Here is a 72,089-nt window from a genome sequence, read left to right as displayed (position 1 = left end):
TAAGCTCACCTATCAAAAGATTCAGACTGAGACATTGGATAAGGAAATATGACCCATCTATATGCTGTCTACAAGAAATACATCTTAGACCCAGGGATTCATGGAGGCTGAAAGTGAATAGTTGGAAAACAATCTTACAAGCAAACAATAACCAAAAAAAAAAAAAAAAAAGGCAGCAGTAGCTATATTTTTATCAGACAAAATGGACTTTAATTGCAAAACAATTGTGAGAGACAAAGAAGGATACTACATATTAGTGAAAGGGACAATGTCTCAAGAAGAACGAACAATCATAAATATTTATGCTCCTAACAAGGGCGCCTCCAAATACGTGAGGCAAACACTGGAAAAACTAAGAGAAAGAATAGATGCCTCTACGACTATAATGAGAGATTTTAATACACCACTATCAACTTTGGACAGAACATTTCAAAACAGAATCACTAAAGAAACAAAATATTTGAACAGTATATTAGAGGAGCTGGATCTAATAGACATATACAGATCATTACACCAGAATACAGCAGGATATACATTTTTCTCAAGGGCACATGGATCATTCTCCAAGACAGCCCATACCCTAGGCCACAAAGAAAGGCTTAATGAGTTCAGAAAAATTGAAATCATACAAAATAATATCTCTGACCACAGTGGAGTGAAGCTGGAAATCTTCAAGGGCCAGAGGCCCAGATTTCACACCAAGATATGGAAATTAAACAGCACACTTAGAAAAACAGTGGGTAAAAGAGGAAATCTCAAAAGAAATTAATATCTACCTTGAAACTAATGATAATGATAACAAAACTTACCAAAATTTATGGGATGCAGCAAAAGTGGTACTGAGAGGGCAATTTATAGCCATAAATTCATACATCATAAAAGAAGAAAGAACAATAATTAAAGAACTAACTGCACATTTGGAGGAATTAGGAAAAAAACAACAAAGTAAACCCATAGGAGAAGAAAGAAAGAAAGAACAAAGATAAGAGCAGAAATAAATGAAATAGAAAATAAGAAAACACTCGAATAGATAAACAAGACCAAGAGCTGGTTATTTGAGAAGATGAATAAAAATGACAAACCCTTAGCTACACTAACAAAGAAAAAAATAGAAAATATGCAAATACACAAAATAAGAAATGAGAAAGGAGATATCACCCCTGACCCCACAGAAATAAAGACTATCATAAGAGGATACTTTGAAAAAGTATGTTCCAACAAAAATGACAATTCAGAGGAAATGGAGAAATTCATAGAAACACATAAGCAGCCTATACTGATGAAAGAAGAAATTACTGATCTCACCAAACCAATCACAAGTAAAGAAATAGAATCAGTCATTAAAAACCCCCCAACTAAGAAGAGCCCAGGGCCAGACAGCTTCACAGGTGAATTCTACAAAACATTCTGGAAAGAACTAACACCAATCTTGCTAAAACTCTTCCAAAAAACTGAAAGAGAAGGAACATTTTCAAACTCATTCTATGATGCCAACAATACCCTAGTACCAAAGCCAAACAAAGACACCACAAGAAAGGAAAATTACAGACCAATTTCTCTAATGAACTTAGACGCAAAAATACTTAACAAATACTTGCTAACCATATTCAACAAAACATTAAACTAATTATACACCATGACCAATTGGGATTCATTCCAGGTATGCAAGGATGGTTCAACATAAGAAAATCCATCAATGTAATACACCATATAAACAGATTGAATGAAAAAAATGACGTGATTATATTTATAGATGCAGAAAAAGCATTTGACAAAATACAGCACACTATCATGGTAAAAACACTGCAAAAGATTGGAATACAAGGAAATTTTTTGAACATGATAAAGAGCATATATGAAAAACCCACAGCCAACATCGTTTACAATGGTGAAATCCTAAAATTCTTCCTCTAAGATCAGGAACAAGACAAGGATGTCCACTATCATATCTTCTATTAAACATTGTCTTAGAAGTACTTGCTCAAGGACTGAGGCAAGAACCAGATATAAAAGGCATTCAAATTGGAAATGAAGAAGTCAAAATTTCATTATTTGCAGATGACATGATCCTATACATAGAGAACCCCGAGAGGTCTACAACAAAGCTTCTAGAACCCATAAATGAGTTTAGTAAAGTCGCAGGTTATAATATCAATGTGCAAAAATCAGTAGCATTTCTGTACACCAATAATGAGCAAGCTCAGGAGGAAATCAAGAAACAAATACCATTTACAATAGTCAATAAAAAAATCAAATACCTAGGAATAAACTTAACTAAAGAGGTAAAGAACTTATACACAGAGAACTACACAAGATTGTTCAAGGAAATCAAAGAAGACCTAAATAAATGGAAGAATATTCCCTGTTCATGGATAGGAAGACTAAATATTATTAAGATGTCTATCCCACCAAAACTGATCTACACATTCAATGCAATCCTAATAAAAATCAACACAGCATTCTTTAAGGAACCAGAAAAACTAACTGTGAAATTTATTTGGAAAGGAAAGTGGCCCCGAATAGCCAAAGACATATTGAAAAAGAAAAATGAAATTGGAGGAATCACACTACCTGACTTCAAAACATACTACAAAGCTACAGTAGCGAAAACAGCATGGTATTGGCATAAGGAGAGACACAAAGACCAATGGAACTGAACTGAAAGTTCTGACATAGATTCTCATATATATAGCCATATAATATTTGATAAAGCCACCATACACTCTTAACTGGGAGAGAACGGCCTATTCAACAAATGGTGCCTGGAGAACTGGATATCCATATGTAAAAGAATGAAAGAGGATTACCATCTCACACCTTATACAAAGATCAACTCAAGATGGATCAAAGACCTAAATATAAATGTCAAGTAATAGGAAATGGATTCATGAACTTCTCACCAAAAGCACGCACAGCAAAAGAACAAATAGATAAATGGGACTTCCTGAAAATTAAAGCCTTCTGGACCTCAAAGGAGTTTGTCAAGAAAGTAAAAAGGGAGCCTACACAATGGGAGAAAATATTTGGTAACCATATATCGGATAGGAGACTTATAACTTGCATATAAAAAGAAATCCTATATCTTGAAAATAAAAAGATAACCCATTTAAAAAATGGGGGAAAGGTTTAAACAGACACTTCTCCAAAGAAGAAATACAAATGGCTAAAAAGGACATGAAAAAATGCTCCAAATCTTTAGCTATGAGGGAAATGCAAATCAAAACTACAATGAGATCCCATCTTACTCCCATAAGATTGGCAGCTATGAAAAAAAACAGAAGAATACAAATGCTGGAGAGGATATGGAGGAATGGGAACACTCATCCACTGCTGGTAGGAATGCAGAAGGATCCAACCATTCTGGAGGACATTTTGGCTGTTGCTCAAAACTAACCGTAGATTTGCCATATGACCCAGCAGTTCCACTGCTGAGTATATACACAGCAGAACTGAAAACAAGGACACAAACCGATAGATGCACACCAATGTTCATAGCAGCATTGTTCACTATTGCCCAAAGTTGGAATCAACCCAAATGCCCATCAACAGATGAATGGACCAATAAAATGTAGTATATACATACAATGGAATACTACTTGGCTTTAAGAACATATACACTACAAACACATGTGATAACATGGATGAATCTTGAGAACCTTATGTTGAGTGAAGCAACCCAGGCATTGAAGGACAAATACTACATGATATTAATGATATGAAATAAGTAAACACAAGGTGCCTTAGAGAGCTAGAAACTGGATGATAGGCTTACAGGAAATCGTGGTGTAGAAGAAGGATGTAAGCTGACATCTACATGGGTGAAATCTGTGATAAGCTGGAGGTAAATATGTGTACCCAGAAGGGATAAAATTGGGGCATAGGGTTACCTTTGGGTGGGGCTTTGTGGGCTTTAGGGAGGCTAGGGATAGGCAAATGGGTAATATTGCCAAGAAATTGGGGGGAGGTTGGGGCAACATATGAACATAGGAGATTGTCAGGTATTTGGTTGAGAGTATAATGCTGAGAAAACCTTTCAAAAGTATAATAAGGAAAGTTACCTGTTTAACATCCTTAAAGGGGATAATCTGATGCAGGAGAGACTCCTAGGGAATATGTGAATTCTCATTTTGCCAGAGAGGGTTATATCACTGGGTAGAGACCCATATAATGTGAGTGAAGGTATACCCACATCCTGGGGAGGACTGATGCCATCAAATAGAGGGAACTGTATCTCTCAAGAGAAATGGTGGCTCCCAGGGCATTAGGGCAGTTGAGCATGTCAAGCCCTCAACACTGTTGCAAGTATCTCTGAACATGGCTCTTCAAGAAATGAAGATGTACTGTCATTGTAGGCCCTAAGGGGAGGGGGAAATAGGTATTGAATAGATGGAACCAACATAACTGTGAGGGCAATAGAAGTGTTTCATAAAAGTACACAAGGATGGATATAAGACATGTAAAATTACACCAAAATTACATAGGGGCTGATAGGCTAAAATGTAACTCATAATGTAAAACAGGATAACTAAAAATTTAGAAAATCCTATAGCCTAAAGTATACACCACAATGTAAACACAAATGTTACCTTGTTTGAAAGCTATTGTCTCAATGTCTGTACATCAGTTTCAGTAAATATAGTATGACTATGTTAAAAGATTATTGCTGTGAAAGGGAAAAGGTTTTATGTTGGATATGTGGGAGTACTGTATATTGTATATATGAATTACTGTGATCTAAAACTCTTGTGAAGATAAGTTTAATAATGAGAAAAAAGAAAAGAAAAAGATAGGATTTTGAATTTTTCCAAATTAGTATGTACTCTATATCTAACCTTTAAACTCATTACTATATTCCATTTTACTATTAAGGGAACCTGGCAATATATTGGGCTTCACTTTTCAGGAAGTTTTGGATCACAGAGTAGTTCAACAATGGCAGCAGAGGATTACTGGTGTGGTATGTTATTGACAGGGACATGTGGTTGGCAGGGAGTTCTACAGGGCATATATGTTTGGATATTTTCTTAGTGGAAACAATTAAAAATAACAACTGAGGGAGTGCTGAATTCCTAACCAGGGAGCTCTATCACAGTCCCTAAGGGAACAGCAACAATCCCCCAAGTGCAATGGCAAAGACAAAAAAGGAATGAAGTTCCAACAATGAGCCCCTGATACTAATGACTATGCTTGTGAGTCTGTGCAGTTGAAATAAGAGCAAGGCCTAAAGCCGTAGTGTGCCTAAGAGTTACCTCCTGAGAACCTCCGTGTTGCTCAAATATGGCAAGTCTCGAAGCCAAACTCAGCATGTAAATGCATTGCCTCCCCCCCCCCCAGCATGGGACATGACTCCTGGGGATGAGCCTCCCTCGTGCCGAGGGATCACTACCAAGTACCAGCTGATGACGTAACTAGACAATGACCTTGAATAAATGGTTCAACTCGGACCAGCAGAATATCCCTGTCTACATATAATAACAGGAGTTAAAAATGCTTTTTGACCTAAATCAAGGGGGAAATGGAAAGGACAAATGAGTTTATATGGCTATGAGTCTCTAAAAAAGAGCCTGGAGGTTATCAGAGGTTTTGCCATTATGCACACCTGAGCAGAGTCTCAGAGACAGATAAAGTAGATACAACCGCAGGTATTGGTTCTTCTGAGGGCTACAGAGACCCACAGGTCTTATGGTCATGGCAGATGGAGTTCAGTGCCATGTCAGTTGGCCCTTCTTTGGAGTTTGTGTTTCTGTGTGATAGACCTGGACTCAGATGTGATCTCTTTTCACAAGCCTTTCCTGTTACTTTATCAGAATTGTAGTTGGTGTGGGGGTTTAAGATATTTCTAGGGCATCTGAATCTCTGGACTGACTACGTGATAGTCAGGCCCTGAGCCTTAACAGACTTCAGCTCCTACACTCTGGTTTATTGGACTTACCCCAGTCAGATAACATGGAGTTGAAGAAGGTCAACCACCACACCATGGAGCCTAGAGTGCCTACAACTGAAAGCAGGAGGAATGCATCCAGCATCCATGTGGAGTCTGAGCCCCCTGTTGACATAGATGTGGAATGGACACAACCAATCTAAGGTCCACAGGATGGAGGGATAGAAAATGGATTAGAGTGGACTTACTGATATTCTATTCATGAACTATTGTGGTTAATATTCAAAGAAAATGTGGCATTGGTGTGGAAAAAGTGGCCATGGTGGCTGCTGGGTGTGGGGAATGGGAGGAAGAGATGAGATGTGGAGGCATTTTCGGGACTTGGAGTTGTCCTGGGTGGTGCTGCAGGGACAATTACTGGACATTGTAGGCCCTCCCATGGCCCACTGGATGGAACGTGGGAGAGTGTGGGCTATGATGTGGACCATTGACCATGATGTGTAGCGATGCTCAGAGATGTATTCACCAAATGCAATGAATGTGTCATGATGATGGAGGAGAATGTTGCTATGGGGGGAGTAGTGGGGTTAGGGGAATCGGGGGTACATGTGGACCTCATATTTTTAATGTAATATTTTAAAAAATGAATTAAAAATAATAAAAACACAAAGCAAAGTAAACTCCATTTACCTTTCTCTCTTGATATCCATTTGGCCCTTTGTGTTTTGAGTATTGTTGAAATTGAGTGTTTCCTGATACTGGTTTGGCCCTTGTTGTGTACCATCATTTTTCCCTCAGGAAATAGCTGAGGTGTGAACAAAGTGCAGGGTGACACAGAAGGAGGGTTGCTGATGTTGGTGGTGCTGGGGGTAGGAAACAGACGTGACAGTGGAGGAGACCTTGGTACTGCAGGTAGAGCTGCTGGCTGAGAAAAGGCACTTGGTAGGAGAAGCAAGGGCTTTCCAGCAGTGGGAAATGGAGCCAGAGACCCAACCCTGGAGGGCACTTCAGGATCAGCTGAGTGGTAGATGGCACCAATAGCCAATTCTCCTCCACTCCCGGCCACCCACAGGAGTAACCGTCGCTGCTCCTCTCCTAGGTGCTTGCATGTGACCAAGGAGCCATGTGTGACTCTTCAGGCAGAAGCATGTAAGTACCTATGGCCAGGAGCTCCAAAGACTTCACACTGAAAGGACAACAGCCTGACTGGTGACCCGCCCTCCACCTGGGTTCTTGAGACTGGACTGAGCAGAGCCTCCCTGCCACATACACAAACACATACACACACACACACACACACACAAGTTTTGGCATGGGAAGTCTATCTTTACTTTTAGCCACTGTCTCAGTTTGCCAGGGCTGGTCTGACAATGCCCCAGAACTGCTTATTTAAGCCCCCAGGTTGATGGTTCTATCATGTGCATCTCTGACAGTGGTCAGATCAGGAAGGAAAGGCTTGGCCCTTTGGACCCAATCCTTAGCAAAAGGGCACTGACCATCACTAGCCAAAGACAGTTAGTCTATGGGGTGCAGCAGTGCTCCAAAATGTATTCACCAAATACAATGAATATGCCACACTAATGAAAGAGGTTGATGATGTGGGAGGAGTGGGGTGAGGGGGGTGGGGGTATATGGGAACCTCTTACATTTTTTTAATTTAACATTTTTTGTGATCTATGTATCTTTAAAAAATACAACTAAAAAATTGATGGGGGTGGGGAGTGGAGTATATGGGAACCTCCTATGTTTTTTAATGTAACTTTTTGTGTGATCTATTAACTTTAAAAAAAGATAATTAAATATTAAAAAAAAAAAAAAACAGGAATTAGAGCTCCACTGACCCAGGGCTTACTGTGAGCCACTGTATGCATGCTAATTACATTCATTCTTATAAGTGGTCCATGAGGTCGGTTCTGTTTGATCTGTTCTAGAATGGCAAAGTGAGACAGAGAGGCTATGACTTGTGAAGGCTCCATAGCTAGTCACCGTAGAGCTGATACTTCCACACAGGACTCCTCAGCCTGGGATGCTAACCAACACACTGACTACTGTTAACTGTGCTCCAAGGAAATTGACTTAGGAAGTAATTTGATCAGCTTTGTTAGGGGCTGAAAGAACCTGCAATGAATTTCGGGGCAGTTTGGTCCTTCAGCAAACCTGTAGTACATAATTCACCCTCTTTATGACCAATGATCCCAAGGTCGGAGAAACTGCTCCTGGAGCCCTGGAGTTGATCAGATACCAGTGCCCATAATCCCAGTACCATGGTGTGAACATTGGTACAAATGGACTTTGAAATGCCTTTTGCTGTTCTTGTTGTTTTTAAGGTTCTTTTCTTTAGATTTTCATTAATATTTATTTCAGTTGCATCATTTCCTTTTGGCATACACAAAGCCCCAGGACTTGAATTTGCCTGTAACCCCAGCTAATCAAAACGGCCATGAAATGCTTTAAACACATAAAATCCCATTTGAATGAATGTATTCTAAGGACAATTCCCATTTTCCAGGCGGCAGTAAAGCATTAGAGGAGGAGTCAGCGACTTTCTCTTTGAAGGGCCAGGTGGGAACTCTCCTGTCCCAGGGGCTCTGCCACTATCACTCAACCCCAACATCCTACACAGGGAGGCTAGAGAAATGAATGGGTGTGGCTATGTTCTAATAAAACTTTATCAAAACTGGCTGGGGGCCAGATTTGGCCCACGGGTTTAGTGTGCCGACAGTGTCATATAGAAAGGCGTGCTTATGGCTCATTCTTGATTTCCCTCCAAGGGGCAGAGCCCCAGTCACTTCCTACCTCCAGGCCCCTCTCTGGCCCTTGTTCAGTCAGCCCTGGAAGGTGGGACTGCTTATCAGACCGGCAAATTCAAAAAGGAGACACTGAGTCTTCAGGCTCACTCTGCCCTTCTCCGTCTTGGGCCTGGCCCGCAGGGGGCAGAGGTTCTGCTCTGCTCTTCACCACATTTGAGCTTCAGAAGCTACAAGCCCCACTGTGCAGTCCTCAGCGGTACTTTCCATCAGTGACACCGTATCAAGGAGCAATCTACAATCCACCTTAGGGTGCTATGGAAAGGGACTCCTCAAAGGTACAAACAAACCGGTGTAGCATGAACTCTCTTTGTTATTCTGAAAATCCAGATGAATTTTATATTCTCTCAATAAGGAAACATTGAACAACTTCAGACACCAAGAGTTCTGGCTTTTTCACTATTATCACATGATGGCCATCAACTCACTGGCAGTATCACAGGTACCATGGACTCAAAATGTAAACCCCACTTAATAAGTGAAACTATTTACAGTTGTTCAAACCCTATTGCTTACAGGAAGAAAATATATGAAGTGTGTGTTGGCAGTAGGTTGGGAACCCTTCCGTTCCACCCCTCTCCTGATTCAATGGCCAGCAGAGACAGGTACCTTGTCAGATGGTCCCAGAAGTCCCCTTCATTCCTTCCTCCATCCAGTCCTTCCACATGCTAGAAGCCAGGCAGAGGGGTACCTCGGATTCAAGAGACATCCCGGGGGGCAGACTGAGGGCCATGGTTGCTTCAACTGGAAACTATGCTTCTATGTGTGAAGTGAAGCTCATGAGACTCAAGAGGCCTCCTACTAGTACTCCAGCGAGAGTTGACCAGAACTGGGGACTCACCTGGGCACCACTAATATTGGGTGGCTAGGAGAAGAGGAAGGAGGCATTTTTTGGGATTATTTTACACACCATTAACTTCCTTTCCAAGGGAATCTGTGTTCCACGTTATGGGTTGAGCTGTGTACCCCAAAAAGATACCTTGAAGTCCTAATCCCAGGTACCTGGGAACATGAACTTTTTGCAAAAGCGTTATTGCAAGCAGAATCATTTAAACTGAATGAGGCCGACTGCAGTGGGTGGACCTTTAGTCCAGGATGGCTGGTGTCTTTAGAAGGGGGGTGTGGGCACAGATAGAAGGGGAGGGCGTCATGGGAAGAGAGACTGAGCAGGCCATAGGGTGAATGAGGAGGCAGTGAAAACCCAAGGCTTGCTGGCCAAGGGACAGGTGCCCCAGCGGCCAGGACTGACCCACCAGCACGGCCCATGCACTTGAAGCTTCAGTCTGCAGGGCTGAGTGAGCGGTTCCTGGTGTTTTTAGCCACCTAGTTCATGGCACTTGTGACAGCAGCCTGAGAAAAGTGAGGTGTCCCTCTTCTGGCAGTCCCATCCCTCCAGGAGACCTGAGGGATAGCCCAGGTGCCCAGCTGTCCTCCAGGCTGAGGGTCTCCAACCAAGGCTTTTATCTAATCAGCTGCCCTGAGGAACGCCCTGGGGACAGACAGAAACAATGTTGAAAAGAAAGGAATGGGTGACCTGGACAACTCTGAACACCCTTCTCTTCCTTCCTTCCACCCTCTCTTGGGTGCTTCGGCTGCTTAGACCCCAGAGCTCTTCCCACCACGCACACCTTCCCAGAGGGGCCGGGCCAGATGGTGCAGACCTATTCCTGGTTCTTGGTGGGTGGGAAGGTGGCCCGAATGTTCCCATGGCCCAGGACCGTCCATTAGCTTGGCTGCTTATTCACAGCCCCGGGAACCACCGCACATACTGCTCAGGGGGACGCATCCTGCACGCTCCCTTTCTAGACTCTTCGAGCACCCCCGGATTGCCGCGGGGCCCCTCCAGCTCTGGGGGGAAAGGGTGGGTCTGTGTCTCTCAGTACTAGAAGCTCTGCTCTTTCGGGTCCAGGTGCCAGTCCCAGCGACCCCGCCAAGCAGCCCCTTCCCCCTCCACCCCCGGGCGCCCCATGGAGTCTTCCTGGTGAGCACTCCTTCCTTGCCCCCCGCCCCCCACCGTCACTTGACCTTCCCGGTAGCCCTTTCCCACAATGATGTCCTGCTCCCACCCCCACAGAAGCATCCCCCACCCTGCCAGGGCCCCGCCCCCACGCCCTGCCTGGCCCCCATACCCCTTCCACGCGGTGCCGCTGGGTGTCCAGTCCCCGTTCCGGGTGACACAGCCCCGCCCCAGCCCCTCCCTAGCAGGGGACCCCTGCACCCAGCCCCGCCTCACCCCCGCCGCTCGATGCCGCCCCTCCTGTCTCACCCTGGCCTGGCGGGAGAAGTAGCTGCGCTCCTTGGGGTCCAGGCGCCGCGGCGGGAAGTAGCTGAAGGCGGGCAGCGCCGAGGTGGGCGGCGGCCAGGGCTTGCCCCGCAGCGTGGCGGCGGCGATCTCCTCGTCCCCCAGGCCGCCCCCATCCAGCTTCTCCGCCCAGGCCAGTTCTGTCCCACCTGGCCGGGGTCCCCGCCCGAGTTCGCCTCCCTGGCTGCCCGGCGCCAGTGTTCGGCAGTTGCCGGGAAACCGCAGCCTCACGTCACAAAGCTGGGCGGGGAGCGCAGGGCTGGGGCGCAGGGCCAGGAACGCAGGGCGGAGGGCGCAGCCGGGATGGGGATGGGACCGTGCCCTCCCGTCTCCCTGCGGGTCCCTGGAGCGCCCACTTGGGACGTGAGGAGCCGCGTCTGCTGGACTGGGGGCCTCCTCCGACTTGCCCTTGCCCTTGCCCTTGTGCTCGCGGAGGGTACAAAGCGGGCTGTCTGGAAGAAGTGCAGGCCACCCCAGCGCTGCATCTGACATCTTCCAGGAGCCGCGGAACAGTAGTGGAAGAAACAGGTGGAATTCATTGCCATCGTATATTAACTCTGTGTCCGCAGCAGCATCGTGTCAACGTGCAACGAATCAGTTTTCAGCGCCTCGGTCACCACGAGGGATCACCGCTCACGGTACTGGCAGGTGGGGCACGAATCGAATCCAGCCAAGTAATATCTGGGAAAACTGAGCTCTTCCACAGCGCTCTGCTGTTTCTTGAGTCAAATGCTGGTTCAAGAGGCGCGTTCCTTTTGTTGAAAATTCACTTAATTCTAAAGCCTCGAATGTGTGTGTGTGTGTATCAGTAAAAAGGAAAAGTGGAACAAAACTGGCCTTGGGAATACTTTAACCAGGGCGGCTCTACAAAGACCGGCTTGAAACATAAATGATAATCAGGAGCCAGACTTGTGAAATCTGGGGAACAGTGGGTCATTCCAGGCAGAGGGAAGAGCATCTGTGGTGGCCCTGAGGCCGAGCCCATTGATGTGCAGGTGGCAGAAAGGGAGGAGAAGGTGTAGGCAGCAGGGAGGGCAGGTGGACAGGCAGGCAGGGGAGGGGTAGCTCTCAGGCCGGGACCAACGAGCACCCCTCTCAAGGGGCTTCTTGCCTGCAGGTCCTTGATTCAGGCAGAGGTTTTAGAGATTTTTCAGTACCATGTCCTTGATGCTAATTAACAAAAACAGTAACCACACATTCACAGTGGCACCCCTAGAAGTAGAGGACCCTAGAAGTATGGTACCCCTAGAAGTACAGCACACTAGCAGTAGGGAAACCTAGAATTATGGCACCCCTAGAATTATGACCCAGCAAGCCAGTCTGTGCTTCTCCTACCCTTCCTTACATGTACCGTCACCAAAAGCTGTGTCAATAAAATTTGTCTGGAAAAGAAAGCACCCTAGCACCTCTATGAGAAGCGACGATAGCACCTGTCATTGACTAATCATTCCCTTCATTGTTTGCCAGGTGCTGCCCTAAGCAATTCCATGGCATGTTTCATTGACTATCCTACAATATTTAGACTACACTTGTTTGAAATTTTGGGGATATCTCAGCCTCCAGAGGTGCTCAGTTCACCAATGAGCCAAAATCCCTTCTGGATTTGTGGCCCAAGCCCTTGCGGTGTGGAGTATTTTTGGAGGGAACTGACTTCTCTTATTCCCCAGGACTATCTCAACTACACTGATTTCTGCTCCTCCCTAGTCTTCCTTCCATCTGACAAGCATTCCCCAAGTTCCCTATGCACCAGCCTACAAAGGCTTGGAAGGCAGCAACTTTAGGACCACACACTTCACAGGCACCTCTCCCAGCAGCACCATCCCTCTGCCTCCAGGCCTGGCTCAGGCAAAGTGCTTCTTCACTGGGAGGAAGGTAAGCAGTGCAAGAGAAACTGCTCCCCTTTTGCTCAGCCGGAACTGTCAGTGTACCGTTCTGCAGCTACTGCTCTGCCAGCAATTTACAGGTCCATGGACCATCCAGAGTTTCAAGGGTGGCCAATAAATCTACTAAGTTTTGCTGCCCTCTACTGACCAGGGAATACCTCCATTGCTTAAGAGGTGATGCTCACAAGTACAGCTCTTTTTAATCATTTTCCTTTCTCTGCTTTAATTTTGAAGACTAATGGCAAGAAGATGCTGTGTTCAAAATTATCTTCAAATGCATGGCTCCAACACTTCCAACAGGGACACTGGGAAATGTTTTGCTAATCTCTAACCATTTATGTGAATGTCACCTCAAATTCTTCAGGGTCATCATCAGAGACCAGTGCTATGCAGTGAATACTGAAATGGTTTGAATCTTGGTTTCACTTGCTACTAGATGTCACCTGCTTTGTCTAACACCACTACAGAGTTGGTGGGCAGACTATATGAGGAAGTCAGATGGCCCCAGCATTATCGCCCATTTGGCTTGTGTCTGTAGAAATATTAGAATTAGATATACATGAGGATTCGGGTCGTAAGGACTGGACTTTGAAATCTAACAACTTGTCACATCCCTCCCCTTGTAGTGGGATGGTTAGTGAACGCAGCAGTCATGTACTCAGTAGCTTAAATTTTTCATAACAAGCACATGCATTCTTGCAGGATGAAACATTTTAAGCAGTTGCAGAGGGAGCGCCAGCCCCGTGGCCTGACTTTGCTTCATGCTTTGCACAGTGTGCTGCAGCCGGCGCCATGTCTCAGATGCTCCCCATCCACGGCAGCCTGCAACTCAGGAACCCACCCAAGGGCCTCCTCTCACTCCCTGGGCTGGCCTGAAGTCTCCTGCACTCCCGCAGAGGTTTGCAGAATGCCGGCTGCACATCACTGGAATGTGGGCTCACTTATCTCTTTGTCCCACACAACTGCTAAGGCAAGCACAGGGGGTCTTTTCTCCTTTACCCTGGAGCACTTAGCACAACCCCTGCAAGTGGGAATCCCTTATATGATAGATGTGTGAAGTGGGCAGGGGGAGGCCAGATGAGGCAAGGGCTCCATGGAGGAGGGAACTGAAAGAGCAATGCAGGAAAAGGCCATGATGGATGAGGACCTGAGTGGAGAGGGTGGAGGAATGTTCTAGGCTGCACGTTTTCTTCACAGTATTCACAACCACATTACCAATGTGCATGGCAATGTAGTCAGGTCTCCCCTCTTTACACTCTAAACTCAGGGTTTACTTTCATACCAAGGGTGAGCTGAGAAACAAGGAGGATGGGCTAGAGTTGTGGGTTGGTGGGGGAGGGCTGCAAGGTGGGGCAGAGAAGGACAAGAGAGCACACAGAAGGCAGAAGTGACACTGGGTTTGGTCTCGGTAGCAAAGAGGGACTGTGGAAGGGTTTGTGAGGCATAGAATGATCCAGAACAGGGCTCAGGCCCAAAGCCATGAACTGCATGAACTGTAAGTAAGTACTGCTAAGAACTGTAAATGAGACCACTTCACATGTTTCCAAGATGTGAGAGTCCTTTCAGCCTGGCCCCCAGGTGAGTGGCAATTCACTTGGGCATATGAAAACATCTGAATCGATTGCATCTCTCTCCCGGTCAATCTTTAATTTGCTTCTATATGTCTCACTCCTTCTCTGCAAAGAAGCATAAAATTTTAAATGGAACTTAGAGCTCTAGAACTCATAGAGTTTCAATAACCTATGCTAAAGTTAAAAAAAAAAAACTTTAAAAAGTAAAGATAAAGAGATCTAAAAAGTTACATGTGATGGTTAATCACCATCCAGTTGGTGCCGAGTCATTGGATGATGCAAGCCCTGGCCTGCCACTGTGAGGACATTCTGTCAGTGACTTTAGATTATTAGGCAGTTGGTTGCATCTAAGGCTGGTTACATCCACAAACAAGGGTGACTGCCTTCAGCAAGGAGGGGAGTCCCATCACCCCAGCAGCTGGAGGTCTTAAAGCAACACCAAGTTTCTCAGCAGTCACAACTCCTTTCTCTACTTCTCCAGCTTCTCCCAAGGAAGTCATCTCCTGTGCTGTTTCCAATGCATGGCCTGCCCTAGGAAATCTGAACTTGCCTATCCCCAGGGTCACTAAGCCAATTCTACTAACAAATCCCTTCCTATTTACATATGGCCCCATATCCTATTGGCTGTTTCTTCAGAGAACCCTAATACTGGTAGAAATGCAGACATTACTAGCTAATATGTCCTGTGATTACTTTGTGGTGGGCCTTTTGCTAAATGTTTTTATGTGTATTAACTCATTTCATCCTTATTTTCTGATTAGCCATTTGGAAATGAGGCCCAACGTTATACAATTTGCAAGAGAGGTTGAAATCAACCCCACGTGCCTGACTCCTGAACACAGATTCTCAGTCCTCTGCTGCATCGCTGCTCAGACCAGGTTCAAGTCTCATCTTCACCCGTGGTTCTATATCCACGGCACGCATTGACCATCTCTGAGCTTTGGAGAGGGAACACTGCCCAAGTCCAAGGCCCCTGGAAGTCATACAGGCCTGTGTTCAAGTGCTTAGCATGGAGCTCGGCACAGAGCAGGTGAAAAGTAAATGGCAGCTACTTCCCCTGTTCAAGGTCCCAGAAATAGCCAGAGGTAGAAACCCAGTCTCCTAACTCTGCAGCCCTTTCCACACCTGCCTGCCTTGTCTCACTCTCCCCTTAAGCTTTAACCTGAGCGTAATGGGCATCTGTACTTCACTAAATACAATGTAATTCACTCATGATTTACATTTTAGAAGATTTCCCCCACAATCAAACCTGCCCCCTCACAACCCTCCCTAAATTTACTTTACTTCATTGTACATTTAAAAGAAAAGCTCCTGAATACATATATATTTAAGATTTTATTTTAATTGACCCCCCCCCCCAGTTGTTTGCACTTGCTGTCTGCTCATCTTCTTTTTAGGAGGCACTGGGAACAGAACCTGGGGCCTCCCATGTGGGAGGGAGGCACCTAATTACTCAAACCACCTCTGATTCATTTGATATGTCTCATTGAGATTCTTCACTGTGTCTCTTAGTTACATCACTCACTGCATCATCTGGTTGCATCAGCTCACTGTGTCACCTTGTTGCATCTGCTCACCAAGTCAGCTCGTCCTGCAAGGTGCAGCCTGCAGGGGTCACAAAAGTCAGCAGAGGAGGTTCTACTGTATCCTGTGAGTAAGAAAGAGACAAGGTTTTTGATCACAGGCTGGCATGCTGAGGGTTTTCAGAAGATTAGTCTGGGGTGTGCAAGATGAACTGGACAAGAGTAAGCCAGAGAGGAAACCGGGGAGCAGACTAGCACCAATACCTTAGAGAACTTGGGAAACTCATCTACATTCTAGTCACTCATCATCATAATGCCTTATTAAGTAACTTACAAAAGAAACAATAAGGTCTTAGGCATTAGGGAGTGATGAAGATATTGGTTTTAGTGAGTCATCTTGTCCAATCTTTCCCTTATATCAGGGGGAAATTAAAACAGATATTCCAATAATTTAATAACTCTAAAAACAGAGTTGAGCATAGCTTATGAAGAATATAGGCATGTTCTGCTTTTGGAAAACTGAAGGTAAGAAAATTCCATATTTCAAAACAGAAGCCAAAGATTTATAAAAAATATCCAGTACCCAGAAAAGCCTAATTAACAAAGTGGGTATTTAATTAGAGATATGAGATTCTTAGTTCACTGGGCTAGCAGACTACTTAGGACCCTGGAAAAAGCAAGTTTGAATTAGGGATTACTTTGGGGGTGGGGGAAATGGAACCATACCTGGACAACTTGATAATCAAGTAACTGGAAGTGCCATTGTTTAATAACCTCTTTTCCTAGTAAATGTTTGCTGTTAAAATCTTTTGGGGCCATTAATGAGTAGTGCTACTCTGAAAAAAAATAGAAAAATAAACATATTTTTTATAACAACCCAAAACACTCTTAATATTTTTTGGCCAAAGTTTACTCAAGATTTGGCTTTTCCTAATGGCCAATACTTTCACATCAATCACAAATCTGTTACTCTTTAGTCTACTGAAAAAGTACTTGGATTTATTAATGATGCTATTTATAAAATATTATAAGGAATTTAAAAAGAAAATATATCCTGAAAAGTAGTTTTAATTTCTGAAATCATCTATTTTTCTCAACCCTTTTAAGAAAATAATCCTTGCCTATTCACTTCAACATGCCTTGTAACATAAAAACCACAAAAGTTTCTTTACCTTTTGTGTACATCTTCATCAACTGTAAAAGGTAATACAAATCCTTCTTTATCTAATTTAAATTCAATATCTGGTGAGAGAAGGAAAAATTTCTTCATGTGATACCCTCACAAACACTATCTTCCTTTACTTCTTTGTTCTGTTTTGATTTCTTCCAAACTGTATTTACCAATAGGACAGAAGGCTGCAAAGAAATGACCACAACCAAATGAGGATGTTCACTCACTCAGCTTCAAGAACAAGCCTGTCAGCATGAAATTAAGGAGGATTCCTGGGCTAAAGCAAGGAGTAGGTCCTCAAATTAACAGGGGAGCAGTAGGAACCACACACTTTCTCCTTCTTCTTACAAATGGTGGCACACTCTCAATTCAGACAGTGAAGAAAATCTTCTAAGCTCAGCAAAGTTAGACACCTAAGCAGCTCAACACATCCATCTCTTCCATGTCTCCTGACAGCTAATGCAGCCCATGACTGCAGCACCCCATCACTGCAACATGTGGCCAAGGGGAGTGGCTGGAGTTCCCTTCCCAGCCCTCTGGTGTATGCCATTCCTTCTGTAGAAAGGACCATGAGAGCAGCAGAGGTGGAACATGTGACATGAAGCCTATCAGAGATGGTCCTCTTTGAGATGACTTTTTAATTGATGAAAGGAAGGATTTGGACTTGAAGTCACCATAGTCCAGTAGCTATTTCCGGGATGATTCATGTGCTTACATCTGTGCTAACGTGGTAGCCACCAGCAATGGGAGGCCTTGGAGCACTTGAAATGTGATTTATGACTAGTGAAATGAATTTTAAGTTTTACTTATGTTTAATTTAAATTTAAGTAGCCATCTGCACTAGTGGCTACTATACTGAACAGCACAGGCCTAAACTATAAGAGCAGCTAAACAGACATGAGCACTTCTTGTGTTATTCCCTCATTTATACCCTCTTGCCATATGTGTTTGAGGTCAATATTCTTCTTACTCACATTTTACAGATGAGGAAGTAAAGAGAAAAAGGTTAAGAAGGGTAAATACACTGTGCAAAGACATTCTGCTGATCTGTGGCAAGCTGGATTCAAATACAATCTATATACTATATTCTACCATCTACACTCTAGAACCTCATGCGGAGCAGGGAAGATTCCATTTTGTATTCTGTGGCTACTAAGCTCCACCTGTCTCCCAAAGAGATAACAACCACTAAGGTTCTGTAAACAAACCCCCTGATACTTACCTTTTGTATACCAATAGGGTGTTACATTTTGGAAGCAAAGTAGGATCTTGCTCCTAAAAGGTCAACCAATGCAATCACTAAAGATTTATGAAAGTGAAAATCCACAGGGGTCTCCAGGGAATGGTATGGAATAAGAAATGATTTCACTTGATATTTAGGAAGAAGTTTGGGACCCTAAAAATTATATATACAAACATGAGAGAGATAAACAAGATACAAAACCAGAGAATAAAGTGAAGGTAGTGAGTTACCTATGTATAAAAGTTTGATACAAAATTCCTTTAATAAATGATGCTTTTCCAGGATTTAGGACTGATACCTTTCTTAACACAGCAATGAAAAATATGCTTGTTATAGTTCAAGTCTAATAGCTCAAAATATCTTTAAAATGTGTTTTAAAAGTAGTCACTGGAAAAAGAACAATAAACATAATGACAATGCTGTCAAGTTCAAGAAACATCTCTGAAAATCTCAGAATTGCTTTAAGGACCTGAAGGACACTCAGTTAATTTTTTTAATCCAAGAAGAAATGATAAAACTGACATCTCAATTCAATAAATAAAGGATTGCAATGGAACAAATAGTGATGGAAAATTGGTTATCTGTCTAGAAAAGAACAGGTAAACTCCTACCAAACATCAGACTATGGGCATATCTCCTTTTACTGAGTTTTGCTTTATTGCACTTTGCAGATATTGTGTTTGTTTGTTTTTTTTAAATAGACTGAGGGTTTGTGGCAATCCTGTGTCAAGCAAGTCTATCAGTGCCAGTTTTCCAATAACGTGTGCTTGCTTCATCAGTGTCACATTTTATTTTGCCCGTTTTCCAACAACATGTGCTCGCTTCATCTGTGTCACATTTTAATTGAAGTATATGTATTTAAAAATAAAAAAAATGTTATAGCATACTTAAGAGACTATAGTATATGTACACTGGGAAACCAAAACATGCATGTAACTCACTTTATTATGGTGGTCTGGAACTGAACCTGCCAAATCTCTGAGGTATACCTATATAATAAATCCCAGGTGGATTAAAGATCCAATGGGGAAAAATTAGTAAAATATTTGCACTAACACATATTTAGTGAAATAATCTTATGCATGATGGGAAAGTCAGGAACCATTAAATGACATGTAGATTTGGTCACACAAATCTTAAAAACACAACGCAATAGAAAGATGAGTTAGGGAGCAGGAAGGCAATTCCTAGAAAATAGAAATGGCCAATAAACATTTGACAAAATGCTCAACTTCATTATTGCTCACTCAAATGCAATTTAAATACATGACAAGACACCCCTTTCCACTGAATTGAGTGGCAAAAGCTAACAGGACAAAAAAACTGTACAGTGGAGGTGGGGGTGACACAGCCACCTTCACTCTCTGCTGGGGAGGTGTGACATCTACCATTCAGAATCACTATCTACTGACATTACACTAGTAGACCCACTCTTAACATTCTAGTCTGCCGCTTGAAGGAACATGGGCCCCAGTAGAATGACATGCAAGGATGTTTACTACAGCATTGTGGATAGAGACCAAAGATGGAAAGAACCTGAAAGATTATAAGCTGGGGAACTGGTGAGCAAGTCCCATAAAATACACCACTTCGAAAAAGAACATATTTGATCCACACACATTGGTCTTGAGGAAGGTCTACGTATACTGGACATAACGGTAAATTGTATGATACACTGGACATAACAAAGACAAAAGAAAATTGGTTTCCATATTTGTGTACGTTTGGCATAGAAAGCACAGTTACAAATTTGTTATTTCAGGGAATTGAGGTGGTTGGGGTTAACTAATTTTAGTGTTTATCTTTATAGGCCTTGGCATTGTTAAAAATTTTTTAAAAGAAAAGAGTAATGAGTTTTCATGTATTTAGCTTTTACCAGAATATGATCCTGAGTCAAGTTTGAAGGACAAAGCAAAAGGTGTTGAAGTCTGTTGAGACTATTTCCAATAACACAAAAAAGGTGTGCTGTGAAATTTATGAGAGTGAATCTTTATAGCTCAGATACCACCTAAACTAAAGTCTCCCAGAGAAGAGTGAAATATCTGACTTGGTTGAAAAATGCACTCAGAAATAATTAGGATTTGTAGAGATCAGAGATTCACACTTTTTAATCAAATGGCTATTGTGTGTGCTAAACCCTTTAAAACCCTTGAAGTGAATCAAGGAATACTAAGACTCATACACCTTCAACACTTGAAACCATCTAGAAATCTCATACAGCAGGAACTGGTCTTATAGGACAAGACAGAAATGGGGTCAATTTACCAAAGAAAAGGCCAGCTATTGCACATAGCTCCAAGTAAATGAAAGTTTTCCCTTTTAATAAAGTTATGGAGAAAGGTCTAAAGAGAAGCGACTTAGTTTTCAGAAGGGGCACAAGAAAACTGTTCACCCTCAGTGAAATAATGCCATACACTTTTTGTTTTTACCTTATAGAAAGGATATTCTAGGACTGAGGATAAGTACAGTTGTGTCAGTTGTGCTAGACTCAGTCTGTCCAGACATGATTCTTCACCTGAAATGAAAAGCATCCCAATCAGTTACGTTTCAATTTTCCTACATGTAATGAAAAAAATCATGAACATCCAGCACTAATTCATTCATTCCAGAATTGTGATGGATTTTTAAGTGACACTAGAAAATGAACTTGTTAGAACTATGCCCTCATGCTTGCTTAACCAGTGAAATCTCATTTTGACTTCTACAAACCCAAGCTCCTAACTTCTGCCCCTTGTTGTGATTCAGGAAGTTACAGCAGCAGACCCCTGCTAATGGGAGCATCTTGATGATCCCCCACAGGAGTATGAATGGCCCGTTGAGGTGCTGATGGCTTCCACCTATAGGAAGCACATCCACCAGCCCATCAAGCCACTGAACCACCACCATGGCAGCGCCAACCACGTGAGGGCTGACTTCTAAGGAAGAACGACATCCCCAGCATCAAGGCTCCCGGCTTTAGGTACTTTTCTCCAGCCTGAGGGTCACCTCAGGCTCCAAAGGCCAAGGATCTCCTTTCACGGGGGAGGAGGGACACCTGGGTCCTTAAATCCTCATTGTGCTGACATCTCAAAATTGCAGAGATTCCCTCATTTGGCCTTATGGTGGGGACAATGAATGACAAGCAGCTTCCCTAAGGGGCCCTGGTCAAGAACCTGGCAGACACCTTTAGAATGTAGGCACATCCAGCAGATGGATTTTTACATGAGGCTATTTCAGATTAAGTGATGCTGGTGGTTCATTCACTGCGGGCACCTTCACAACATTAAACGTATCCCCCCCACCTTAAGTGACTGGGATTTGTGTTCATGGGCTTTCTGCATTTGTATTCTGAGAGGGGTGTGCAGATAGTTTCCTAATAGCCAGAGAAGCCACTACTGCCTGATATTATCTCTAGTGTACCTAAAACAATGCTTGCAATTTACTTTCTTCAAGAGGAAATATCAGGAAAGTTACATTTTAGCACAACTGAACTCTAGATATACTGCAGTGCAATTTCTCCCCAGTGGTCTGAACTGCAAATAATGGAATTTTGTTCACTCGAGGACAAAAATCCCTAGGAAGGATGGATGGCCCTGGTGGCCAGCATTTTCTGTTGGCACTCTGTAAGTGAGAAGCAGCTGAGGTCATGAGGAAAGCATGGGGCTTGGCATTCACCAGCGTTGGGTAGAATTCTGGCTCCTCCATTTTCTAGCTCTGAGGTCTAGTGTAAGTCATGTCATCTCTCTGAGCCTACATTCCCTCATCTTTACAATGGGGAATGCTAACCTTGTCTGTGTCTGAGTCTGACTGGTAAACTTTGACACATACCATGGGCAGCAGGAATTCAGTGTCTCAGGGTTTGGAGGCTAGACATGAGATCAAGGGATTAGCAACCACACAGTCCTGCAGGGGGGCATCCTGATGTTGGCTCAGCCTCTGCTCATCACACGGCCATCTGAATCCTATGGTCTCCACTTCTGCAGAGGGGTACATCTGTCTAGATCCCCTCCTTGTGAGGTCTCCGGTCCTGTAGGATGAAGGTCCTCCTGGCTCAATTTGGTTTCATCTTAAAAGGATCTTTGAGATTCTTCCAAATAGCTCCCACCCACAGCACTAGGGACCAGGATTTGAATTTGTCATGGGGGATATGAGTCGGCCCCCATCACTAAGTCTGTGAGGGGCTTGGTGAGCTCCCAGTGTTGGTCATAAAACAGGCGGTCCTCTGGTACACCACCCTGCTCATCAATCTTACTGAAGATCATCAACTTTTGATGATTTTAAAGCAGTTGCTTTTTTTTTCTTCAAATTCTACTCAATTTATTCATTTTTTTAAAAGATATTACATTAAAAAAATATGAGGTCCCCATTCACCCCCACCAGCCCCACCCCACCACTCCCCCCACAGTAACACTCTCCCCCATCATCATGTCACATCCATTGCATCTGGCGAGTTCATCTCCAGGCATCGCTGTACCCCATGTCCCGTATTCCACAATAGCCCACACTTTCCCACCTTCCATCGGGTGGGCCATGGGAGGACAAACAACATCCGACAATTGTCCCTGGGGCACCACCCAGGACAACTCCAAGTCCTGAGAAGGCCTCCACATATCTTCTCTTCCTCCCCTTCCCTGCACCCAGCAGCCACCATGGCCACTTTTTCCTCATCAATGCCACATTTTCTCGATTATTAACCACAATAGCTCATGAATAGAATATCATTAAGTCCACTCTGATCCTTACTGTATTCCTCCTTCCTGTGGACCTTGGCTTGGTTGTGTCCATTCCACATCTATATCAAGAGGGGGTTTAGATTCCACATGGATATTGGATGCAATCCTCCTGCTTTCAGTTGTAGGCACTCTAGGTTCCATGTTGTGGTGGTTGACATTCTTCAACTCCATGTTAGCTGAGTGGAGTAAGTCCAATAAATCAGAGTGTAGGAGCTGAAGTCTGTTGAGGGCAGGGCCTGCCTATCATATTGTCAGTCCAGAAATTCAAACCCCCAAGATATATCTTAAGCCCCAGCACCAACTACAATTCCAGTAAAGTAGCATGAAAGGCTTGTGAAAAGAGATCCCATCTGAGTCCAGCTTCATCACGCAGAAGCACTAGTTCCAAAGAAGGGCCATCTGACATGGCAGTGAACCCCATCTGCCATGACCATAGAAACTGTGGGTCTCTTTAGCCCTCAAAAGGACCAATACCTGGGGATGTATTTACTTTATCCGTCTCTAAGACTCTGCTCAGGTGTGCATATGGGCAATCCTTCTGACAACCACCAGACTCTTTTTTAGAGACTCATAGCCATATAAACTCATTTGTCCTTTCCATTTCCACGTTAATTTAGGTCAAACAGCATTTTTAACTCCTGTTATTATATGTAGATAGGGATATTCTGCTGGTCCGCATTGAACCTTTAATTCAAGCTCATTTTCTAGTTACATCATCAGCTGGTACTTGGAAGTGACCCCTCGGTGCCAGGAAGGCTCATCCCCGGATGTCATGTCCCACGCTGGTGGGAAAGCATTGCATTTACATGCTGAGTTTGCCTTCGAGACTGGCCACATTTGAGTAAAACTGAGGCTGTCAGGAGGTAACTCCTAGGCACAGTACTGCTCTAGGCCTTGTTCTTATTTCAGGTGTATAGGCTCACAAGCATAGTCATTAGTATCAGGGGCACACTGTTGGACCCTCATTCCTTCCTGATCCTTACCGTTGTACCTGGGGGACTACCACTGCTCCCCTCCAGACAATGGGAGAGCCCCACTGGCCAGTAACTCAGTACCCCCCCAGCGGTTGTATTTAATTTTTTCCACTATGAGTATATCCAAACATTTCCATACCTTCTGGATGTATGCCTTGTATAACTCCCTGTCAATCATATATCGCCTGTCAATAACATCCCATACCAGTATACCTCCACTGCCATTGTTGAACCACTCTGTGATCCAAAACTTCCTGAAGAGTAAAGCCCAATATAATGTCAGGTTCCCTTACTAGTAAAATGGAATATAGCGATGAGTTTAAAGGTTAGATATAGAATGCATATTGATTTGGAAAAATTCTACATCCTATCTTTTTCATTTCTTTTTTCCTAATTATACAGCTTCTCTTCAGAAGAGCCCCAGATCACAGTAATTCATATATACAATGTATAGTACTCCCACACATCCACCATAAAACCTTTTCCCTTCCACAGCGATAATCTTTCAACTTATTCAATCATATTTACTGAAACTGATGTACAGAATCTGAGACAATAGCTTTCAAACAAGGTGACATCTGTGCTTACATTGTGGTCCATACTTTAGGCTATACAGTTTTCTAAATTTTTTAGTTATCCTATGTTTTACATTATGGTTTACATTATTAGTCTGTCATCCCCTATATGTTTTTGGTGTAATATTACATGTTTTATATTCATCCTTGTGTACTCTCGTGAAACTCCTGTCTTGCCCCCACATTAACATGGCTCCATCCATTCAACATCCATTTTCCCCTCCCCTTGGGTCCCACAGCGACAGCCAATCTCCATTTCCCAAGGAGCCATGCCCAGATATACTTGCAACAGTGTTCAGGGCCTGACTTGCTCAACTGACCTAATGCCCTGGGAGCCATCCTTTCTGTCGATTGATACAGTTCCCTCTGTTTGATGGCATTAGTCCTCCCCAGGATGTGGGTCCACCCCTACTCTCACTACTTGGGTCTCTACCCAATGGTACAACCCACCCTGTCAAAATGAGCATTCAGACATTCCCCAGGAGTCTGTCCCGCATCAGACCGTTCCCTCCGAGCATCCTAAACAGGCAACCCTCCTAATTATATTTTGATACGGTTTTCTCTGCATTTTACTCTCAACCAACACCTGACACTCTCATATGTTCATATGCCCCTCCCTCCCCCAATTTTTTTCACAATATTACCCTACCGCCCATCCCCAGGCCCCCTCAAACCGGCAAAGCCCCACCCAAAGGCAACCCCTTGACCCCATTTTATCTCTTCTTTGTGCTCATACTTACCGCCAGATCGTCATAGATTCCACCCCTGCAGACGTCAGCTTACATCCTTCCTCTACCCCCCAATTTCCTGTAAGCCTATCTTCCAGTCTCTAGCTCTCTGAGACAGCTTGCTTATTTCATATCATTGAGGTCATGTAGTATTTGTCCTTCAATGCCTGGGTTGCTTCACTCAATATGAGGTTCTCAAGATTCATCCATGTTATCACGTGTGTTTGTAGTGCAATTGTTCTTAAAGCCGAGTGGTATTCCATTGTATATATATACCACATTTTATTGATCTCCTCATCTGTTAATGGACATTTGGGTTGATTCCAACTTTTAGCAATAGTGAACAATGCTGCTATGAACATTCGTGGGCATATATCGGTTTGTGTCCTTGTTTTCAGTTCTGCTGGGTATATACCCGCAGTGGTATTGTTGGGTCAAATGGCAAATCTATGGTTAATTTTTTGAGAAACCACCAAAATGTCCTCCAGAATTGTTGGATCCTTCTGCATTCCCACCAGCAGTGGATGAGTGTTCCCATTTCTTCACATCCTCTCCAGCATTTGTACTCATCTGTTATTTTCATAGCTGCCAATCTTAAGGGAGTAAGATGGTACCTCATTGTAGTTTTGATTTGCATTTCCCTGATAGCTAAAGATTTGGAGCATTTTTTCATGTCCATTTTAGCCATTTTTATTTCTTCTTTGGAGAAGTGTCTGTTTAAACCTTTCTCCCATATTTTAAATGGGTTGTTTATCTTTTTATTTTCAAGATATAGGAGTTCTTTATATATGCAATTTATTCATCTCTTATCAGATATATGGTTGCCAAATATTTTCTCCCATTGTGTGGGTTCCCTTTTTACTTCCTTGACAAACTCCTTTGAGGTGCAGAAGGCTTTAATTTTGAGGAAGTCCCATTTAACTATTTGTTCTTTTGCTACTCGTGCTTTTGGTGTGATGTTCATGAACCCATTTCCTATTACAAGGTCTTGTAGATGTTTCCCGACACTGCTTTCCAAGGTCTTTATGTTTTGGCTCTTATATTTAGGTCTTTGATCCATCTTGAGTTGATCTTTGTATAAGGTGTGAGATGGTAATCCTCTTTCATTCTTCTACATATGGATATCCAGTTCTCCAGGCACCATTCATTGAATAGGCCATTCTCTCCCAGTTGAGAGGGTTTGGTGTCTTATCGAATATTATATGGCTATATATATGAGGTTCTATATCAGAACTTTCAATTCAATTTCATTGGTCTGTGTGTCTCTCCTTATGCCCATACCATGCTGTTTTCACTTCTGTAGCTTTGTAGTATGTTTTGAAGTCAGGTATTGTGATTACTCCAATTTTGTTTTTCTTTTTCAATATGTCTTTGGCTATTCGGGGCCGCTTTCCTTTCCAAATAAATTTCATAGTTAGTTTTTCTAGTTCCTTAAAGAAGGCTGTGTTGATTTTTATTGGGATTTCATTGAATGTGTAGATCAGCTTTGGTAGGATAGACATCTTAATAATATTTAGTCTTCCTATCCATGAGCAGGGAATATTCTTCCGTTTATTTAGGTCTTCTTTGATTTCCTTGAACAGTCTTCTGTAGTTCTCGGTGTATAAGTTTTTTACCTCTTTAGTTAAATTTATTCCTAAATACTTGATTTTTAAATTTACTATTGTGAATGGTATTTGTTTCTTGATTTCCTCCTGAGCTTGCTCATTATTGGTGTACAGAAATGCTACTGATTTTTGTGCATTGGTCTTGTAACCTGTGACTTTACTAAACTCATATATGAGTTCTAGAAGCTTTGTTGTAGACCTCTCAGGGTTTTCTATATATAGGATCATGTCATCTGCAAATAATGAAATTTGACTTCTTCCTTTCTAATTTGAATTCCTTTTATATCTAATTTGAATTCCTTTGAATTCTTGCCTCAGTGCTCGATCAAGTACTTCTAAGACAATGTTTAATAGAAGGGGAGACAGTGGGCATCCTTTTCTTGTTCCTGACTTTAGAGGGAAGGATTTTAGGATTTCTCCATTGTAAACAATGTTGACTGTAAGTTTTTCATATATACTCTTTATCATGGTCAAAAAATTTCCTTGTATTCCAATCTTTTGGAGTGTTTTTATCAAGAAAGCGTGCTGTATTTTGTCAAACACTTTTTCTGTATCTATAGATGTAATCATGTGATTTTTTTCCTTCAGTCTGTTTATATGGTGTATTACATTGATTGATTTTCTTATGTTTAACCATGCTTGCATACCTGGAATGAATCCCACTTGGTCGTGGTGTATAATTCGTTTTATGTGTTGTTGAATACGATTAGCAAGTATTTTGTTAAGTATTTTTGCGTCTAAGTTCATTAGAGAAATTGGTCTGTAATTTTCCTTTCTTGTGGTGTCTTTGTTTGGCTTTCATCCTAGGGTAATGTTGGCAAGAAAGAAGGAGTTAGGTAATGTTCCTTCTGTTTCGATTTTTTTGGAAGAGCTTCACCACGATTGGTGTTAATTTTTTCCGGAATGTTTTGTAGAATTCACCTGTGAAGCCGTTTGGCCCTGGGCTCTTCTTAGCTGCAAGGTTTTTAATGACTGATTCTATCTCTTTACTTGTGATTGGTTTGTTGAGATCATCAATTTCTTCTTTCATCAATATAGGCTGCTTATGTGTTTCTAGGAATTTGTCCATTTCCTCTGAATTGTCATTTTTGTTGGAATATAGCTTTGCAAAGTATCCTTTTATGATAGTCTTTATTTCTGTTGGGTCAGTGGTGGTATCTCCTTTCTCGTTTCTTATTTTGTGTATTTGCATCTTCTCTCTTTTTTCTTTGTTAGTCTTGCTAAAGGTTTGTCAATTTATTCATGTTCTCAAAAAAACAGCCCTTGGTCTTGTTTATCATTTCAAGTGCTTTCTTATTTTCTATTTCATTTAGTTCTGCTCTTATCTTTGTTATTTCCTTCCTTCTTCTTCCTGTGGGATTACTTTGTTGTTTGTTTTCTAATTCCTCCAAATATGCAGTTAGTTTTTCAATTTTTGCTCTTTCTTCTTTTTTGATGTATGAATTTATGGCTATAAATTTCACTGCCAGTACTGCTTTTGCTGCATCTCATATATTTTGGTATGTTGTGTTATCATAATCATTTCTTTCAAGGTAGTCATTGATTTCTTTTGAGATTTCTTCTTTGACCCACTGTTTTTCTAAGAGTGTTCTGTTTAATTTCATTATTTTGGTGTGAAATCTGGGCCTCTGGCCCTTGCAGATTTCCAGCTTCACTCCACTGTGGTCAGAGATATTATTTTGTATGATTTCAATCTTTCTGAATTCATTAAGCCTTTCTTTGTGGCCTAGCATAGGTCTATCTTGGAGAATGATCCATGTGCACTTGAGAAAAATGTATATCCTGCTGTGTTTGGGTGTAATGATCTGTATATGTCTATTAGACAAGCTCCTCTAATATACTGTTCAAATATATCATTTCTTTGGTGATTCTCTTTTGAGATGTTCTGTCCAGAGTTGATAGTGGTGTATTAAAATCCCCCACTATAATTGTAGATGTGTCTATTCTTTCACTTAGTTTTTCCAGCATTTGCCTCACGTATTTAGAGGAGCTCTTGTTAGGAGCATAAGTAGTTATGATTGTTCATTCTTCTTGACAGATTGTCCCTTTCACTAATATGTAGTATCCTTCTTTGTCTCTCACAATTGTTTCGCATTTAAAGTCTACTTTGTCTGATATTAATATAGCTACTCCTGAATTTTTTTGTTTATTGTTTGCTTGTAAGATTTGTTGCTGTCTGGTCATCATTTTATCTTGATGGGTTAATCAGTTTCTTAGCTTCTTTGTCTAGTCTTGGGGATTAATTAGCTGTTGTTTTTGTGTAAGTGTTATATCTTCTCTTTGTCACTTTGTTCTTCTCATTCTAATTTCTTGTTGCTGGATGGGTTCACTTTGGAGGAAAGTATTAGGGCCAGGGAAAGGCAATTGTGTAAGAAAGGAAAATGCATAAAGTAGTATTGGTAAGAAATGTTAACAGAGCAACAATATGAGTTCTGGGAGAATGGATATTAGGTTCATGTATGTTGTGTAGAGTTATAGCAGTAGGTAGAGTACCTATAATGAAGTAGTTGACTGAATATGGGAGGAATATCGTATGAATTAAAAAGCTAGTGTTTTTGTTAGAGAGGGAAAGAGAAAAGAAAGGCAATAGTTTCAAGAGTGGATAAAAGACAGAAAACAAAACAAAGGTATTAGTAATTGACAGTTAGACAATTTTGGGGATCAAAGAAAGGGAGGTGGAATATAGGAGAAACAATAGATGATGGAGGATATCAAGATGTGGAGGAAAGGGGATAGTGTAGGTAGCCAAAATCAATTCACACAGAAATGAGGCAGTGGAGGATGAGGTAACCTAGCAAATGTGAGGTGTTCCCTACAGCACCTATTGAATAAGTAAGATAAAATAAGAAGAAAATGAGTGACAAGAGAGAAAGAAGAAAAAAAAAAAGACCTTGCGGGATACAATGGGAGAAAAGATTAGGAGATAATGCAATGTTAGCAATCACTACAATAAAAAATAAAAAAACAAAACAAAACAAAACAAAACAAAAAAACAAAAAAGAAAAAACACAAATGTTGAGGGCTAGGACATTCAATGACATCAGATGGACCTCAGGGCGTGGTGGATTCAGGGATGGAAAGTCTGTGATATTGCAGACTCAAGAGGTGTGATTCTTGGGGTGTAGGTCACCAGGGTTTAGGGGACACAGACCTGGCAACCTCAAATCTGGTTAACAGGGAGCCTAGGAGCACCGCAGTGCAATACAGCCTTCAGGGAAACCCACAGCTCAGTGCCAGACGTATGGGGGAGATCACATCCACAAACTCTGACCTATGCTTCAGAACCCCACAATTCACCCTCTCACTAGTGTCTCCTCTGTGGCTGTATCACTAATTCAACTTCAGGACAGATCCCGCCCTGCAATCACCCGAAACAGCCACCTCTGGGTCCCTCTACACTGCAGCCAATTTAATGACGCTGCAGATCAACAGCCAGGCCCAGCCGGCGTGGCTCCAGCTGGAAGCGCAGATATCAGTGTCCTAACCCGAAATTCCCATGCCTCGCAAAAGATTCCCCTAATCGGCTTCCAGACATCTCCCACCCTGCAGGCCCCTGAACCAACCTCCTGGTGATGTCTTTTTTTTGTGAGTGATTTAAGGCTGCTACAGATTGGCAGCCAGCCTTGGGGGTGGGGCTCTAGCCGGAAGCACTATTATTCATGTCAGAAATAAAAAATTTCCCCACCTCACACAAAACTCCCATCTGTCTCCCCAAATCGGTCTGCAAAGGCCTCCTGAAGCTCCACCCACCCCAGCAGGGAACGTCCCACACACAGCCCCCATCACTGTGTAAGAGAAACTCAATTTTATCTAATATATGAATTTTCTCTATTGCCTTCCCACCAAATCAATGTCCAGACACCTCCTGCCCTGCAAAATCATGAAACAGCCTGGTCCCGAAGAATTTCCAATGCTGCCCAGTTTGCTTCTATGCAGGAGAGACACTCAGGTGCACTCACTCAACCACCATCTTGCCCCGTCCCTCTCCCCCTGCCTTTGAATTCAGCCCCCTGCCCTCCAGCAAGTGTGAGGGAGGAACAATTCTTATCCAACATTGACCCCTAGTGGTGGTAGTTTTGCCTCTGACTTTCCACCACAGAGCCGCTTTCTTTTTCCTATAGCTTCTTCTGCCTCTTTTCTTCCCATCAGACATACATGAGAGAACTGTCCAGGACACAAGAGCAGAGGTTCTCGTCTCACAAAATGATTTTAAGAGCCAAAGATGGGTTCCACATATTAGTAAAAGGGGTAAACTTTCAAGAAGAAAGAACGAAAATAAACTTTTATGCACCTAAGCATGAGGCTCAAAATACATGAGGCAAACACTGGGAAAATTAAGTGGAGAAATAGATGCTTATACAAGTATAGTGGGGGGATTTAATACAAAATTATTATGACTAGACAGAACATCTCAACAGAGAATCAATAAAGAAACAAAGACTCTGAATAATACACTAGAGGATATCGACCTAACTGACATATACAGAACAGTACACCCAAATACAGTGGGATATACTTTCTTCTCAAGTGCACATGGACCATTACCCAATATACACCACATACTAAGCCACAGAATAACACTCAAAGAATTTAAAAAGATTGAAATTATACAAAGTAATTTCTCTGATTATAATGGTATGAAGCTTGAAATTAGTAGCGGCCAGAAAACTAGGTAAGACACAAATATATGGAAAGTAAACAACACACTCTACAACAAACACTGGGTCAAGGAGGAAATTACAAAAGAAATCAGGAAATACCTTGAAATGAATGAAAAGGACAACAATACATATCAAAACTTATTGGATTCAGCCAAAGCTGTATTGAGAGGGAAATTTATAGACATAAATATATAAATGGAAAAAAAAAAGAAGAGCAAAAATCAAAGACCTAACTACACACCTGTAGGAATTAGATAAAGAAAAACAAACTAACCCCAAATGAAGTAGAAAGAACGAAATAAAGATTAGATTAGAATTAAATGAAATAGAAAATATGAAATCACTAGAAAAAATTAAGAAAACTAAAACCTGGCTCTTTGAGAAGATCATTAAAATTGAAAAACTCTTAGCTATACCAACAAACAAAAAAGGAGATAAGATGTAAATACACAAAATAATAAATGAAGAAGGGGATATCACCATTAACCCCATAGAAATAGAGTACCAGAAGAGGATACTTTGAGAAATTATATGCCAACAAGAAGGATAATTTAAAGGAAATGAAATATTTCTTAGAAACACACAAGCAGCTTACATTGACAAAAGAATTTGATGAACTCAACAGACCAATCACAAGTAAATATGGAATCAGAACCTCCCAAATAAGAAGAGTGCAGGATCAGACAGCTTCACAGGTGAATTCTACCAAACATTCCACAGAGAACTAACACCAATCCTGCTTAAACTCTTCCAAAAAAAAACAGAAGTAGAAGGACCGTTGCCTAGCTCATTCTATGATGCCAACATTACCCTAAAAACAAAGCCAAACAAAGACACCACAAGAAAGGAAAAACACAGACCAATTTCTGCAATGTCCTTAGATGCTAAAATCCTCAAAAAAATACTTGCTAATCATATTCAAAAACACATCAAATGAATTATATACCATAACCAAGTGAGTTTCATCCCAGGTATATAAGGATTATCCAACAAAAGAAAATCAATCAATGTAATACACCACATAAACAGATTGAAATAAAAAATCACATGATCATATCTACAGATGCAGAAAAGCATTCACCAAAATACATCACCCTTTTCCTGATAAAAATCCTGCAAAAGGGATAGTAATAGGAGGAAAATTTTTGAACAAGAGTATATATGAAAAAGCCACAGCTAACAACATGTACAATGGTGAAATCCTAAAACCTTTCCCACTAAGATCAAGAACAAGACAAGGATCTCCACTGCCACTGCTTCTATGTAACATTGTGTTAGAAGTACTTACTCAAACACTTAGGAAAGAAAAAGATATAAAATGCATCCAAATTGAAAGGAAGAAGTCAAAATTTCACTATTTGCAGATATCATCATCCAATGTATGAAAGGCCCTGAGAAATCTACACCAAAACTTGTAGAACTTATAAATGATTTCAGTAATGTCACAGGTTATAATATTAATGCACTAAAGTCAGTAGCATTTCTGTACACTAGTAATGAGCAATCTGTGAAAGAAATCATGACAAAAATCCAATGTACAAGATCAAATAAAAGAATCCAATACCTAGGAATAAACTTATTGGAAATGTAAAGGATTTCTACACAGAAAACTACACAGCCCTGTTAAAGTAAATCAAAGAAGACTTTTTAAAAATGAAGAATATCCCATTTTCATGGATGGGAAGACCAAACTTCATTAAGATGTCCATCCTACTGAAAATGATCTACACATTTAAAACAATCTCAATAGAAATCAACACATCCTTTTTATTGAATTGGAAAATCTAAATATGAAATTTAAATGCAAGGGCAAGTGTCCCCAAATAGCAAAAGATATATTGAAAAAGAAAAATGAAATTGGAGGAATCACACTTTTTGACTTTAAAACATTCTATAAAGCTACAGTGGTCAAAACTTCATGGTATTGACACAAGGATAAACATACCAACAAATTGAGCCAAATTGAGAGTTCTGATATAGAATCAGATATTCAAAAAGGCCACCAATCACATTCAACTGGGAGAGAATGCCATCTCCAACAAATTGTGCTTGGAAAACTGGAATCCATATCCAAAAGAATGTGAGAGAAACACCATCTCACACCATATACAAAAATCAACTCAGGATTGATCAAAGATCTAAATGTAAGAGGAAACAGCATAAAGACCTTGAAAGATAATCTAGTGGAGCATTTACAGGACCTTGTAATAGGGAATATTTTTTCATCTTTTTATTGTTTTTAATGTTACATTAAAAAAATATGAGGCCTCCCTATACTCCCCACCCCCCTCACCCCACTCCTCCCACATTAACAACTTCTTTCATCATTGTGGGATATTCATTGCATTTGTTGAATATAATTTGGAGCACTGCTTCACCATAAGGATAGTGGTTTACATTGTAGTTTACACTCTCTCCCAGTCCACCTAGTGAGCCATGGCAGGACATACATTGCACAGTGTCTTTCCTTGCAGTACCACCGAGGACAACTCCAAGTCCTGAAAATGCCCCCACATCATATCTCTTCTTCCCTCTCCCTAACTTCAGCAGGTACTGTGGCCACTTTCTCCACATCAATGCTACAAATTCTTCCATTACTAATCACAATAGTTCCATAGTTGAATATATCAGTAAGTTTACTCTAATCCATACTCTAATCCTCCAGCCTGTGGACCCTGGGATGTTTATGTCCACTCCACCTCTATATTGCAGGAGCTTAGGTTCCACATGGATGAAGGATGCAATTTTCCTGCTTGCAGGCGTAGGCACTCTTGACTCTGTGGTGTGGTGGTTGACCTTCTTCACCTCTCTGTTAGGTGGCGAGGGTAAGTCCAATAAACCAGACAGTATAAGTTGCAAGTCTGCTGAGGCTTAGGGCTTGACTATCACTTGGACAGTCCAGAGATTCAGGTCTCCTGAATATACACCAACCCCAGCGCTAACCACAGGTCCAGTAAAAGTGACAGAAGAAGCATGTGTAGAAAGGTCATATGTGAATCCAACTCCATCACACTCAGGAACACAAACTCCAGAGTAGGGCCCACTGACATGGCACTGAACTCCAGAGCCATCTGCCATGACCATAGAACCTGTGGGTCTCTATAGCCCTCAGGAGAACCAGTACCTGAGGTTGTATCTACTTTGGCTGTCTCTGGGACCTTGCTGAGGTGTGTGTAAGCACAACCTCTCTGATGACCTCCTGATTCTCTTTTAGAGACTCATAGCCATATAAACTCATTTGTTCTTTTCATTTCCTTTTATTCAAGATCATAAAGCAGTTTTTAATGCCTAATATTACATGTAGGCTGAGGTAGTCTGCTCTTCTGAGTTGACCCTTTTATTCAAAGTCTTTTTCTAGTTACATCACCAGCTGGTGCTGGGTAGTCATTCCTCAGCACTAGGGAGGTTCATCCCTGGGAGTTGTGTCCCATGATGGGGGGAAGGTAATGCATTTACATTCTGAGTTTGGCTTGAACTTCACATCCAAATCCCAAGCAGTGAAAGAAAAAAATAGATAAATGGGAACTCCTCAAAATTAAAACTTTTACACCTCAAAGGTGTGATGGAAGAAAATATTTGGTAATTATATATCTGATAGGAGCCTAACATACAGCATATAAAAAGAAAACATATCTAAAAACAAAAGACAAACAACCCTTTTAAAAATGGGGAAAAGAGAAAGACAAAGTAGATACACCTCCAGGTATTGGTGCTCCTGAGAGGTATGGAGACACACAGATTCTAAGGTCATGGCAGATGGCTCTGGAGTGGGCCTTACTATGGAAATTGTGCTCCTGAGTGTGATGGAATTGGACTCAGATGTGGCCTTTCTACACATGCCTCTTTTGTCACTTTTATTGAACTTGAAGTTTGTCACTGGGGTTGGTGTATCCTAAGAAGACTTGAAGCTATGGACTGGCCATGTGGCAGCTGGGCTCTAAGCCTCAGCAGATTTGAACTCCTATTCTCTGGTTTGCTGAACTTGCACAGGCCAGCTAACAGGAAAGTGAAAATGGCTAACCACCACACCAGGGAACTGAGATTGCCTACAACTTTAAGTAAGAGAATCATATCCACCAACCATGTTGGATATAAGTCCCCTCTCAATATAGAGGTGGAATGGACATCACCAACCCAGGGTCTACAGGATGGAGGAATAAGTTATGGAATAGTGTGAACTTATTGGTATTCTTCTGTAAAATTATTTTGAATAGTAAGGGAAGCAGCTGTAACATTGATCTGGAGAAAGTGGCTATGGTATTTGCTGAGGGAAGGGAGAAGGAAGAGTTGAGATGTGGGACATTTTTGCTACTTGGAGTTGTCCTAAATGATATTGCAGGGACAGATGCTGGACATTATATATCCTGCCATAACCCACTGAATGTACTGGCGAGAGTGTAAACTACAATGTAAATTATAATCCATGCGGTCTGGCAACGCTCCAAAATGTAGTCACCAAATGCAAATAATATGCCACAATGATAAACAAGGTTTTTGATGTGGGAGGAGTGGGAAGGTGGTGTGTCGGAAATGGAAGAACCTTTTACATTTTTTTAATACAACTTTATTTTGTGATCTATGTATCTTTAAGAAACATACAATTTAATAAGTAAAAGGAAAGAATACGGAACTAGCTCATGGAATAACATGGATGAACCTTGAGGTCCTTATGTTGAGTGAAGCAAGTCAGACATTGAAGGACAAATATTACATGACTTTTGATATAAATTAAGCAAATCAAGCAGACTCAGAGAGCTATTGTCTGTAAGAGATATTTAGAGGAAATATAAAGGGAGAAGTTTGTGAGCCAATGCCCATATGGACCAAATCTATGATAAGGTGAAAGTGTGTCATTGGGTAGTGAAGGACTATGACAAAACATTGGTGATACTATTGGGTTAGGCATTGCTGGTTTGACAGGGGTGGGGTAGTGAGTGTACGTTGGACGGCTCATGGAACTGGAGGAGGGTTGGGCAATGGACCATGTGAACACTGGGAATTGTCAGGTATGTGGTTGAATGTAAAAAGTTGAGAACACTCCTATGGCAATATGACAAGGGAGGGTTACTGGTTTATGGTGTTGGATGGGGAGCATTCAGGACAGGGTGCACCTGGGGCAGGCTTCTAGGGAGAGTGTGCGTGATCATTTTGTCATAATGTTTTGTGTCGGTGTGTGGAAACCCACATAATGAGTGGGAAGCTGTTGAACTCCCATCCTGGGGAGAACCTATATCTTCTCAAACAATGGGACAGGAGTCATTTGAGGGCATAGGTGATTCCTAAGAGGGGAGGACAAACCAGAATGTCAGGACTTCAGTGTTGCATCTAACTATGAATCTTATCCAAGTAGTGAAGCCAGATGATCAATATTGGCCCCAAGGGGAGGCAGAAGGAGCACACAGAGTATATGAAAGAGGGTTATTTATTGGGCAATGGAAGTGTTCTACATGATCTTACAATGATGGACACTGGTCATGTTAAATGTCATCAAAATTTATAAATGACCACACCATGGAGCCTAGAGTGTCTACAACTGAAAGCAGGAGGAGTGCATCCAGTCTCCATCTGGAATTTAAGCCCCCACTTGACATAGATGTGCAATGGACACAACCAATCCAATGTCCACAGAGAAAATGTGGAATGGGTGTGGGAAGGGTAGCCATGGTGGCTGCTGGGTTTGGGGAATGGGAGGAAGAGATGAGATGTGGAGGCGTTTTCGGGACGAGGAGATGTCCTGGGTGGTGCTTCATGGACAATTACGGGACATTGTAGATCCCCCCAGGGCCCACTGGATGGAACGTGGGAGAGTGTGGGCTATGATGTGGACCACTGACTAGGGGTGCAGTGATACTCAGAGATGTACTTACCAGGTGCAATGGATGAGTCACGATGATGGGAGAGAGTGTTGCTGTGGGGGGAGTGGGGGGTGGGGGTGGTGGGGTTGAATGGGACTTCATATTTTTTGAATGTAATTTTTAAAAATAAATAAATAATCTATTAAATAATTTATAAATTGATGTGCTGTAAAATGTAAACCATAATATAAACCATTGACCGTGGTTAGTAGCTATGATTTACTGCTTGTATAACAGTTGAAACAAGTGTACCATCCACATGTAAAACGGTATTAACATGGGAAGGGGAAAAGGGGGGAGGATGTTGGGTATATCGGGTCCCCTATATGCTGTGTGTGACTTTTCTGTGACCTAAAACTTCTTTGAAAACAAAATTTTATACTTTTGTTTAATGGAATAAACAAAATGGAGTAAATGGAAGGAAATGTCAGTATACACACAGTACAATATATATTAAACTGATGAAAGAAAAAAGTTTTTAAGAAAATAATAGTTTTCATTATTTTGTAATACCCCAAATTTTAAATTTTATTTTAATTTTCATTTTGTATTTTATTTTTAATATTTAACCTATCATTATTATTTGATTTTCCTAATAATTGTATTTGGCTATTTTATTGGCTTCATTTTTGAAGAAGCTTTGGATCACAGAAGAGTTACAATTGGAGAAGGGGAGAATCATTAGTGTGGAGTGTCAGTAATGAGGGATACATGGGAGGAATTTCTCCTGGAAATACACGTAAGGTATATAAATGTTTTCACATATTCATGTGGCATTGCCCCAGTGGGTGGAGAGACACACAATAACTGAGAGAATATTGAATTCTAATCCTGGAGAGCTCTGCTACATTCTCTAATGGAACAGCAGCAATCCCCCAAGTACAGGGGCAATGACTAGTGAAGAAAAATGGCCCATTGATGGACCCTTGATATTGATGACTATGCTTATGAGCCTTTGCTCTTGAAATTGAAACTTAGCCTTGTGTTTAGGGTGCCTAAAATTACCTTCTGAGATCCTCCTTGTTGCTCAAATGTAGCCTCTTTCTAAGACAAATTCAGCATACAAATGCGTTGTCTTCCCCCCAGAGTAGGACATGACTCCTAGGGATGAGCCTTCTGTACATTGAGGGATTACCATCACCAATCAAATAGCAGGGTAACTGGAAAAAGATGTAAAAGAAAAGGGGGGAATGTAAAAACAAATGAGTTCAGAAGGCTGAGAGACTTCAAAGTGAATTGGGAGGTCATTTCAGAGGTAGCACTTATGCACATCTCAGCAGGATCTCATAGACTGCCAAAATAGATACTACACCAAATAGTCTCCTGAGAGCTCTGGAGACACCTAGGTCCTATGGTCATGATAGATAGGTCAGGAATTTGGTGCCTTCCCAGTGGGCCTACCTTGGGGTTTGTGCTCCCCATTGTGACAGAGTTGGGACTCAGTTATGACTTCCCTACACATAGTTCATCTGTCCCTTCTATTTGAACTTGTACTTGGTGATGGTGTTAGTAGGTGTACACCCAAGAAACTTAAGTCTTTGGACTGCCCATGTGCCAGCTGTGCCCTGAGCCTCAGTGGAGTTGCAACACCTACTCTCCAGTTCATTGGACCCACCCAGGGCAATTAACAAAGAGGTGAGGATGGGCAACCACTATACCAAGGAAATAAGAAAGCCTACAACTGCCAGCAAGAGCATCCCATCCATGTATGGGATCAAACTCCCCTCTCAATTAGAGTTGGATTGGGCATCACCATCCCAGATTCCTTAAGAATGGGAAAGAACTATGGACTAGAGTGGACTTACTGGTATTCTTCTATAGCCTTATTGTCTATACTTATTGTTATTTATTGTAATTCTAGCAATGGAGGAAATTATAACATTGGTGTGGAGGCAGTGACCGCTGGAGGATCTGAGGGCAAGGAGAGGGAAAAACAGTTGTAACACGGGGGCATTTCGGGGACTTGGAGTTGTTCTGAATGGCTTTGCAATGAAAGATAAAGGCCATTATATGTCTTCCCATAACCTACAAAATTATGTGGGAGAGAGTGTCAACTACAATGTAAACTATAATCAATGATCAGTAGCAATATCCTGAAATGTGTTTATCAATTGCAATAATGTATGTCCCTAATGAAAGATGTTGTTTATGTGGGAGAATGTGGGAGATACGAGGAGCAGGGCATATGGAAATTCCTACACTTTTTATGTAACATTTATGTAATCTAAGTACCTATAAAATAATTTTTAAAAAATATTTTTTAAAAAAGAAACCAGTCTAATAGGATAAGACAAAACAGCAGAGATATTAGAATGATCACTGTTTGCCCAGGCCTTAGGCAGAGGGAGGTACATTGAATAGGTGAAGCTCAGAAATTTTCAGAACAGTGAAATTATTCTCTATTATACTGGGATTGCAGGCATATGACATTATGCATTTTTCAAAACCCATTGAACTTGTCAACATCCAAGTTCAAAAATAATCTAACTGTATTGTAAATGCATCAAATGCCCTATCTGAGGGGTATGGGAGGAAAAGATGCTGGATTAGTAATATTGGATATGAACAGTGTCTGTAATATGAAATCAAGGGGCACTGTACACAGGTATGCTACTCTATTTGATATTGTGTCCCATCAGGGTATGGGTTAACAAATTTTACTTTTATACATGTACACTGGAATTAAGCAATGAAGTAAATGAATGGAATATGGAAAATATGCTTCCCAACATGGTGTGGAAGGATTCAGATAAGCAAGGGGAGGATGTTAGATTGTTCTGTTAATGATTTAGAGACAGACACATCAGTGTGAATTCGTGTGGAGGTAAATATAGTTACACAGGGTTGCTTGTAGAAATATTTGCAGATATGTATATATACATAGGATTGTGTACACACATGTGTGTTTTTGTAATATCCATGGAGATGGCCCAGTAGCAAGGCACATATATCGTCCAGACTTTAGATATTAAAAGCATTTTTGCAAGAAGAATTTTCTTGGAGAAATAGCTGCCTGCAAGACTAGGTCAAGAAATATACAAAAAGAGTCGGGAGTATCTCTTAGTACCAAAAAGTTAGTATGTGTTAAAGTAAAACTGGTAATGTTGGGGATAATTTCAAATAGACACAGGACATAGCCAAAAGGGTTCCAAAGGTCAAAACTGGAATAAACTGAAAAACAAAATAAAGTAGTACTGTATCACAACACAAAGTAAGAAATAAATGTCATGAGGCAATCCTAATATAAATAATTGATTTTTAAAAGATACATATTTATTGTGAAGTTGAATTCCATAATATATGGAGATATTTTTCTCTCAAGGCAGTGGCACAAACATCACACTCCTGAATGTGGGCTTCATGTATTAATTTCATTCCAAAAGCCATATATGGAAATGCAGAGAATTGATGAGTATTGGGGAAGCTAGGGAAGCTCCAAACACTGTTGATCAAGGTCAACATCAAGAGTGATAAGTGATGTTGATAGGATGCACCCTAGATATGATGCAATGAAAATAACACATTATCCTGGTATCTTCCTCCAAAATCCCATTAACCCTGTCTAAACATGAGAAGAATATCAGGCAAATTCAGAGTGAGGGGCACTTTAGAAAATACCCGACCTACACTCCTCAAAAGTATACAAGTCATAAAACATGAGGAGAAAATCTGAGACGTTTTCACTGCCTGAATGGCTTAAGAATTTTTGAAAATAAATATAATGTGCTATTCTGGCTTGGAGGTGTTAAGATATTGGGAAAGTATGTGAGAAGTTCTTGAAAATCCTCTCTACTATCCTTGCACCTTATCTGTAAATCTAACACAGTTTTAAAATATTAATTTTATTAATAAATAAATTATTAGTTAAGTGCAAAATTCTAGAAACTTTGAACTCCAAGGTTCAATCCATGACAATTACATTTACATACCTTGGATAAGAATATAGCATTGCTGACTCACATTCTTCTTCCATTAAATCAGAATAGTGAAAAACAATTTCATGGAATAATTGAATTAAATGAAATAATGAATACAAAATGCCTGACATTGTGCTTAGGATAAAAATGAATATTTTTCTTTGTAGTCCAAGCCCACACAGATTCACTTCCCACTACAATTGTGCTATTTCCATCCCTCATCCTCTCTGTAGGGTTTTGGCAACAGCGATCGTCATGTTGACTGAGAGTAAGCTTTCATCATGGCAAGTAATTTCACGACCATCACCTTCTATAAACCTGCCCTGACTCTCAATAATTTAAAACATAAATATCCATGTTCTGCACAAAACACCAGGCTCTCTATACTATGGCTACTGCCAAACTGGTCAGGCTGCTTATCCCCTTTTCACATCCTACCCCTTCATTGTTCATCAGATAGCAAGAACTAATTTTAAAACCTCACCACACCATATGGTTACCTTGATTGGATTGTTTCCCTCTTGTTTCTTCTTGGTGCGCTTCTGCACCTTTCTCCTCTTGAAGTTAGCCCAATCTCTACTTTCATTGTCAGTGCAATCATCTCCCTTGTGAAGCCTTCACTTGTCTCCACAGAATGAGCATAGTCTTTTAGATCCACTTCACCAGGATGTCAGTGCCATCTCAGGGTATTTCATGTAGTCACTACTATTTTTGCTTGCACATAATCTCTATAAGATGAGGAAGAATATTATACTTATCTCTTTATTCACAAAATATTATTTAGTAACTTCCATGATGTGTTTGATGACTAAATGGTTGTTGAATGACTAAAATTAAAAATGAATGAGGGATGTGCAGAAAGGTCACATCTGAGTAAAATTCCATCATACTCAGGAATACAAACTCCAAAGTAGGGCCCACTGACATGGCGCTGATCTCCCGAGCCAGCTGCCATGACCATAGAACCCGTGGGTCTCTGCAGCCTTCAGGAGAACTAGTACCTGGGCTTCTATCTACTTTGGCTGTCTCTGGGACCCTGCCGAGGCATGCATAAGCACGACCCTTCTGATGACCCCCTGACTCTTTTTTGGAAAGTCATAGCCATATAAACTCATTTCTCCTTTCCATTTCCCCCTTTTATTTAAGGTCAAAAAACAGTTTTTAACAACTGTTATTACGTTATTACGTGAAGGTTGAGATATTCTGCTGGTCTGACTTGACCCTTTTATTCAAAGTCTTCTTGTAGTGACATCATCAGCTGGTGCTTGGTAGTAATCCCTCAGCACCAGAGAAGCTCATCCCTGGGAGTCATGTCCCATGCTGGGGGAAAATAATGCATTTTCATGCTGAGTTTGGCTTAGAGAGTGGCCACATTTGACCAACATGGAGGATCTCAGGAGGTAACTCAGGAAAACTGCACCTCTAGGCCTAGTTCATATTTTAGGCACACAGGCTCATAAGCATAGTCATCAGTATAAAGGGCTCATTGTTGGACCATCCTTATTAGTCTTTGTCATTGCATTTGGGGATTGATGCTGTTCCATTGGGGAATGTGATAGAGCGCCCTAGTTTAGGAACTCAACATTCCCTTATTTGAAGTTTTTAATTGTAACCACTATGAATATATCCAAACATTTTTATGTACCCTATATACATGCCTGGAGAACTTCCTCCCAACCATGTGGCTCCCATCAATAACATCCCACACAGTGTTCCTCCCCTGCCAGAGTTGAACCTCTCTGTTCACACTGAGACTATTTTAATATTTACTCTTTGAAATCTAAATGTGATTTTGAAAATAATTGATTCTTCCTTCCAATGTACAATATATAGTCAAAATAACCTGCTGGATGTTGATTAAATTTAGAATATTAAAATTTTGTTCAACACACACAAAAAAATTCTTAAAAAATGAAGCCTAATATATTGTCAATTTCCACAAATAATAAAGTGGAAGATAGTGATGGATTTAAAGGTTAGATATAGAATACATAGTAATTTAGAAAAACTAAATAAAGTAAAAATAAATTGGGGTATCAAAAAATGAAAATGCTTCACTTTTAATGTTTTGTCTTTCATTAATGCAATAGGTGTTGCCCTGTATGTACAGTGGCAAGGCAATTTCATTTCTTCCTCAGTGTCTACATCCTTTCTTTTTTTCTAATTATTTGTTTTGTCTTCACAAAATGTTTAGATCACAGTAATTCACATATATAATATAGGGTATTCCCACATATCCAATATCAAACATTTTGTCCCTTCCCTAGCAATGATATTTTTACATATTCATATTGTGTTTGCTGCACTTGATGTACAGATATTGAAACATAGATTGCAACCAAGGTTCCATTTTGGCTTACATTATGATCTATATTTTAGACTATACAATTTTCTAAATTTTTAGGTATCTTATGTTTTACATTATAGTTTACATTTTAACCTATATACTTTTATACAATTTTGGTGTAATTTAACATGTCCTATATCCATCATTGCATGATCTTGTGGAACACTTCCATTACCCTACAGTTACCCTGATTCCATCTATTCAATACCCCTCTCCCCCTCCCCATAGCACCCACAGTGACAATCAGTCTTCATTACTTGAAGGACCATAATCAGAGATACTTGCAACAGTGTTGATGGCTTGACATACTCGACTGTCCTAACCCATTGAGAGCCACCAGTATTCTTGAGAGACACATTTCCCTGTTTGAGAACATCAGTCCTCAGGATGTGGGTATAACTTCACACTAATTGTATGGATCGCCACCAAGTGATATAACCCACTATGATAAAATGAGCATTCACACACTACCTGGAAGCCTGACCTGTGTAAGATGTCCCACCTTAAGCATCTTAAACATATAAACTTCCTTATTATATTTTCTAAAAAGTTTTCTCAACATTACAGTTTCAACCACATACCTGACAATCTACTATGTCCAAATATTTCCCCACCCTCCCCCCAATTTCTAGGGCCATCTGACCCTTCCTCCCATCCCTACCCCCCTCAAGCCATCAAAGCTCCACCCAAGGCATCCGTATGCCCCCATTTTATCCCTTCCCTCTACAAATACTTCCATACAGCTTATCATAGATTTCACCCATGTAGGTGTTAGCTCTCTTCCAAACTTTCTTTAAGCCTATCAACCAGTCTGTAGCTCTCTGAGACAACTTATCATGTAATATTTGTGCTTAAATGCCTGGGTTGCTTCACTCAACATAAGGTTTTCAAGATTCATCCATATTATCACATGTGTTTGTACTGTATTCCATCTTATAGCTGAGTAGTAGTCCATTGTATGTATATGCCACATTTTATTTATCCATTCATCTATTGATGGGCATTTGCATTGATTCCAACTTTTGGCAATAGTAAATAATGCTGCTATGAACATTGGTGTGCATATATCAGTTTGTATCCTTGTTTTCAGTTCTACTGGGTAAATACCCACCAGTGGACTTGCTGGGCCATATGGCAAATCCATAGCTAGTTTTTTTTGACAAACCACCAAACTGTTCTCCAGAATGGCTGTATCCTTCTGCATTTCCACCAGCATGAGTGAGTGTTCCCATTCCTCCACATCCTCTCCAGTACTTTTAGTCATCTGTGTTTTTGATGGCTGCTAGTCTCGTGGCAGTAAGATGGTATCTCATTGTACTTTTGATTTGCATTTCCCTAATACCTAGTGATTTTGAGCATTTTTCATGTGCTTTTTAGTCATTTGCATTTCTTATTTGGAGAAGTTTCTATTTATTTTTTTATTTTTATTATTTATTTATTTATTTATTTTTATTGACTTTGTAATAATATTACATTAAAATATATATATATATATATATATATATATATGAGGTCCCATTCAACCCCACTACCCCCACCCCACCTCTGACCCCCAGCAACACTCATTCCCATCATCATGACACATCCATTGCATTTGGTAAGTACATTTTTGGCACCTCTGCACCTCATGGTCAATGGTCAACATCATGGCCCATACTCTCCCCCATTCCATCCAGTGGCCCTGTGAGGATTTACAAAGTCCGGTGATTGCCCCTGAAGCACCATCCAGGGCAGATCCATGTCCCAAAGACGCCTCCACCTCTCATCTCTTCCTGCCTTTCCCCATACCCATCAGCCACCATGTCCACTTTTCCCAATCCAATGCCACCTTTTCTATGTGGACATTGGATTGGTTGTGTCCATTGCACCTCTATGTCAAGAGGAGGCTCAGAATCCACATGGATGCTGGATGCAATCCTCCCACTTTCAGTTGTAATCACTCTAGGCTCCATGGTGTGGTGGTTGTCCTTCTTCAACTCCATCTTAGCTGAGTGTGGTGAGTCCAATGAATCAGATTGTAGGTTCTGGAGTCTGTTGAGGCTCAGGACCTGGCTATCACATTGTCAGTCCAGAGATTCAAATCCCCTAAATATCTCTTAAACCCCAACACTAACTGCACCTCCAGCACATTAGCATGAAAGTCTTATGAAGAGCGATCCCATCTGAGTCCAGATTCATCACACATAAACACCATTTCCAAAGAGGGGCCATCTGACCTGGTAGTTAAGCCCATCGGCCTTGACCATAACTCCCATGGGTCTCTTTACCCCTCAAAGGAACCAATACCTGGGGGTTGTATCTGCTTTATCTGTCTCTCAGACTCTGCTCAGTTGTGCATAAGGGCAATCCTTCTGCCAGCCTCCAGACTCTTCTTTAGAGACTCGTAGCCATATAAACTCATTTCTCCTTTCCATTTCCCCCTTACATTAGTCAAACAGCATTTTAAAGTCATGTTATTTTATGTAGACAGGGATATTCTGCTGATCCACATTGAACTTTCCGTATAACGTCATTTTCCAGTTGCATCAACAGTTGGCAGTTGATAGTGGTCCCTCGGTGCTAGGGAGGCTCATCCGCGGGTGTCATGTCCCACGCTGGGGGGAAGGCATTGCATTTACATGCTGAGTTTGGCTTCAAGACTGGCCACATTTGAGTAACATGAAGGCTGACAGGAGGAAATTCCCAGGCACAATGCTGCTCTAGGCCTTGTTCTTATTTTAGGCTTATCAGCTCACAACCATAGTCATTAGCATCAGGGGCTCACTGTTGAGCCCTCACTCCCTCCCGGTCCCCACCGCTGCACCTGGGAGACTGTCGCTGTTCCCCTATGGACCACAACAGAGCACCACTGGCCAGGAACCCAGTACCCCCCCTGCTGTGGTTTTTAATTGTTGCCACTATGAGTATATCCCAACATTACCATGCACCCTGGACATATGTTCTGTACAGCTCCCTGTCAGCCATATATCACCTGTCAATGGTATCCTATACCAGTATCCCTCCATTGCCATTATTGAACCACTCTGTGATCCAGAACTCCCTGAAATTTGAAGCCCAATATAATGTCAGGGTCCCTTACTAGGAAATGGCATATAGCGATAGGTTTAAAGGTTAGATAAAGAATACGTGATGACTTGGAAAAAATTCTACATCCTATCTTTTTCTTTTTTTTTATTTTCCCCCTAATTATTGAGCTTCTCTTCACAGGAGCACTAGACCACAGCAATGCATATATATAATATACAGCACTCCCATACATCCACCACAAAACCTTTTCCCTTCCACAGCAATACCCTTACACCCTATTCACATCATATTTACTTAACGTGATGTACAGAGTCTGAGACAATAGCTTTCTAACAAGGTGACATCTGTGCTTACATTGTGGTGCATACTTTAGGAAACACAGTTTTTTACATTCTTAGTTATCCTATGTTTTACATTATGGTTTACATTATCAGTCTGTCATCTCCTATATGTTATGGTGTAATATTACATGTTTTATATCCATCCTTGTGTACTCTCACGAAACTCCTCTCTTACCCCCCATTTACCTTGGTTTGCGGGTTTGAGGGTGGCTGGGGAGGGGCGGATGGGTAACAATGTCCAAAAGTGGGGGGAGGGAGGAGTAGCATACGAACACAGGAGAGGGTCAGGTGTTGGTGGAGAGTAAAATGTGGAGAATATCATAGCAAAATATAATAAAGAGGGTTACCTGTTTAGAACGCTCGGAGGGGAGGGTCTGATGCAGGACGGGCTCCTGGGGAATGTCTACATGCTCATTCTGCCAGAGTGGGTGACACCATGGGGTAGAAACCCAAGTAGTGAGAGTGGGGGTGGACCCACATCCTGGGGAGGACTAATGCAATCAAATAGAGGGAACTGTATCCCCTCGAGAGAAAGGGTGGCTCCCAGGGCATTGGGGCAGTTGAGCAAGTTAGGCCCTGAACACTATTCTATCTATCTTTGGAAGTGGCTCCTCGGGAAACGGAGGTTGGCTGTCACTGTAGGCACCAAGGTGGAAGGGAAAATGGACGTTAAATGTGTGGAACCGAGAAGTTTCTATTTAAGTCTTGCCACTTTTTAAAATGGGTGGGTTGTCTTTTTATTTTTGAGATATAGGAATTCTTTATATTTGAAGGATATTGGTCTCCTATCAGATATATGTTTACCAAATATTTTTACCCATGGGGTAGCCTCTCTTTTCATTTTCTTGACAAAGTCCTTTGAGGTGCAAAAGGCTTTAATTTTGAAGAAGTCTCATGTATCTATTTGTTCTTCTACTCGTGCTTCTGGTGTGAAGTACATGAAGCCATTTCCTATTACAAGGTCCTGTAGGTGTTTCCCTACATTGCGTTCTAAGGTCCTTATGGTCTTATGGTCTTGGCTCTTATATTCAGGTCTTTGATCCATCTTGAGTTGATTTTTTTATAAGGTGTGAGTTGGTAATCCTCTTTCAGTGGGTTTGGTGGTCTTGTGAATATCATATGACTGTATCTATGAGGAGCTATATCAGAATTTTCAAATTGGTTCCATTGGTCAGTGTGTCTCTCCTTGTGCCAGTACTATGCTGTTTTCACTACTGTACTATGTTTTGAAGTCAGGTAGTGTAATTACTCCAATTTTGTTTTTTCTTTTTCAATAGGTCTTTGGTTATTCGGGGCCTCTTTCCTTTCCAAATAAATTTCTTAGTGAGTTTTTCTAGTTCACTAAAGAATGTTGTGTTGATTTTCATTGGGATTACATTGAATGTGTCGATCAGTTTTGGTAGGATAGACATCTTAATAATATTATCCTTCTTATCCATGAACAGGGAGTGTTCTTCCATTTATTTAAGTCTTCTTTGATTTCCTTGAACAGTGTTGTGTAGTTTTCTGTGTATAAATTTTGTACATCTTTAGTTAAATTTATTTCTAGGTATTTGATTTTTTAATTTACTATTGCAAATGGTATTTTTTCTTGATTTCCTCCTCAGGTTTTTCATTAGTGTTGTACAGACATGCTACTGATTTTTGCGCATTGATCTCATAACCTGTGACATTACTGAACTCATTTATAAATTCTAGAAGCTTTGTTGTAGATTTCTCAGGGTTTTCTATGTATAGGGTCATATCATCTGCAAATAGTGGAATTTTGACTTCTTCTTTTCAAATTTGAATGCCTTTTATGTCTGGTTCTTGCCTCAATGCTCAGGCAAGTACTTCTAACACAGTATTAAATAGAAGGGGTAATAATGGGCATCGCTGTCTTGTACTTGATCTTAGAGGGAAAGATTTTCAGATTTTAAAATTGTAAATGATGTTAACTGGGGGTTTTCCATATATATCTTTTATCATGTTCAGCAAGTTTCCATCTACTCCAATCTTTTGCAGAGTTTTATTAAGAAATAGTGCTGTATTTTGTCAAATGCTTTTTCTGCATCTGCAGATATGATCATGTGATTTTTTTCCTTCAATCTGTTTATGTGGTGTTTACATTAGTGTATTTTCTTATGTTGAACCCTCCTTGCATACGAGGAATGAATTCCTCCTGGTCATGGTGTATAATTCGTTTAATGTGCTGCTGAACATGATTAGTAAGTATTTTGTTGAGGATTTCCACATCTATGTTCATTAGAGAGATTGGTCTGTAATTTTCCTTTCCTGTGGCGTCTTTGTTCAGCTTTGATATTAGGGCAATATTGGCATCATAGTATAAGTTAAGCAATGTTCTTCTGTTTCAATTTTTTGGAAGAGTTTCAGCAAGATTGGCATTAGTTCTTTATGGAAAGTTTGGTAGAATTCACCTCTGAAGCCATCTGGCCCAGAACTCTTATTAGTTGGGAGTCTTTTAATGACTGATTTTATATCTTTACTTGTGGTTGATTTATTGAGATTGTCAGTTTCCTCTTTCATTAATATAGGTTGCTTATGTGTTTCCAGGATTTTGTCCATTTTCTCTGAATTTTTGGTTTTGTTTATTTTTTCAAGTGCTTTCTTATTTTTTCATTTAGTTCTGCTCTGATCTTTGTTATTTCTTTCCTTTTCCTTTGCGTTTAGTTTGTCATTGTTTTTTTTTTACTAAATCCTCCAACTGTGAAGTTAGTTTTTCAATTTTAGCTCTTCTTTTATCACGTGTGAATTTATGGCTATAAATTGCTCTCTCAGTACCACTTTTGCTGCATTCCATAAGGTTTGATATGTGCATTATCATTTTCATTTGTTTCAAGGTAGTTATTGATTTCTTTTGAAAGTTCCTCCTTGACCCACTGTTTTTCTAAGAGTGTGTTATTTAACTTTCATATCTTGTTGCCAAATCCAGGTCTCTGACCTTTGCAGATTTCCAGCTTCATTCCACTGTAGTCAGAGAAATTATTTTGTATGATTTCAAACTTTCTGAATTCACTGAGACTTTCCCAGCAACCTATCCTGTTGTCTATCCTGAAGAATGATCCATGTGCACTTGAGAAGAATGTTTATCCTGCTTTATTTGGATGTAATGTTCTGTATATGTCTATTAGGTCCAGTTCCTCTAATATATTGTTCAAAGTCTTTTTTTCTTTATTGATTTTCTTTTGAGATGTTCTGTCCAAAGGTGATAGTGGTGTATTAAAGTCCCCCACTATAAATGTAGAGGCATCAATTACTTCCCTTAGATTCTCCAGTGTTTGTCTTACATATTTGTAGGCACCCTTGTTAGGAGTGTAATGTTTTTGTTTTTTTTTGTTTTTGTTGTTAAAGATGTATTTATTTATTTCTCTCCCCTCCCCCACACACTAGTTGTCTGTTCTCTGTCTTTTTGCTGCATCTTCTTTGTCTGCTTCTGTTTTCATTGGCATTGGAATCTGTGTTTCTTTTTGTTGCATCATCTTGCTGTGTCACCTCTCTGTGTGTGCAGTGCCATTCCTGAGTAGGCTGCACTTTCTTTCACACTGAGCAGCTCTCCTTACAGGGTGCACTCCTTACGCTTGGGGCTCCCCTACACGGGGACACCCCTGCATGGCACAACAATCTGTGTGCGCATCAGCACTGTGCATGGGCCAGCTCCACATGGGTCAAGGAGGCCCCAAGCAGGTCCAGGGTTTGAACCGTGGACCTCCCATGTGGTAGACAGATGCCCTAATCACTGAGTCAAGTCTGCTTCCCAGGAGCATAAATGTTTATACCTGTTCTTTCCTTTTTGAATGATTATCCCTTTCACTAATATGTAGTGTCCATATTTGTCTCTCACAATTATTTTGCATTTAAAGTCTATTTTGTCTGATATTAACATAGTTACTCCTGCCCATTTTTGGTTATTATTTGCCTGTAAGATATTTTCCAGCTATTCATTTTCAACCTCCTTGAATCCCTAGGTCTAAGATGTTTTTCATGTAGACAACATATAGATGGATCATACTTTCTTATCCAATCTTCCAGTCTGAGTCCCTTGACAGGTGAGTTTAATCCATTGACATTCTGTGTTATCACTTTCAAGGAATTATTTATGTTAGCCATATTTTCTTTGGATTTGTGTTTGTTATATTTTGTTTGGTTTTTTACTTTTTTTTGTCTTTTTATTGTTCTTACACTCTCCTCCAACTCTGTCTCTCCTGTTTTTTATCTTTCCCCCTATAGAACTTCCTTTAGTATTTCTTGAAGGGCAGTATTCTTGTTGGTATAATCTATTAATTTCTGTGTGTCTGTGAATATTTGAACTCTCTATCATATTGAATGTCAGTTTAGGTGGACAGAGTATTCTTTTTTGGAAATTATTTCTTTTAGTACTTTGACTATATCATCCCACTGCCTTCTTGCCTCCTTGGTTTGAGATGAGAAATCAGCACTTAGTTTTATGAAGCCTCCTTTGTATGTGATGTTTCTCTTTTCTCCTGCTGCTTTTAGTATTTTCTCTTTGTCTTGAGCATTGGATAATTTGACAATTATCTGTCTTTGTGTAGGCCTGTTGGGATTTATGCTATTTAGGGTGCATTGTGCTTCCTGGATGTGGACATTCATCTCCCTCAATAGGTTTGGGAGGTTTTCACCCATTATTTCCTCCAACACCCCTTCTGTTCCCTTTCCCTACTCTTCTTATTCTGGGATGCCTATAATGCATATGTTTTCACATTTTGCTTTGTCATTCAGGTCCCAAAGTCCCTGTTGAATTTTTTCTCTCTTTTTATCTATCAATTCTACTGTCTGTTTGATTTAGGATGTACTATCTTTCATAGTGGAAGACAATACATCACTAGTTCTTTCCTCTCCCTCTTCAAATCTCCTGTTTTTGCTGAGAGTGTATTTTTGATTTCTTGGATTGTGCTGTTACTCCCCATCATACCCATTGTCTTTTTTTTTGCATGATTGCAATTTCTTCTGTATGCTCTCTAAGTGTTTTCTTCATAGTCTTATCTCTTCCTTCACCTCATTAGATTGGCCCCTATTAAATGTTTTGAGAGCTTTAATTACTTGTTTGATGTTCTGCTCTTCTTCCTACTTTTTAGTTTGTTCATTGGATTGGTTCATGTTTTCCTGATTATTGGTTTGGTTTGTAGTTTTTTGTTGCTGTCTGGTCATCATTTTATCTTGGTGGGTTGATTAGCTTCTTTGTCTAGTGTCAGGGTTTAATTAGTTGCTGCTTTTCATGTGTGTTAAGTCTTCTCTTTGCCATTTTGTTCTTCTTATTCTATTTCTGTCCTGTTGGCTAAGTTCACTTGAAGGAAAATATTAGGGTAAGTGAAAGCAAAAAGAGTAAGAAAAGAAAAAAGTATAATAGTAGTATTGTTAGTAAATATTAGCAGAAGAACCATGTGAGATCTAGAAGAATGGGTATTAGACTCATGTAAGCTGTGTAGAGTTATAACAGTAAGAAAAATGGAGTATCTATAATGAGACAGTAACCTGAATATGGTGAGGAATATAGTATTAATTAAAAGACCAGTGTGGTCAGGAAAGTGGGAAGAGAAAGGAAAGGACAATAATATAGAGAGTGAATAAAAGACAGAAAACAGTACAAAGGTATTAGAAATAAAAATTGGGGGCTAAATTAAGAGCAGTGGAATGAAAGAGAAACACTAAATGATGGAGGATAGAAAGATGTAGAGGAAAGGGGTTTGTAATGGTAGCCAAAATCAGTACACACAGAAAAGAGGAAATAGAGGATGAGGAAACACAGCAAATGTGAATCACTCCCTGCCACACCTAATATAAAAAATATAAAAAAGAAGAGAAAGGGAAAAAAGGGGGAAAAGTGGGGGTGGAAATTCAAGCAAGAAAAGGGGGATGAAGAAGAAGAAGAGGAGTAGGACTAGAAGGAGGAGGGGGAGGAGGAAAGGGCTGTGGGGTTATAAAGAGGAAGGAAAAACAAAAAAATAACCCAAGTAAAAAAGACCAACATTTCAAGCAAGGAATCCTCTTTCCATTTAAATAAAATGCTTAGGAGTCTGACCTTCCCCCTTTCTCCCTTTTTCCCTTCTCTCTCTCCCAGGGCAGCAGGAAAGCTGTGTGAGGTGTCCAGTAGGAGAATCAAGTGGGTCCTTGGTGAACCAAATCACCAGAGAAAACAATGTCTCTTAATTTCCAAAGAGAGCGTGCCCACACATCACCAGGAACACCAAATATGCTAATGGCAGTTTTCAAAACACATCTTTATTTTTTTTTATTTTTTTATTGACTTTGTAATAATATTACATTAAAAATATATATGTGAGGTCCCATTCAACCCCCCCCCCACCCACCTCTCCCCCACCCCCCAGCAACACTCGTTCCCGTCATCATGACACATCCATTGGATTTGGTAAGTACATCTTTGGACACCTCTGCTCCTCATAGTGAATTGTCCACATCATGGCCCATACTCTCCTCCATTCCATCCAGTGGGCCCTGTGAGGATTTACAATGTCCGGTGATTGCCTCTGAAGCACCATCCAGGGCAGCTCCTTGTCCCAAAGACGCCTCCACCTCTCATTTCTTCCTGCCTTTCCCCATACACATCAGCCACCATGTCCACTTTTCCCAATCCAATGGCACCACTTCTATGTGGAAATTGGATTGGTTGTGTCCACTGCACCTCTATGTCAAGAGGAGGCTCAGATTCCACATGGATGCTGGATGCAATCCTCCCACTTTCAGTTGTAATCACTCTAGGCTCCATGGTGTGGTGGTTGTCCTTCTTCAACTCCATCTTAGCTGAGTGTGGTAAGTCCAATAAATCAGATTGTAGGTTCTGGAGTCTGTTGAGGCTCAGGACCTGGCTATCACATTGTCAGTCCAGAGATTCAAATCCCCTGAATATATCTTAAACCCCAACATTAACTGCACCTCCAGCACATTAGCATGAAAGTCTTATGAAGGAAGATCCCATCTGAGTCCAGATTCATCACACATAAACACCATTTCCAAAGAGGGGCCATCTGACCTGGTAGTTAACCCCATCAGCCATGACCATAACTCCCATGGGTCTCTTTAGCCCTGAAAGGAACTAATATCTGGGGGTTGTATCTGCTTTATCTGTCTCTCTGACTCTGCTCAGTTGTGCATGAGGGCAATCCTTCTGCCAGCCTCCAGACTCTTTTTTAGAAACTCGTAGCCATATAAACTCATTTCTCCTTTCCATTTCCCCCTTACTTTAGGTCAAACAGCATTTTAAAGTCATGTTATTTTATGTAGACAGGGATATTCTGCTGATCCACATTGAACCTTCCATATAAGGTAATTTTCCAGTTGCATCATCAGTTGGTAGTTGATAGTGGTCCCTCGGTGCCAGGGAGGCTCATCTCCGGGTGTCATGTCCCACGCTGGGGGGAAGGCATTGCATTTATATGCTGAGTTTGGCTTTGAGACTGGCCACATTTGAGTAACATGAAGGCTGACAGTAGGAAATTCCCAGGCACAATGTTGCTCTAGGCCTTGTTCTTATTTTAGGCTTATCAGCTCACAAGCATAGTCATTAGTATCAGGGGCTCACTGTTGAACCCTCACTCTCTCCCGGTCCCCTAAAAACACATCTTACAGTCCATCTCCCTTAGTTGTACTACAGGAGGGCTAGGTGAATTTTTTTTAAAGATTTATTTTTTCATTTCTCTCCCCTTTCCCCCCCCCCCCAGTTTTCTGTGTCTATTTGCTGTTTCTTCTTTGTTCGCTTCTGTTGTTGTCAGGGGCACGGGAATCTGTGTTTCTTTTTGTTGCATCATCTTGTTGTGTCAGCTCTCCGTGTGTGCAGCATCAATCCTGGGCCGACTGCACTTTCTTTCATGCTGGGTGGCTCTCCTTACAGGGCACACTCCTTGCACATGGGGCTCCCCTATGTGGGGGACCCTCCTGCTTAGCAGGGTACTCTTTGCATGCATCAGCACTGCGCATGGGCCAGCTCCACACAGGTCAATGAGGCCCGGGGGTTTGAACCGCAGACCTCCTATGTGGTAGGCAGACACTATAACAACTGGGCCAAGTCTGCTGCCTAGTTGATTTTCTGACTTCACCTTCTCCCAGACCAAGTTTCCGATCCCAGCACTTTTAGGTAAATTGGGCTTTCTCGGCAGATTTGCCTTTCCTTTCTTCCCCAGTTTTCCCCAAGCCAGCCGGAATGCTCCTCAGCTCAAAAAAAAAAAAAGAGGGGGGTGTCAGGACCTGAAAATTGAACCCCCATCTCATTTGGCCCCTCTGCACCTCTCACCAAAACCCTCCAACTCACAGAGTCACTCCAAAACTGAACGGCTAGTGTACTCCCTTACGGCAGGGAGCACTGGATGTGGCAGAGCGCTGGATTTGGCAGTGGGAAGTCTGGGATATTGTCCGCTTGGGGCCTGTGGGTCTGTGGAAATTGGGCTGCGGTGGCTTAGGGGTCATGGACCTGGGGACCATTCTTCTGGGGAACACAGGACTTGGGAATGTTGCCACACTACTAACAGTTCAGGGAATGCCCTAGGGGGAAGAGTCCCACCTCTCCACAACTTCTGACCTCAGTGTTAGAAACCCACAATTCTACCCTTAGCAAGCACGACTTCTGTTCCAGTCTCTCCAAATCAATGTCCAAACACTTCCTGCCTTGCAAGTCCCCGAAACAGCCCACTGCAGCAAGATTCCAACTGTACTCAGCCGGCCTTTTGCAGGAACAATTATGAAGTGCATTCACTCAGGTGCCATCTTGCCCCACCCATCAGCTATCATCTTTTAATATCTCCATTTGTTCATCCCAGCTTGTCCTTAAAGGGAAAGTACGTCTGCCTCATTATCTAAAAAAAATGAAGAAATGCACTTGCTAGCTGTTCTTTAATCCTCCCCTGGTTAGCCATGTATATCACTTTGGCTGCTTATATCCTCCCGACAGTGAACTCAGACACGTGGTCTTGCTGGATTTGGGCAGTATCAGGTCTCAAACCTAATGCCAGGTTGCCTAAGTTTGTTTTTGCCTTACTTTTTTCCTCTGGGTGGGTAACAAAAGGAAGCATTTCTACCAACTACAAGGCACAAGGTAGAAAGTACAGTTAAGAGAATGCAGCACATATGCAGAGTATGTTGGAAAACCCAGTAACCCCCAAGCTCACTGACTCCAGGAACTCAGACTGGGTGAAAGCAGCTTCAACTGAGTCTCTAGAGACCCTTCACACACCTTCCATCCTGTGCAAGACACCTGGTCATTCTGAGAAAGGTGTGAAGATAAGTCAGCCTGGTTGTTGTCCACAGCCACCCTGCTAAGGCCAGCAAGGCAATCCTTAGTATTGTCTTAAAGTTCTTAAGAACTCCAGGGGTGCCATGCTAAAAGAACTTGTCTCACAGATGCTGGAAAATCTGGTGTGCTTGTGCTCCAAGTCACTTTACAGGATGGGGAGGACAGAAAACCTCCCAGTATGGGCTCAGGGCTCCTGCTCACACACCACCACTGGCCAGAACAAGCCCACCACACCTGAGCTTCCTCCCACTGTGGCCTTCAAGCTTGTCCACTTCTGGCATGGTCACAGGGTGCCCTGGTCCACTGTGCCTGTCCACTTCTGGCATGGTCACAGGGTGCCCTGGTCCACTGTGGCCTTCACTTCTGTGGAAAGCATCACCTCCAGTATGGCTCCTACACTCCTAGGTTAACAAGAAGCCCAAACCATGGCCAGTGATAAAGTTTTCAGTGTTTGGTACTGTGAAAACTGGATAGCTCTTTGGGTTAAAAATAAACTTGTATTTTCCCACTTCATTGCAGACAAAAGAAAATTCTGGATGGATTTTAAAAGGTAAGTGAAAAAACAGTTCTAAGGGCCTTTTAAACATCAAAGCAATGGGGAGAAGTCAAAAAGAAAATATCAAACACTTTGACTATATGCCTTAGTCAACAAAAGGGGTACTGATGCAAAGTACCAGAAATCTGTTGGCATTGACAAAGGGGGTTTATTTTGGGTAGAAGCTTACAGTCACAAGGCCATAAAGTGTAAGTTATTTCCCTCACCAAAGTCTGTTGCCACATGTTGGAGCAAGATGGCTCCTGGTCTCTGTGAGGATTCAGCCTTCTTCTTCAGACTCCATGGTCCAAGCTTCTTCTGGTCTCATCTGTAGGTTGGCATAAGGCTTGTCTCTCTGTCTGGGGCTTGTTTCTTTACGGGCTTGGCGGCTCTGGTGTTGCCACAAGGTCAAGAGTAGACCATCAGGTTCTCTCTCTTTCCAGGCCTCTGCCATGTCTATAGAGCCATCTCTGTTCCTCTGTGTTCTTCTCCTGTGTGTTTACTTCCCTGGGATCCAGCATCAAAACTCCAACTACTTCCTTTGCCATGTCTTTTTCTTAGTGAGTCCCTGCCCACCAAGGGGGTGAAGACTCAATGTCCTACTGACATGGGCCATTTCAACCCCTGATCATAATTTAACAAAGTAAAAGTGAAACCTCTGAAGTTAATACAATCTATTATGCCCATAGGAAGAGACCAGTTTACAAACATAATCCAATATCTATGTTTGGAACTCATAAACAGTATCAAATGACTATACTATATAAAATTTAAAGATATTTGAATTAAATCAAATAAAATCCAACATTTTAAGAAATGTAATACACAGTGGAGAGATCACATTATCTTTAACATACATAACGTAGGATGTTGATTGGCCGAGAGTCACCTCTTGCTGGCAGTGTTATGTCCTCTTGAAGGAAACTTTGTAGGTAAACCCCCAGATCAGAAGGCCCTTCGGGAACCCAAGGAAGCCCAAGCACCCCACCCACTCTTCTGGGATGATTCTCCAGAGGAGGAACTTGGTCTCCTGTCAGGGAAAGTTCTGGAATCCAGACCCTTCCCTCTGAGGTTCAGAGTTACTGCCCAGCCCACTTGAGGCCATCTGGAAAGAAAAAAAGATAACATGGTCCCCATCACTCACATCACCTCCATATGCCTAGTAAATTAAGGACTTAGAAGGAAGCTGGGCTCCTGGTCATTCTGTGGCTTAAGCCCTTCCTGGCCAGCCCACCAGTGGAACACATGTGTGGCTGGAGAAGAGCCACAGGGTCCAACACATAGACCAGGTCTCCAGACACGTGGTGGAGAGGTGGGAGGCACCTTCCTCTCTCACACCTGAAAGCCTGGTGCCAAAGGGGACAGGGCAGCAGGGCAGCCAGCAGGGGGCAGTGCTAACAGCAGGGGAACAAGGAAACAAGATCCTCATGGAAAAGGCTGGGCTTGTGCTTCCTCTGATCCTTCTGAGCTGAGTTAACCCCTAGGGTTCTTATTCTGAGAGAAAGATCCTAAAGGGGAATGATGGACTCAAGAACAGAACATGCAATCACCCTACACTGAATGTAAGAGCTTATGGCACTTTATTTTGTTCCCAAAACTGGAGAAAATCAGCATAATAGAGTATGATATGCAACATTATTGAAAAATGCCCATTTCTTTTCCTAATGAGTTCTAAAACTCTCTTTAAAGTAAGAATGATGAGTAAGCAGCAATGCCTGTCCCCCAAGCCCTGGATTAGTTACCAGGAGCCTATAATAGCTCAGAATAACTTCCCTTAGCAATGCTGGTGGGTGCTATCACAATCTTAGACAGCTCTTCTTTGTGGGGATTTCGCATATTCAGAACTTTTGCAGAACAAAATGAAATTTTCTATCACAGAAAAATAAAGAAAAAAATATTCATCACCAGCCAGCCTCAGTTAGTAACATGACTATCCATTTCCAAAAACTAATCAAACAAAAATCTGCTTTTCCTTGATTTGTTTCACCAATTTTTCTTCTTTCCTCTTTTTTTCTTTCACTACTTTATGGATTGAAGCAGAATGTCATTAATAAAACCGACCCAGATTTACATGCTACCACAAAACGGAGCTTCTGGGTTTATTGGTATTTCATTATTACCATTTCTCAAGGGATTTCTTGTTTCACACAGGATGTTGCTTTTAAAACACAAAGCAAAAAGAACCCCACTTACTTTTCTCTCTTGATGTCCATTTGGCCCTTTGTGTTTTGAGTATTATTGAAATTCAGTGTTTCCTGATACTGGTTTGGCCCTTGCTGTCTACCATCAGTTTTCCCTCAGAAAATAGCTGAGGTGTGAACAAAGTGCAGGGTGACACAGAAGGAGGGTTGCTGAGGTTGTTGGTGCTGGGGGTAGGAAACAGACGTGACAGTGGAGGAGACCTTGCTACTGCAGGTATAGCTGCTGGCTGAGAAAGGGCACTTGGTAGGAGAAGCAAGGGCTTTCCAACAGTGGGAAGTGGAGCCAGAGACACAACCTCAGAGCATTGTTCAGGATCAGCTGAGTGGTAGATGGCACCAATAGCCAATTCTCCTCCACTCCTGGTCACCCACAGGAGTTACCGTCCCTGCTCCTCTCCTAGGTGCTTGCATGTGACCAAGAAGCCATGTGTGACTCTTCAGGCAGAAGCATGTAAGCACCCATGGCCAGGAGCTCCAAAGACTTCACACTGAAAGGAGAACAGCCTGACTGGTGACCCGCCCTCCACCTGGGTTCCTGAGACTGGACTGAGCAGGGCCTCCCTGCCACATACACAAACACATACAAACACACACACACACACCTTTTGGCATGGTAAGTCTATCTTTACTTTTAGCCGCTGTCTCAGTTTGCCAGGGCTAGTCTGACAATGCCCCAGAACTGCTTATTTAAGCCCCCAGGTTGAAGGTTCTATCATGTGCCTCTCTGACAGTGGTCAGATCAGGAAGGAAAGGCTTGGCCCCGTGGACTCAGTCCTTAGCAAAAGGGCACTGACCATCACTAGCCAAAGCCAATTAGTCTATGGGGTGCAGCAGTGCTCCAAAATGTATTCACCAAATACAATGAATGTGCCACACTAATGAAAGAGGTTGTTGATGTGGGTGGAGTGGAGTGAGGCGGTTGGGGGTATATGGGAACCTCTTATATTTTTTGAATGTAACATTTTTTGTGATCTATGTATCTTCAAAAAATACAGCTAAAAAATTGATAGGGGTGGGGGTGGGGAGTGGGGTATATGGGAACCTCTTATGTTTTCTAATGTAACATTTTGTGTGATCTATTAACTTTGAAAAAAGATAATTAAAAAATAAAAAAATTAAAACAAAACAGTAATTAGAGCTCCAACGACCCAGGACTTACTGTGAGCCACTGTATGCACACTAAGCACATTCATTCTCTTAAGTGGTCCATGAGGTCAGTTCTGTTTGATCTGTCCTAGAATGGCAAAGTGAGACAGAGAGGCTGTGACTTGTGAAGGCTCCACAGCTAGTCACCACAGAGCTGATACTTCCACTTGGGGCTCCTCAGCCTGGGCTGCTAACCAACACACTGACTACTGTTAACTGTGCTCCAAGGAAATTGATTTAGGAAGAATTTGATCAGCTTTAGTACAGAGTTTGATCAGCTGTAGTACAGAATTCGCCCTCTTTATGACCAATGATCCCAAGGTAAGAGAAACTGCTCCTGGAGCCCTGGAGCTGATCAGATACCAGTGCCCATAATCCCAATACCATGGTGTGAACATTGGTTCAAATAGATTTTGAAATGCCTTTTGCTGTTCTTGTTGCTTTTAAGGCTCTTTTCTTTAGATTTTAATTAATATTTATTTCAGTTGCATAATTTCCTTTTGGCATGCACAAAGCCCCAGGACTTGAATTTGCCTGTAACCTCAGCTAACCAAAACTGCCCTGAAATGCTTTAAACACATAAAATCCCATTTGAATGCATGCATTCTAAAGACAGTTACCAGACATTGTATGTCCTCCCATGGCCCACTGGGTGGACTGTGGGAGAGTGTGGGCAATAATGGGGACCATTGACCATGAGGTGCAGCGGTGCTCAGAGATGTATTCACCAAGTGCAATGAATGTCTCATGATGATGGAGGAGGTTGTTGCTATGGGGGAAGGAGACGGGTGAGGGGAGTGGGGGGGTATATGGGGACCTCATATTTTTTGAATGTAATAATAAAAAAATAAAGACAAAAAAATAAATAAATAAAGACACTTCCATTTTCCAGGAGGCAATAAGGCATTCGAGCAGCAGTCAGCGACTTTCTTTCTGGAGGGCCTGGGGGGAACCCTTCTGGCCCTGTGGGCTCTGTCGTTATCACTCAACCCCAAAATCCTGCACAGGAACGTTAGAGAAATGAATGGGTGTGGGTGTGTTCTAATAAAACTTTATCAAAACAGGCAGGCAGCCAGATTTGGCCTGCAGGCCTTAGTTTGCCAACCCTGTCATATAGAAAAGTGTGCTTATGGCTCATTCCTGATTTCCCACCAAGAAATAGAGCCCTGGTCACTTCCTACCTCGGGGTCCCTCTTTGGCCCTTGTTCAGTTAGCCCTGGAAGGCGGGGCCATTTATCAGACCACCAAATTCTGGAAGGAGACACTGAGTCTTCAGGCTCACTCTGCCCTTCTCCCTCTTGGGCCTGGCCCGCAGGGGGTAGGGGCTCTGCTCTGCATTTCTACCACATTTAAGCTTCAGAATCCACAAGCCCCACTGTGCAGTATTCAGCGGTACCTTCCATCAGTGACACCCCATCGAGGAGCAGCCTGCAGTCCATCTTATGGAAAGGGACTCCTCAAAGGTACAAACAAAACGGTGTAGTGTGAACTGTCTTTGATATTCTGAAAATCCAGATGAATTTTATATTCTCTAGATAAAGAAGATTTGAACAACTTCATACACCAAGAGTCTTGGCTTTTTGACTATTATCTCATAATGGCCATCAACTCACTGGCAGTATCATAGGTACCGTAGACTCAAAATGTAAACCCCACTTAGTAGTGAAACTATTTACAGTTGTTCAAAAGCTATTGCTCACAGGAAGAAAACAGATGAGGTGTGTGTTTACAGAAGGTCAGGAACCCTTCCTTTCCACCCCCCTCCTGTTTTAACAGCCAGCAGAGACAGGTACCTTGTCAGACGGCCCCAGAAGTCCCCTTCTTCCATCCAGTTCTTCCACACGCTGGAAGCCAGGCAGAGGGGTACCTCAGATTCAAGAGACATCCCAGGGGCAGGCTGATGGCCATGGTTGATTCAACTGGAAACCACGCTTCTGTGTGTGAAGTGAAGCTCATGAGACTCAAGAGGCCTCCTACCAGTACTCCAGCAAGAGTTGACCTGAACTGGGGACTCACCTGGGCACCACTGATTGTGGGTGGCTAGGAGAAGAGGAAGGAGGCATTTTGTGGGATTATTTTATATACCATTAACTTCCTTTCCAAGGCAATCTGTGTTCCACGTTATGGGTTCAGCTGTGTACCCCAAAAAGATACCTTGAATTCCTAATCCTGGATACCTGGGAACACGAACTTTTTGCAAAAGCGTTATTGCAAGCAGAATCATTTAAATTAAATGAGGCCGACTGCAGTGGGTGGACCCTTATTCCAGGATGGCTGGTGTCTTTAGAAGGGGGGTGCGGGCACAGACAAAAGTGGGGGGTGGGGGCACCATGGGAAAAGAGAGCAGGCCATAGGGTGACTGAGGAGGCACTGAAAACCCAAGGCTTGCTGGCCAAGGGACAGGTGCCCCAGCGGCCAGGACTGACCCACCAGCAGGGCCCACGCACTTGTGGCTTCAGCCTGCAGGGCTGAGAGAGCGGTTCCTGGTGTTTTTAGCCACCCAGTTCATGGCACTTGTGACAGCAGCCTGAGAAAAGTGAGGTGTCCCTCTTCTGGCAGTTCCATCCGTCCAGGAGGGCTGAGGGATAGCCCAGGTGCCCAGCTGTCTGCCAGGCTTAGGGTTCCCATCCAAGGCTTTTATCTAATCAGATGCCCTGAGGAACGCCCTGGGGATGGACAGAAACAATGTTGAAAAGAAACGAATGGGTGACCTGGACAACTCTGAACACTCTTCTCTTCCTTCCTTCCACCCTCTCTTGGGTGCTTCGGCTGCTTAGACCCCCGAGGTCTTCCCACCACGCACACCTTCCCAGAGGGGCCGGGCCAGACGGTGCAGACCTATTCCTGGTTCTCCTTGTCGGGTGGGAAGGCGGCCCGAGTGTTCCCGTGGCCCAGGACCGTCCATCAGCCTGGCTGCTTATTCACGGCCCCGGGAACCACCGCACATACTGCTCAGGGGGCCGCACCCTGCACACTGGATAGCCTCGGGGCTCCCTTTCTAGACTGTCCGCGCACCCCCGGATTGCCACAAGGCCCCTCCAGCCAAGGGGAGGGGTGCCTCTGTGTCTCGCAGTACTAAAAGCTCTGCTCTTTCGGGTCCAGGTGCCCATCTCACCGACCCCGCCATGCAGCACCTGCCCCCTCCACCCCCGGGCGCCCCATCGAGTCTTCCTCCCTGGTGAGCACTCCCTCCTTGCCCCCCCACCCCCCCCACACACACACTTGACCTTCCTGGTAGCCCTTTCCCACTATGATGTCCTGCTCTCACCCCGACAGAAGCATCCCCCACCCTGCCCGGTGCCCGCCCCCAAGCCCTGCTTGGCCCCCAGACCCCTTCCACGCAGTGCCGCTGGGTGTCCAGTCCCCGCTCCGGGGTTGCACAGCCCCGCCCCAGCCCCTCCCTGGCAGGGGAGCCCTGCGCCCAGCCCCGCCTCACCCCCGCCGCGCGGTGCCACCGGTCCCGCCTCACCCGGGCCTGGCGGGAGAAGTAGCTGCACTCCTTGGGGTCCAGGCGCCACGGCGGGATGTAGCTGAAGGCGGACAGCGCCGCAATGGGCGGCGACCGGGGCTTGCCCGCAGCGTGGCGGCGGTGATCTCCTCCTCGTCCCCCAGGCCGCCCGCGTCCAGCTTCTCAGCCCAGGCCATGTTGGTCGCACCCGGCCGGGGGCCCTGCCCGAGTCCGCCTCCCTGGCTGCCCGGCGCCCGCGTTCGGCAGTTGCCGGGAACCGCGGCCGCGCATCACAAAGCTGGGCGGCGGGCGCAGGGCTGGGGCTCAGGGCCAGGGGCGCAGGGCGGAGGGCGCAGCTGGGCTGGGGATGGGACCGTGCCCTCCTGTCTCCTTGCGGGTCCCTGGAGGGCCCACTTGGGACACAAGGAGCCGCGTCTGCTGGACTGGGGGCCTCCGCCTGCTTGCACTTGCCCTTGCCCTTGCGCTGCCCGAGCAATCCAAGCGGGCTGTCCGGGAGAAGTGCAGGCCACCCATGCGCGGCATCTGAAACCCTCCAGGAGCCGCGGAACAGTAGTGGAAGACGCAGGTGGAATTCACTGCCATCATATATTAACTCAGTGTGTCCGCAGCAGCATCGTGTCAACGTGCAACGAGTCTGTTTCCAGCGCCTCGGTCACCACGAGCGGGCACCGCTCACGGTACTGGCAGGGGCGGGTGTGCAGCGGCACTAATCGAATCCAGTCAAGTGGTATCTGGTAAAACTGAGCTGTTCCGAAGCGCTCTGCTGTTTCTTGAGTCAAATGCTGGTTCAAGAGGTGTGTTCCTTTTGTGGAAAATTCACTTAACTCTAAAGCCTGGGATATGTGTGTGTATCAGTAAAAAGGAAAAGGAGAACTAAACAGGCCTTGGGAATACTTCAACCAGGGCGGCTCTAGGAAGACTGGCTTGAAACATAAGTGATAATGAGGGGCAAGACTTGTGAAATCTGGGGAACAGTCGGTCATTCCAGGCAGAGGGAAGAGCATCTGTGGTGGCCCTGAGGCTGAGCCAATTGATGTGCGGTGGCAGAAAGGGAGGACAAAGACAGTGCAGCTTTCAGAAGGGGAAGGCAGTAGGGAGTGCAGGTGGACAGGCAGGCAGGAGAGGGGGCGATCTCAAGCCCGGGCAAACGAGCACCCGTCTCAGGAGGCTTCTTGCCTGTATGTCCTTGATTCAGGCAGAGGTTTTAGAGATTTTTCAGTACCATGTCCTTGATGCTAATTAACAAAAGCAATAACCACACACTTACAGCGGCACCCGTAGAAGTAGAGCACCCTAGAAATATGGCACCCCTAGAAGTACAGCACACCTAGCAGTAGGGAACCCTAGAATTATGGCACCCCTAGAAGTATGACCCAGCAAGCCAGTCTGTGCTCCTCCTACACCTCCTTACACATGGACACAACCGTTCTAAGGTCCACAGGATGGAGGAATAGAGTATGGATTGGAGTGGACTTACTGATATTCTATTCATGAACTATTGTGATTAGTAATTGAAGAAAATGTGGCACTGGTGTGGAGAAAGTGGACATGGTGGCTGCTGGGGGTGGGAGTGGGAGGAAGAAATGTAAATGTGGGGGCATTTTCGGGATTTGGAGTTGTCCTGGATGTTGCTGCAGGAACAGTTACTGGATATTGTATGTCCTCCCATGGCGCACTGGGTGGACTGTGGGAGAGTGTGGGCTATGGTGTGGACCATTGACCATGAGGTGCAGCGGTACTCAGAGATGTATTCACCAAATGCAATGAATGTCTCATGATGATGGAGGAGATTGTTGTTATGGGGGTTGGAGTGGGGTGAGGGGGGTGGTGAGTATAGGGTGTGACAGGGAGGGACAAGAGAGCTCACAGAAGGCAGAAGTGACACTGGGCTTGGTCTCAGTAGCAAAGAGGGACTGTGGAAGGGTTTCTGAGGCATAGTATGATCCAGAATAGTGCTCAGGCCCAAAGCCATGAAATGCTCTAAGAACTGTAAGTGAGACCACTTCACAGTTTTCCCAGAGATGTGAGAATCCTTTTGGCCTGGCCCCCAGGTGAGCGGCAATTCACTTGGGTATATGAACACATCTGAATTGATTGCAGCTCTCTCCTGGTCAAACTTTCATTTGCTTCTATTTGTCTCATTCCTTCTCTGCAAAGAAGCATAAAATTTAAAAGTGAACTTGGAGCTCTAGAAATCATAGAGTTTCAATAACCTATGCTAAAGATTAAAAGCCTTAAAAAGTAAAGATAAAGAGATCTAAAATGTTAGAGCATGATGGGGTCATGCCATAGTTAATCACCTTCCAGTTGGTGCCGAGACATTGGATGATGCAAGCCCTGGCCTGCCAGTGTGAGGGCATTCTGTAGGTGGCTTTAGACCATTAGGCAGTTGGTTGAAGCTATGGCTGATTACATCCACAAACAAGGGTGACTGCCTTCAGCAAGGAGGGAAGTCCCATCACCCTGGCAACTGGAGGTCTTAAAGCAACACCAAGGCCCTCAGCAGTGGCAAATCCTTTCTCTCCTTCTCCAGCTTCTCCCAAGGAAGTCATCCCCTGTGCTATCTCCAATGCATGGCCTGCCCTAGGAAATCTGAACTTGCCTATCCCCAGGGTCACTGAGCCAATTCTACTAACAAATCCCTTCCTATTTACATATGGCCCCATATGCTGTTGGCTGTTTCTTCAGAGAACTCTAATACTGGTAGAAATGCAGATGTTATTAGATAATATGTCCTGTGATTACTTTGTGGTGGGCTCTTTTCTAAATGTTTTTAGGTGTATTAACTCATTTCATCCTTATTTTCTGATTAGCCATTTGGAAATGAGGCCCAAGGTTAAACAATTTGCAAGAGAGGTTGAAATCAACCCCACGTGCCTGACTCCTGAACTGATTCTCAGTCCTCTGCTGCATCGCTCCTCAGACCAGGTTCAAGTCTCATTTTCACCCGTGGTTCTGTATGCAAGGCAGGCATTGACCATCTCTGAGCTTTGGAGAGGAAACACTGCCCAAGTCCAAGGCCCCTGGAAATCATACAAGCCTGTGTTCAAGTGCTTAGCATAGAGCTCAGCACAGAGCGGGTGAAAAGTAAATGGAAGCTCCTTTCCCTGTCCAAGGCCCTGGAACTAGCCAGAGGTAGAAACCCTGTCTCCAGACTCTGCAGCTCTTTCCACATCTGCCTGCCTTGTCTCACTCTCCCCTCAAGCTTTAACCTGACCGTAATTGGAGGGTGAAGTATCTGTACTTCACTAAATACAATGCAATTCACTCATGATTTACATTTTAGAAGATTTTCCCCCAATCAAACCTACCCCCTTACAACCCTACCTAAATTTACTTTACTTCATTGTATATTTAAAAAGAGAATACTCCTGAATATATATATACTTAAAGATTTTATTTTAATTTACCCCTCTCCCCAGTTGTTTGCACTTGCTGTCTGCTCATCTTCTTTTTGGGAGGAACTGGGAACTGAACCTGGGGCCTCCAATGTGGGAGGGAGGCACCTAATTACTCAAACCACCTCTGCTCCATTTGATATATCTCATTGTGTTTCTTCACTGTATCTCTTACTGCATCATCTTGTTGCATCAGCTCACTGAGTCATCTTGTTGCATCAGCTCACCAAGTCAGCTAGTCCTGTCAGCTTGCTATTTGGCTCATCATCTTTATGAGGCACTGGGAACTGAACCTGGGATCTACCGCAGTGTGGGTACGAGTCCAGCTGCTTAAGACACATCCACTTCCCTATATTTTATTAAAGGATTATTTCTGTATAATTCTACAATTATAAATGTTATAGTAATCCAAAGTGCTGTCATCTGTTTTCCCATTGCTCCTCCTCACCATACATTATATCTGCTAACAAAGTACATCAGGAAATGGGAAAAAAAAACATTTCTTATATTTGTAGGAGGAGGAAATGAAGGTCTCTAAAAAGCATATTCTTTTCATTTAGCAGATAACTGTTACAAGATGGCAGATTTAAAAATAGTCATTCATTGTATTCATTTATTCTACTTGATCGATTCTGTTTGACATATAAAATCAAGTATCTATGATACTAATATTAAATTGAACTTTAATTTTAAATCAATCACTGACACTTAGTATTCATGGTATAGGGAAAATAAAGGCTCCTTCCATGTCTCTGTAAGATCTAGACAGATCCTTTTCAGATCACCAAATAGTCCATAATTCTGCAAAATGGCTAATTCACAAATAAGGCTCTTTTTATGCTGAGTCCCATAAAAACACAACTTCTTTCATGATCTGAGTTCTGAAGTCACTATTTCTTCTTGTCAGCACTGAACCCCAGGGTTTTGAGAAACAATTTTCTTGATAAAGATTTGACAAATTCAAGCCTTGATTTTAGCATCTCAGCCTCATGAAAATGGATCTGTTATGGGAAGAATAAAGAAAAAAGGAACTGGCTAGTATAATCCTTAACAATTGAAATTACCATGTTGAACTTGTTTGTCTCTAACAACTTGCCCACAAATGCTTGCACACACATAAGAATGGAAGCTCCTCGAGGGCAAAGTCACAGCTATCTTACTTGTGTACTCCCAGAGCTCAGAACAATGCTTAGTACATAATAAGAGCTCAATAAATATTAGTTGCTTAAATAAGAGGGATATTTAAAGGATCAAACATGATTCCTGTCCTCGAAGACACAATCAATACTAGAGGTATGCAACAAGCCAAAGCAGAGTGTGTGAAGAAAATCAACATTCAAGCCCTCAGAGGAGGTCAGGGTTTTAGGTTGTGGGGAAAGAAGAGACCTGAGTGGGGTGTTGCTGAATGGACAGAATTTAGTCATGGGGAGATGCTGTCTGGAGGGAGAAGGGACACCTGGTCAAAGGAGCAAGGCAAGAGAGAATGGAGTGGGTTAGGTGGGAGAGAAGAGACTGCCAGCTTGAAGACATGTAACAAGGTGCAGCCTCAGGGGATCCCAAAAGTCAGAGCAGACAGGTTCTACTGTATCCCGTGAGTAGGAAAGAAACAAGGTTTCTGATCACAGGCTGGCATGCTGAGGGTTTTCGGAAGATTAGTCTGGGGTGTGCAAGATGAACTGGATAAGAGTAAGCCAGAGAGGAAATCAGGTATCAGACTGGCACCAATACCTTAGAGAACTTGGGAAATTCATCTACATTCTAGTCACTCATCATCATAATGCCTTATTAAGTAACTTGCAAAGGAAACAATAAGGTCTTAGACATTAGGTAGTGATGAAAATAATGGTTTTAGTGAGTCATCCTGTCCATTCTTACACTTACATCAGGGGGAAATTAAAACAGATATTCCAATAATTTAATAACTCTAAAAGCAGAGTTGAGCATAGCTTATGAAGAATATAGGCATATTCTGCTTTTGGAAAACTGAACATTAGAAAATTGTATATTTCAAGGGAAGCGGACTTGGCCCAGTGGTTAGTGCATCTGTCTACCACATGGGAAGTCCATGGTTCAAACCCCGGGGCCTCCTTGACCTGTGTGGAGCTGGCCCATGCACAGTGCTGATGTGCGCAAGGAGTGCTGTGCCATGCAGGGGTGTTCCCTGCATAGGGGAGCCCCACGCACAAGGAGTGTGCCCCATAAGGAGAGCAACCCAGCATAAAAGAAAGTGCAGCCTGTCCAGGAATGGTGCTGCACACACAGAGAGCTGACACAACAAGATGAGACAACCAAAAGAGACACAGATACCCGTGACGCTGACAACAACAGAAGTGGACAAAGAAGATGCAGCAAATAGACACAGAGAACAGACAACCGGGGTGGGGGTTGGGAGGGGAGAGAAATAAATAAAATAGATAAATCTTAAAAAAAAAGAAAATTCTGTATTTCAAAACATAAGCCGAAGATTTATAAAAAATATCAAGTACACTGAAAAGCCTAATTAACAAAATGGGTACTTCAATTAGAGATATAAGATTCTCAGCCCACTGTCCTAGCAGACTACTTAGGACCCTGGAAAAAGCAAGTATGAATGAGAGATTACTTTGGGGGGTTGAGGGAATGGACCCATACCTGGACAACTTGATAACCAAGTAAATGCAGTTGCCTTGTTTAATAGCCTCTATTCCTAGTAAATTTTTGCTGTTAAAACAAACTCTTTTGGGGCCATTAATACATAGTGCTCCTCTGAAAAAAAATCAAAGAGAAATAAACTTAGTTTTTATAACAATCCAAAATATTGTTTTTTTGGCCAAAGTTTACTCAAAATGTGGCTTTTCCTAATGGCCAGTAATCTCACATCAATCATGAATGTGTTTTACACTTTAGCCTACTGAAAAAGTACTTGGCTTAATTACTGATGTTGTTTATAAAATATTACAAGGAATTTCCAGAAAACATATCCTGAAATGTAGTTTTATTTCTGGAATTGTCTATTTTTCTCACCTTTTTAAGAAAATGATGCTTTCCTATTCACCTCAACAGGCCTTTTAACATAAAAACTAGAACAATTTCTTTATCTTTTGTGTACATCTTCATCAACTGTAAAAGGTAATAAAAATCCTTCTTTATCTAATTTAATTTCAATATCTAGTGAGAGAAGGAAAAAATTCTTCATGTGATACCCTCACAGACAGTATCTTCCTTTACTTCTTTGTTCTGTTTTGATTTCTTCCAAACTGTATTTACCAATAGGACAGAAGCCTGCAAAGTAATGACCACAACCAAATGAGGATGTTCACTCACTCAGCTTCAAGAACAAGTCTGTAAGCCTGAAATTAAGGAGGCTTCCTGGTCTAAAGCAAGGAGTAGGTCCTCAAATTAACAGGGGAGCAGTAGGAACCACACACTTTCTCCTTCTCCTTACAAATGGTGGCACACTTTCAATTCAGACAGTGAAGAAAATCCTCTAACTTCAGCAAAATTAGACAACTAAGCAGCTCAACACATCCATCTCTTCCATGTCTCCTGACAGCTAATGCAGCCCATGACCGTGGCACCCCACAACTGCAACATGTGGCAAAGGGGAGTGGCTGGTGTTCCCTTCCAAGCCCTCTGGTATATGCCATTCCTTCTGTAGAAAGGACCATGAGAGCAGGAGAGGTGGAACATGTGACCATTTGAAGCCTATCAAAGATGGTTCTCTTTGAGATGATTTTTTAATTGATGAAAGGAAGGACTTCGACTCAAAGTCAGCATAGTCCAGCAGCTATTTCTGGGAGGATCTGTGTGCTTATATCTGTGCTAATGTGGTAGCCACCAGCTATGGGAGGCTTTGGAGTACTTGAAATGTGATATAAACTTTACTTATGTTTAATGTTAATTTAAGTAGCCATCTGCACTAGTGGCTACTATACTGGACAATGCAGGCCTACACTATAAGAGCAGCTAAACAGACATGAGCACTTACTGTGTTATTCCCTCATTTATTCCTTCTTACCATAAGTGTTTGAGGTCAATATTATTCTTAATCACATTTTACAGATGAGGAAGCAAACAGAAAAAGGTTAAAAAGGGTAAGTACACTGTGCAAAGACATTCTGCTACTCTGTGGCAAGCTGGATTCAAATACAGTCTATATACTATATTCTACCATCTACACTCTAGAGCCTCATGTGGGGCAGGGAAGATTCCATTTTGCATTCTGTGACTACTAAGCTCCACCTGTCTCCCAAAGAGATAACAACCACTAAGGTTCTGTAAATAAATCCCCTGTTACTTACCTACTGTATACCAATAGGTTATTAACATTTTGGAAGCAAAGTAGGATCTTGCTCCTAAAAGGTCGATCAATTCAATTACCAGAGATTTATGAAAGTGAAAATCCACAGGGGTCTCCAGGGAATGGTATGGAGTAAAAAATGATTTCATTTGATATTTAGGAAGGAGTTTGGGATCCTAAAAATCATATATTCAATCATGTGAGAAAAATAAGATACAAAACCAGAGAATAAATTGAAGGTAGTGAGTTACCTATGTATAAAAGTTTGATACAAAATTCCTTTAATGAATGATATTTTTCTAGGACTTAAGACTGATATCTTTCTTAACACAGCAATGAAAAATATTCTTGTTATAGTTAAAGTGTAATAGCTCAAAATATTCTTAAAATGTGTCTTAAAAGTAGTCCCTGAAAAAAGAACAATAAACATCATGACAATGCTGTCAAATTCAAGAAACATCTCTGAAACTCTCAGAATTGCTTTAAGGACCTGAAGGACACTCAGTTAAAATTTTTAATCCAAGAAGAAATGATAAAACTGACATCTCAATTCAATAAATAAAGGATTGCAATGGAACAACTAGTGCTGGAAAATTAGTTATCTGTCTAGTAAAGAAGAGTTAAACTCCTACCAAACATCAGACTATGAGCATATCTCCTTTGACTGAGTTTTGCTT

The sequence above is a fragment of the Dasypus novemcinctus genome, unplaced genomic scaffold (assembly GCF_030445035.2).
Source record: "Dasypus novemcinctus isolate mDasNov1 unplaced genomic scaffold, mDasNov1.1.hap2 scaffold_98, whole genome shotgun sequence".
Lineage (NCBI taxonomy): Eukaryota > Metazoa > Chordata > Mammalia > Cingulata > Dasypodidae > Dasypus > Dasypus novemcinctus.
The sequence above is the reverse complement of the archived record's forward strand: the minus strand, read 5'-3'. Positions refer to the sequence as shown.